A 72,089-nucleotide genomic window follows, 5' to 3' on the forward strand; every position below is an offset into this window, starting at 1 on the left:
TCCCACCCTGAAAATTGAGGATATTTATTTACTTTGAGTTTTGTTTTATAAAACCTGTACTTTATACAATTTATAACAATTACCCTGGTTTTTGGCAATAGATCAAAATGCCAGAAATAGATCAAATGTCGTCTGTATTCTTTATGGGCTTTGATGAATAAATTAACATTGTGGATTTTGAAAACCTGGTGATTCAACATGGAAATAGCCCCCCATAAGACGCCATTTTCAATAATCAAATGTGTACATCTGCTATGAGTAATGCTCAGCTGCAGTAGGGTCTGCTCCATATTTTGTGTCCTGATGAACTACAAATAACAAGAGAGGAAATCTATTGCAGCATATGGCCTGTACATCCTGCCATGATATATCACAATTACGCTGATGCTTCCGTCCGGCCCTCAGAGGCCAATTAGAATATCCAGAGCATGATGTCAGACATCATTGGTATTTTGAGACAGATTGCACTGTGTTAAAACATTTCTCCTCTCTCTTATTAGAACATATGACCACTTCTGTGTGTAGTCAGGTTTCATTTTCAACATTAGTTCCTAAACTCATACAGATGGATGATTATGTCTCTGGGCCAATGCATGATGTAATGATCTCACTCTAGCGGAACCAGACCCCAGCAAGAGGTCTAGTCCACATTGCAGCTTATTCTGGCCAAGAACCACCTTGGCCTTAATCCTGCCCCATACTTTAACTAAACAACTACGCTGGAGTTTATTTAGGTAAAATTTTTGTTGATAGTAAGAATTGGACCTTAAAATAAAGTCTGACCAAAGCATATATTATATTTTAATATCATTCAGTATTGATATTTATCACAATATTCATTTCATACCATTAATAAGAAAATGGAATTAATTCTACAAGTTTGTTAAGCCTCAAGAATGAATCCTTTTCAACTTCTTTCTTTCTTTCTTTATTATTATTTTAGTTTTTCTGCAGGAAAAAAAAAGCTGAATATATAGTTCTAAAATCTTGATCTTAACTGCTTCTTTAATTATTGCAACAAATTATATTTTGCATGCTGTAATATGCACACAGCATTTAAAAATAACCTGATGTCCTTGATGGTCTGATAAATCTCATGTATAATAATCATAGACTTATAGTGTCTTTTATGTCTTGTATGGTGAAACATTCTCTATGAGAAAATGCCCGAGTAGATGTTGCCCTGACTGAACTTCTGTTGGTTTTGTGCCAACACTGAGGGTATATAAAGGCATCCCTTGTAAAAAATCAATTCAGAAAGGCAGTTCTGTAGCAAATTGCAGATTTTATGCTTTTATTTTTGGTCTGAGTGTTTTCTGGGTATTTGGAGGTCGGATGGTTCAAAGATTTTCTCTCTCCTCATCTCACTAGGGGGAAACGAACAATGTGGCTTTTGCTTTTCTTCCTCCAGGCCTAACAGAGACAGAGTCACTCAGATGTGAAATCACGTTCACGGGGGTCTCCTCAGTTTTTTTTTTTTTTTTCTTCTTCTCTGTCTCCTACTGCTGCCAGTCAACAACATGAGGAAGTGTGGCAATGTAGTCAGACTGCTCTTTTATTATAATTCTCTTGATGGCTTTTGTGCGCATGTGTTCCCATGCGTTTGGGATTGATATCTCTCTGACTGACAACACAATATCACAATGCCTTTTTTCTTTCCAATTAAATTCACATTTATTATGTGGTCAAAATATTTCCTATGTTACTCGATCACTGTCCATATAAAAAATTGCTTCTTTCAGCCTCTCTTATAGTGGCATTCTCTCTTCAGATCTTCAGCAGAAGCCCTATTCAAACGTGGACTCGTGCATCAGTGCGTCCCACCCCAGAGCATTAAAGGGATTCTCAGAAATGCTCAAGAGATGAGCTGCGTGACTTTTCATCTTAAAATAACCTGAAAATCAGCATTAGGGGCAGTCACTAGAAGAAGCCCTATCAGTCCTCACCAACGGCATGCTTTCGTTCAAACCCCCATCATCTTCTGACACTTGCACATGCTGTGCGGCTTCAAAGTCGCAACCCCTTCTCTGATTATTCTCTCTGCTCTTGGCCCTCGTGGCAGAAGATTCAATCTCTTTCACCCTTATTAAGCTAATATTGTTGCAGGTTCTTTTTTACTTGTACTCTATTTCATTTATTCTTTTTTTTTTTTTTGTTAAAAGGTATATCAAATTAAATATTTATATTTGACAAATTTGAGTGGTGATGGAATGAGGAATAATTCTAGGGGTTTAATTCTGAGGGGTTCATTTCACAACAACAACTGACTGAATGCACATTTTAACCCTCTTGTTACAGAAGTACTTACCAAAGAAATAGCTACTGTACATGGAAATACAATATTGATATTAGTTAGAATCATTTTATTATATTTCAATTCCTTGTAAATAGCTTAGAGTTTTAATTAAGAAAAACAAATCCATTACAGTGCAGAAAAGCTAATTGTTAGAAAAGCAAAAAAAAAAAAAAAAAAGTACTAACTACTCTGTACCTTATTTTTAATATAAGAGTGGACATGGCCATTTCTAAGGTGAATATGCAAATAAAGAGTTCTGTACATGATCATAATGCTAAAATGATCTTCATTAAAACAATCAAATTAACCACATTTCTACTTCCCTGTACATGTTTTTTTTCCCCTTTTTCTGTACAGGAAAACATTATTTTGCTTGTTCTTACTAATTTGTACTGAGAGCAAGATAATTAATATCTTTACACTTTATTCAGTTGTTTTGGTGTATGCAAACAGACGTTCTGTTTATTTCATAATAACCACATGCATAGTTCAGCATCACTAGAATGAGCAGTGAAGTCAATAAAGCCCAGCTGACAGTATAGTTCTACTCTCTGTTATTTGGATTTGCCTAACTCCTTTTGGGAACAAATAGACTGACACACTGCCAATGAAAAGGCCTTGTCAGTTCACTCCAAACAAATATGTCCTTCATATTTTTTTCTCTCTCATTTCATTCCTACACTGCTTCAGTCTTCTTTTCAGTTCTCCTATGCTCTTTTTACCTTGGAACAAGGCCCTGTTTGTACCTGTGAGGATGAATAGAGGAAAAAAGTATCATTTTATCCAAGACTGCTCTGCTGCAGAGAGCAAGTGCTAAAGAGGGCATTAGACCAGTGCAGTTTCTTAACATAAAACATATAATTTAGCATCTGCCCAGGGAGTTCCATACCATAAGAACAGTTCCAAATGTCAGGAGCAACAGGATGCAGATGATAATGAGATTGTATTGAAATCATCCAAAAGTCTGTGAGTAATACTTATTCACCAGGGAAAATCCCTTTAAGAGGTTTATTTGCTTTATTACAGTTGGCATCCGTAATACATGCTATACATGTCATAAATGTTAAGAAACATAAATCATTTTGTGGGATGGGAGTTGTTGTGGAGTTTGCCTATTGGATAACATGCCATTAATGAGCATTTCTATTACCAGTATCGATTAATGAAATCAATGGCTGTTGTCTGCAGTAAAAACATCCTTACTCTTCTAATGATGGCCATCGGTTCAAATATTTAACCCGAGGGTGCTCCCATTTTGCAGTTCAAAAGACCCAGGTTCTTTTGCAAGACGTGTAATGACTGTGTTGTTGTTTTTTTATCTGAAGCAGCTGCGGCAAAGCCAAAGTGGACCATGGCGGGGCTATTTTTGCCCACATACAGTACACATGTGTAGCTTCCTTCACTTGTCAGCAGCTGAGCAGAGGCTATCAATCAGAGCTGAGTGGCAGTAGGATCCATAAGCCGCTGAGGAGCTCGTGGTTAGTGTGCCGGAGATATGCTCCTCAGGACTGGGGTCTGATCGTCTGTGAGCACCGGCACACCTGTGGCTTTCCTGTCTTACATCACATATAGGTCAGGGTTTTGTCACAACGGCTATGTTCACACTGCAAGTCTAAGTACTTAATTTTATTTAATGTTTAATTTTAAATATCTACTTGAAGAAAAACATTTTTGACAGTATTTCAGCAATCATCTCTTGTGTTTTCTTTCAGCTGTTAAGAATTGGAACACTTTGATTTATTAAGACAGTCACGGACTGAATAGTTCCCTGTGGTTTCTCACCCTGAAGCTTTATAAGACAGAAAACAGCAAGAGTTCTAGATGAGGTTACAGACAGGGTTTACACTAAATCAGGATTAGGCCATAGTTAAATTAGGACGTATAAGTAATTTTTATAAGCATGCCTTAGAAAAAAAAAAACAATATTGGTGTGCATCTTGACAAAAATAGAAGGGTAATGACATATTTTAAGATCAATCAGTGCAAGTATCTTTCAGTTGAACCAGCTAGGGCTTATATTTTAGTTTGGGACAAGGCCGAAGCCTTCTACTGTGGGGAAAATAGCTTCTGTCATTGTCAGCAATGAAGATGATCTTTATTTCGGATTCAGTTTTTGAACGACTATATTACAGGTAAAAAAAAAAATAAAAAAATACTGATATCCTTATATCCATGACATTATTAAATAATAACAATATTAATAATTATAATAAAATATCCAGCAAAATATTTGGAATCTTTTTTTTATCAGGGGGCCTGATAAATGATAAACGTCCTTTAGGTGGCCCAAATAAAAATTTAAAGATTTCAAGTGGTTTGTGCTGTTCACACGGTTATGAAAAAACAAAACAAATACTGATAAAAATAGAAATTAAAATACACTGTAAGTCACTTTGCATAAAAGTTTCTGCTAAATTCATAAATGTAAATAAATCAGTAACAAAAATCACTAAAATAAATAAATAACAAAAAAATAAAATAACAGATTTAGTCTATTTTTGCCTGCAGTCCATATCCAGTTATGCACATAAGGTGTGTGTTCAAGATGGCCATGAAGAAAATATTGTCCTGTGACGTGATGTATAAAATCCTTTTGTTTCTGAATTTCGTTTTGTTTATTTATTTGTATAAAAGCTCTCTGTGATCTATGCGTCATTAATTAAACTACACTAATGATATTTTATTTCATGCAGTTTGTGCATATGGCTGTTGTCATGTTACAAGTTTTGAAGTCACATTTGGAGCTCCTCTTACTTCCCACATCTAGAAATTGCAGGGATGCTGGTGTTGTTGAGAGGGGCCACAGTTTGGGTTAAAGGTAGCATACGCCAGGGCAGCTGCAAAATCTGCCCTGCAAGGACGCAGTGTTTCCAAAGCCTGCTCTGTGCCATTAAATGGGTCATTGACCAGCTAAATGGAGTCATTATGACAAGTAACTAAAAGAATAGCACCCGAATCCATGAACCTTGTCTCTGCGGAGCTCTGGGTTCCGCTGCTTTTGAGGTTTCACAGGCTTTTGCTGTATGACAGCTGCCTGAGACCTCTTTCAGGGGTATGCAAATGATACCCTGACCAGCTAATTATACCGCATCAACAATCTCCTGCTTTACTGACAGTTGCAGTGCTTGATATTTTCACTTGAAACTTTTTCCATGTGAAATTGTATTTATTTTTTTTAGCTTAACTGTGTGTATTCTAGAATGCTTGATATTAGCAAACGAAAGCTAATCATAGGTGGAAGAGTCAGGAACTCTGAAATTATTGTATTTAGGTATTTACAGTAAGTGATTATAATGTTGATTTTTATAAGTGACTATGCTGTGTAACAACAATAAATGCTGGTAGCTAATAGAAAAATTGGAGGGCCTAAGACAGCAGCGCTCACATTAAAATTATTTAGGCTAAGCATCAACATTCACAATCACGAACCTTATAATTCCAAGGTGACAATTAGCATGCTGTCTCTTGCTTATCTTGAAGCTGTAGCTAAATTGTATTTGTGCTCAGGCAACTTTCTCATTCTGTTCTAATATAATTCCTGTTGAAATCTAAAAAACTCAAACCTTATTCCTGTAGTCTTTTTTTTCTGTGTTCGTAGCTATTCGTCTTTGTTTTTGTTAGAATTTTTACATTGCTGGGCCGAACATGCCTTAGCACTCTGGATGGATGTGCAAGGAGCTCACAGAAAAAGGCATACTGAATTAATGGAGTGTTAATAATTGCTAACTCATTAGTGTCATCTTATTTGCATAGCATATCATTGCATCTTTTGAGAAGTGAATATTAATTTCTAAAGGCATAAAGTATTACAAGATATAAATAGAGGAATTATCTTTGGATAAACCACTTATCATAAAAAGTCAAAGCACTGAAAAGGTGCTATGTAATATTATTTGTGTCATATGCTTCTTTTAGTCAAGTCAGGAGATATAACGCTAGTAGCCTAGGATTTTCGTGGCTACTTGATTATTATTATTAATTTATTTTTTGTCAGTTTAAAAAGGTTACTAAATGCTTTGCATAATGAATGTCCATCTCACTTTTTGCATTTTTTTTTTTTTTTTTTTGATGTCTAAGGCAAAGTCATTGCTCTTAGACATTCTAATGTGCATAGCGATGTCACTGTTTGTATGTGAATGTGAAAATGCGCCTCTAATTAGTTTTCTCCTTTTCTCCTACAGGGACAGGCCAGCTACTGATGGTGGATCTCAGACATGCATGTGATCACTAGAAAGTTTAACCGGGGTAAGTCCTCTTTGGAATGCATCCATGACCTGAATAGTGGCACGGTGAGAGGCTGCTCTAAAGCCCATGTTTCCTCCTCTCTGATTGAATCCGCCCTTTTTAAAGTGCTACTGTGAGCCTTAAAGACTTAACATTCAGTTATCGCTCTGATTTCTGTCAAAGCTTTCAGACATTAAATGAACATATACCCATGTTTGAAGTGTGATAACAGATGATTTAGTTTGATTCTCCTTCAGTTCTAGTTCTGTCAGCTGATAAAATTAAATCAGTTACATAATGTTGATTCAAAGACAATATTATTGTAGCAGATGAGTACAGCACTGAATAGACATTACAGAAAGTAGCTTTAGAGTAAGTCTGCTATTTGTTTTATTTCTGTACCTAATATCCACAGCAATCATGTTGCAACCAAGCATGTTGCTTATTCCAAGGTACAGGGGTTGTTCATACAGGATGTGTTCTTGGACTATTTTTTTTTTGTGTTTGCCTATGCATACATGGCCATTGGTGCACATCATATTTTTCTTCGTCTAGGACCATTGACTCCAAGGTTTGTTCAAATAAGTTCAGTTCTGTTTTGTTTTGTTGACTGCTTTACATTTTGGTGGTACTTCATGGTCCAGTTGCTCAGTTGATGGTAAGAAAATGGATTATTACAAAATGTACAAATGGGGCAGGGGTCACTAATTAATAAAATATCTGATTGCTCCAAATTGATGTGTTCAATTGACAGCTGTTATCATTTAATTTATTTAAATTTGTAAAAGAACAATGGATGATAAAGATTTTTATTTATTTATTTTGTTTACAAGTTTGGTCAAAAGCTTCAAAAAGCACCTGTATATAATGTCATGCTGTTTAAAAATTCATGACTTTCCAAAAGATAAATGCTATCATCAGACCTTTCAGTGCCTCATAAAAAGTTAAATATAAACGTGTGCCATGATAGTATTCCAAAGCCACATAGAGGATGCTTAAAGTCTCATATTTATTTTCATTCATGTTTTAATCATCTTTGTCAGATACACTTTAATTATCATCACAGGCTGGATCTACAGCTGACAGCCTCTGTCCTCGTCTAGAGATCAATGACATGGATGTCTACAGAAACCATTATGACAACTTAATTTAGTAAGAATGAGCCGATCCTTTGATGTGTCCTTATAAATCACATTAAGTGGCAAATATGAAAGAGCTTTAATATTTGATCATAGTGAATAGCTCAGGCAGTTTAATTTGCTTAGTTCTTATGAATATTCCTCCAGACATCATGCACTTGCACCGTTTTGCCTCCAAGGCTATTCATTGACAGCAGCAGCCACGTGTGTTGACTTCTTGCTTAAATCTGTCCATTGAGTCTTGGTGCATTCATTCTAGTTCACACTGGCTGATGCAACCCAGACTGTCAGTGGGGCAATGCCAAAGAGATTAGATGCTGCTTTACTCTGCTTATCTTCACGGGGAGAGAACTGAGCGTGGACAATCCTCCAAATATGCACCAATTCATTAGCAGCCTTCCATTCTCAATACTGCTTATCCTTTGTAGGGCTGCAGAACAATACATTAAACATGTAAATGAATAAGAGCAATGCATAATAATTGAAAGAATATTCCAGGTTCAGTACACATCAAGCTCAGTCAACAGCATTTGTGGTGTAATGCTATCTACCACAAAAAGTCATTCAGACTTATTCTGTTTCTTAAAAAAAAAGGAATATATATATATATATATATATATATATATATATATATATATATATATAGAGGTGCTTCTCAATAAATTAGAAAGTCGAGGAAAAGTTCATTTATTTCAGTAATTCATTTCAAATTGTGAAACTAATGTATTAAATAAATTCAACACAGACTTAAGTAGTCTAAGTCTTTTGTTCTTTTAATTGTGATGTCTTTGTCTCAGATTTAACAAAACCCCACCAATTCACTATTTTGGCAAATTATAATATGATGACATGCCAATCAACTCAAAACACCTGAAAATGTTTCCTGAGCCTTCAAAATGGTCTCTGACAATCATTGACACCCTTCACAAGGAGTGTTAGTCACAAAAATGAATTGCCAATAAGCTGGCTGTTCACAGAGTGCTGTATCCAAGCATGTTAACAGAAAGTTGAGTGGAAAGAAAAAGTGTAAAAAAAGATGCACAACCAACCAAGAGAACCGCAGCCTTATGAGGATGGTCAAGCAAACTGGATTCAAGAGTTTTATTGAACTTCACAAGGAATGGACTGAGGCTTGGGTCAAGGCATCAAGAGCCACCACACACAGAAGTGTCAAGGAATTTGGCTACAGTTGTCGTATTCCTCTTGTTAAGTCACTCCTGTACCACAGACAATGTCAAAGGCATCTTACCTGGGCTAAGGAGAAGAAGAACTGGACTGTTGCCATTGGTCCAAAGTCCTCTTTTCAGATGAGAGCAAGTTTTGTATTTCATTTGGAAACCAAGGTCCTGGAGTCTGGAGGAAGGGTGGAGAAGCTAATAGTCCAAGTTGCTTGAAGTCCAGTGTTAGGTTTCCACAGTCTGTGATGATTTGGGGTGCAATGTCATCTGCTGGTGTTGGTCCATTGGGTTTTTTTGAAAACCAAAGTCACTACACCCATTTACCAAAAAGCACCAAAGTTGGTTAAATGACCATGGTGTTGGTGTGCTTGACTGACCAGCAAACTCACCAGACCTGAACCCCACCGAGAATCTATGGGCTATCGTCAAGAGGAAAATGAGAAAAAAAAAATGCAGATGAGCTGAAGGCCACTGTCAAAGAAACCTGGGCTTCCATACCTCCTCAGCCGTGCCACGCCGAACTGAGGCAGTAATTAAAGTAAAAGGAGCCCCTACAAAGTACTGAGTATATGTACAGTAAATGAGCAAACTTTCCAGAAGACCAACAATTCACTAAAAATGTTTTTATTTTATTTTTTATATATATAATTTTCTTTTACTGGTTTTATGAAGTATTCTAGTTTGTTGAGATAGTGAATTGGTTGGTTTTTATTAAATATGAGCCAAAATATTCACAATTAAAATAACCAAAGACTTAAACTACTTCAGTCTGTGTGCATTGAATTTATTTAATACATGAGTTTCCCAATTTGAGTTGAAATACTGAAATAAATGAACTTTTCCTCGACATTCTAATTTATTGAGAAGCACCTGTATAGTGTATTAGCACTCCAAAGTAATAATCAGTCCAAATTAAACGATGAAGGAGTATTTCATCCGTGAACCGATTTGAAACCTTGCTTTGTAGTTGACAGCTTTTTGTGTGAGGCATTGTGGGATACTATAGAACCCAGAGGACCAGACTGTCTGATGGGAAAGAGCCTTCAGAGGTTGCATTGTTAAGTAAGACAGCTTGATTTGACTGACACTTTTCCCTTATAAATGCAAGGCATTTGTGAGGGGAATGTCTGCGGCAGATATTCAACATGTCCTGTCTGCCTGGAATCCTATTTATAGAGCCCCAGGTTGATTCCAGATATACATAATATTGTCTAGCGGTGAAAATGAATGATTTTGTCAAGTATTCAATAATTTATGAATTCTAGACCCATAAACAATGTAAATTGAACAATATTATCTGGCACTGAGACACATTAGCTCTCCCAAAGACCATCAACCTCCTGAACGATGTGTGTGCTGCTGCACTGATGTCTCATAGACTGGGCTGCCTCCTTCTCCTTCATGGATACGGTGATACATAATGTTTTTATCTCTGTCTATCATCTGTCTCTATGTCTGTCATGTTAGAACTACAGCAGAAACATTAAAACATTTAAAAAAGCATTTTCAGGTTTTAGTAAGAAGGAGGCACCATGACTGTGTGATATAAAACAGCGCAATAATCAAGAAGTTGCAGCTGCAACACTAAGCAAACCACAGTAATAGTGTTATGGCATCAGTTAAATTATTAATTCAGTAAATCACTTAAAAGTCAGTCATTTGTTATGTTTTTTTTTTTTTTTAACAAATTAGTTGAATTAATAATTAAATGACTGCTTCTTTCCTAAACGAATCAGTGTTTTTGACCCAATCGGTTAAATTAATTATTCAAATCACTTACTTTTAAAGACACCTCCATAACCTGTAGAAAGAGTGACTTAAATGAATGCACACAATGATGAGTTACTACATTGCTTGGTAACCGCCCACGCCTTGCAATTATTCTAATGAACTATATTGCTTGGGGGATAAATCATTTGATTTTGTGGATTATTTAAGCACAGAGTGAGCATTGATGGCTGTTTTCATACTGCTGTTGCTGCAATAATCCACTCAAAGCCATGTGCTGCAGTGATTTTTACTACTGCTAAGGGGCTTCACATCATACCCAAAAACACCCTGTGGTAAAATCATTCCAACACATGGCCTCTTGTGGCTTATTGCTTTTATAGACATCTCCTCTGAAGCTTTTTAAGTCTCTAGATGTATTTCTCCCAAGTAATTCTGAACCCCAGTATTCATCAGTATTCTTCTTTGCCTCTTGGGCCCTCGCTCACTCTCACTTTCTCACTGAGTAGGCGAAACTCCAGACTGCACGCAAAACTGTTTTTGGTGTGGAGCTACATGGAACATATAGAGTTCATCACTGTTTGTGTGTTGTGCAACTTTTTAAAACCTCTGACGCCTAACATCTCCTCCGGAATATGTACTGTAAATATACTTCTGCTGCGCCGCTAATGTTATTCTTCTCAACGAATCAGTCAGTCGCATTACCCAAATGTCATCATTTTTATTTCCAGCTGAGAAGAGGCATCCCTCCCACAGCCATGGCCATTAGCTCTGCCATACAATAATTTCATATATATGGGGCATGAAAAAAAGAGGTACAACGTGCTGTATCAGCTTAAAGCAAGTGTTCATCTCTAATGACTTACATTTAGAAAACTCACTGCAATGCAAGCTGAAAGCAGAGAGGATTAATAAAAGCCAACTGCATCTCCAAAACTGGCGGCGGATGTGATAGCTCATAAGTTCACATGCAATTTCAAATCAAAAGTAAAAAAGTCTAGACATATCTAAAAGGATTTCTAAGAATTGTTTTCTTGTATTTCTACCTGTGTGGGAAATACAGCCATAATGTAGCTGCTAAACATGTGTGTTTCCATCAAGCTTTACTGTTGAGTGTCTAATGACTTGATCCTCAGACTTATTTGAATGGATTACTGTAGTAGATCTGAGATCAGCCTTTAAAACTTGTTTTTTCTTTTTCTTTTTTGGCTTAACAAAGGCCTTCCTAAAATGCCCATAATTTGTAGTTGATCACAAAGGTAAGCTGTTATTTTTATTATACTACATTGCATTTGGGAATTAATAACACACTTTGCATAAAGGGAAATCATCCATTGTGGAGCCCAGAGATCTCACGTGGGCCGGTTCCCCAGCAACAGCCATTTTTAAATGGTCCAAATGAACAGTGCACTGACGGACAAGCTGGAGGCAAGACATGGCTAAGCAGACGGTCCCATGAACTGTGCTCCATGCTGATGATAACATACTGCCTACAGTTGTGCTTATACTTTAAATACCCTTTGCAGAGTTTCAGTATTGCAAGCATTTACTTGTTAAGTTACAAACCGGGGACTCATACACAAGTGGCTTTAAAGGCTACAGAGAGTCATTGAGGAGGAAACATACAGTATTCAGAACCAAGGGTAACATTGACTATCATAACAGGATGATTCAACATGACTCATTTAATAATTGTATTTATACATAATGTGCATTTCCACATGCACATACAAACTGTAATTGAAAAAATGTGCAGCATCTAAAAATGGTTACAAAACATTTTATGTTCATAGAATATTGACTGATTTTATTGAATTGAATTAATTACATTCATTAATTCTGTCAAAGCGATCACATTTATCTAATGCATTTACCAAATTTTTGACATTATAAGAGTCTCTTTCTGTTATCTGTAATTTTTGGTGCCATATTCAAGTTATTTTGAAGGATTCAATTACTCGAGACTAAACTTAAACATGTTAAACTGAGTGAAAAGTCATTTAATGATTTTTATACAAGTTGCCATGTAACAGGTACATTTATGATACTAATAAATTCTAATGAGATCTGTTTATTAAATGATTTGTGTAAATTCAGTTAATTTGTCATGTAAAATATTTTGTACTGTACAAATCTGTTATGTCAACTAGGGCTGGGTTTCCCGATAACGATTGATCTTAGCACTTAAGAATGTTTTCTGCGAGTAATTTTACGATCGTTAGTTATTGTTTCTCATGCATTTCTCAACAATGTATGTAAATCAATCACACATAACGGTGCTTTCAGTTCTACTAAGGAGTCGCTATCCGCTTGTCAAGTGCTGAAATGCCACCTTACAGAATGGCTCTTAATTGTAGTACAATTGTTTATTGACGTTAACCTATTGCTGCATTCCAGACAACTTGGAATAACTATAATACAATATTATATTATATTATAGTGTATAATATTATACTTTACATAATAATATATAATATACTTTATATACAGGACAGAGAGAGAGAGAGAGACATTATTTCCGGGTCTAATACATTGCTGGTTTCGTGCACTTCAGCAAGTCCTTGACATATCCCCGTCTTTGAAGCATTTTTAATTATTTCATTTATAAATTGATGTAAAAATAAATAAAACGAGTCATAAAGTGTACAATAAAGCACAATCGAATTATTATATTATGATCAAATTGCACTTGAATCAAGTTAAAGGTATAATCTGCCGATTGTCCTGCAGGTGACCACATAAATCTGTCTTCTTAAGAAACACTTAGGGCTTTATGATTAATTACCTGTAGATCTACGATGACTTTCAAGGGCTACTTAAGTTACGATGCTTTTGAGAAACTGACTGTAATATTAAGGTCAGTCGTACGATCATTTTTTACAAACTTAGGCTTATGAAACTTTTGGGAAACTCAGCCCAGCTTAATCAGAGCAATAGAAAAAAAAACACTATTTTGCATAAATACAGTACAATTTTTATATACAATTACGAGCATCACTGTACAATTGCAGCAGTACAATTACAACTACACAGCAGTAAAAAAAAAAAAATTAAATAAATTCAGCATTAATGGCCAGCATGCACCGTGATTTGTGAGAGCTATATTTATGAGAGCTATATATTAGTTTGCCTGGCAGGATAAATAAAGGTCCTATGAGATGGTGATCATCTGTATGTAAGAGTCAAATGGCTGCTTCTTCTACTGCTCTATTAATGATTAGAGTAGAGCTTGCTTGTTAATCAAGTCTCACTCGAGCTGAGAGAGGTAATGATGAAGAAAATAAATCGAGTTGAGGCTGAGAGGCAGCTGTCACATGTTCATTACAGCGAGTGTGACTTCTCTCACTGCTGATGCTGATAAGCACATGGGGAGCTCAAGGCCTGTACGGAATCTGTGCCTGCTGAATACATAATAATAATAATAATAATAATAATAATAATAATACAAAATAAAAACTAAGAATTTAACGTCATTTCCAAGTTTTTGATGTTTGATTAGTAATGCTTAGTAATGCTTGCAGGTGTATATTTAAACATTCCACAGAATTCTGTGGTAAAAAAAAAAATAAAGTGGAAAAGATTGTGTAATCTGTTCAGGCACTTTTCCCTTTTCATTCCAGACAAAATCATGACTTACACAGAAAGATTCATCTCAGTGTGACTGTCAGATGCTCTGTGACTTCTTGGCCAGTGAAGTGATTGAGTGAAACAGGGCAGTGGTGGGATTGCAGTTTTAGTGGGGATCAGCCCCCTACCTGAGCATGAGCTGATGTGGCTCCGAGGAATATTTCTTGCCTTAAGTGCAAAGGGTCATGAATTTGAATAATTTCAGTCAAGCGAGATTTGTAAATAAGCATTAATATTACATCTTGTTTTTCAGTAGATGTATACCGGCATCTGAGGTATATTTGGCTGTTTTTATATTGGGATTTCATTGGAATGGAGGGCTTTCAGAAAGGAAACTAATAAGCTCAGATTGCAGCCATTGCTTTCAGAGAGAGTTATATGATATTATAAGAGTGCTTATTAATAATAACATAATCATACAATTTAATGAAATAAATATAAATGCTGTGTGTTTCAGAGTGAAGTGCAGCACCCTCTATTCAGAGCAGCTCAGTTCACATTAAGTGATGCTCCACACACACTCATCTTTGCATGGGCTGTGAGTTTGGGTTGCCTCTAACATACATTTGGGAATGCAACATATGCCAACCATCTTTTCAAACTTGTAAAAGAGAAGCTCTTAAAAACCAGCTGTTGTCAACAAAAGAGAAGCTTTAAGGGTTCCCTGTTGTTTTCCACCAAAAGAGAAACTTGAGAGTTTAAGGTTAGAATATGAATAAATTAAGACCGCCACTAGTGTTGCAATTTTACAATAAAATTATATATATATATAATATAATACTCACTTGTATCATGTATACATGGACATTGTGCAACAGTAATATTTATTATTAAAGGGGGGGGGGGGGGTGATGAAAATGCTATTTCATGCATACTGAGTTTTTTACACAGTTAAAGAGTTGGATTCCCATGCTAAACATGGACAAAGTTTCAAAAATTAAGTTGTACGTTTGAAGGAGTATTTCTGTTCCAAAAATACTCCTTCTGGTTTGTCACAAGTTTCGGAAAGTTTTTTTTTCGAGTATGGCTCTGTGTGACGTTAGATGGAGCGGAATTTCCTTATATGGGTCCTGAGGGCACGTTTGCCGGAAGAGCGCGCGCTCCTGTATAGCAGAGCAGAGAGAGGCTGTGCACAGACAATCACTGATCAGAGCGAGAGCGTCGCGAAATGTCACAAAAGGAGTGTGTTTTTGGTTGCCAGGGCAAGACAACCCTGCACAGATTACCAAAAGAGAAACAGCATTAAGGATCCAGTGGATGGAGTTTATTTTTACAGAGCATCAACGGAGTTGTGCAAGTGTCTGAGTTTGTTCCCTGCATTTCGAAGATGCTTGTTTTACAAACAAAGCCCAGTTTGACGCCGGATTTTCACATGGTTTATTTCTTAAGGATAATGCAGTCCCAACGAAAAAGGGTCACGATTGTATGTTGGAACCGCAGGCGGTGAGTAAAACTGCTTCAATTATCTCTGTGTTGTTAACTTAGCTATCGGCGTGTAAGCACATCAAGTAAACAACATGCGACGTGTTCATCAAACTGCACTTTCCACATGTACAGCTTAAAAAAAAAAAAAAGACGACAAAGTGGAACTTAGTCATTTTCCAAAACCACTAAGCAAATATATACAGTTTCAGTAGGGGAGAGCGGGGTCGAAAGTAACGTGGGACGAAAGTAACAAAGCGATTTTCTCCGAGCCTCTTTCTGCATTTTCATTCCCAGCTATGACAGCATATTCAGCATGCAATTCCTGACGGAGCTGAGAAAGTTAGGTCCGTAAAACTGTTTTCGAGTACAAAAAGTAAATTATTGAAGCGGTAATTTTTTTTTAAATTAGTCATGTTGTTTTTCTTGTTTCATGTGTCACAGTAATGATCAATCTACAGGTTATTTAGTGCTTTAACACATCCTAAAGTTTGCATTTTCAGATTTCTTCTGTATAAAATTAAATCGAGTTTAAATGTCAGGAGTTCCTGTCGGGACGAAAGTAACAGTTGTTACTTTTGTCCCACTGCAGTGACAAAAAGTATTTATTTTGTTCCAGTGCAAGCTATACTGTGAATTTCTGTGTCTTGCATCATTTCTTACAAATGCTTATGTCATATTATACCAAAAGAATATGTCTTAGTGAGGGTCAGAAAGACAGACAGAGGTCTGGATTTATCCAGATGTTTTTGAGAGGGTGTTTCTGGACATAGAGGAACATCTCTCTCTGGGCAGCTGCTACATCTCATTTATATTTGGGTTTTAGCCATATCTTAGCCTTTACACCTCCACCTATGAATTTGCAGTGTTTCCAGATGTTTTAATGTACATTTTCAAAAAAAAATTTTTATTATGCTAATGTAATTACATTTTTATATTGTACATTCTGTTGAATTAGTTTATATATATATATATATATATATATATATATATATATATATATATATATATATATATATATATATATATATATATATACATTGAAATTGATAATAAAAAAAATACAGTCAGGTTTTGAGACATCTGATGAGACTTAAATTTAAAATGAAAATATGAAGATGTAATTTAATATTTTTTTTGCAAAGATAAAGGACAAAATATGTTTGCAGTTACATATTAACAAGGTCACAATCAGGTATACTTAAGAAAAATAAGAGTAACAGCAAAAAATCTAGCTTATATTGTTGTGTTACTTTTGACCCACCTGTGTGTTACTTTCGTCCCAACCGATGGGGTCGAAAGTAACAATGTTCAACTTATGTTCAAAGTGAAATTATACTGAAGTCTTTCTACATTTCTACAAAATACCACCTGGTATTGTTAGACCACACTTCTGAGTTACTGGCCACAGCAGAAATATCTCTCTGACTACAACATTATCTTTTAAAATGATATTTTTCTGAAAAATGGTACTTTCGCCCCTGCTCTCCCCTACATACCACACAGAAACGTTGTTGCTGATGCTGCTCTTGTTAAATTTCAGCCTCTGGATCTGATTCTGGATCATAAATATATGCTGAATCTGACTGTTAGCCATGGTTTTTTTTTTTGGATGTTTTTTTCCTCATGTAATGTCACAGCTTCCAAACGCTCTCAACGCAAAAGCCTACTGGCGCTCGTGATTCTTTAGCTCCGCCCACAAGTCACGCCTCCAGCCGGTCGTGTTTCTCCGGGAAAAAACGGTACAGACTATCTTTCTCATATGAATATAATAAAACTAAAGACTTTTTGGAGTTATGAAGGATGCAGTACTACTCTATAGGTACTCAAGATTAACAGGATATTGACTGAAAACGAGCATGTCACCCCCCCCCCCCTTAAGTAAATATTTTAAATAGAATTTAAATATTTTGAATATTTTAATAATTATTATTTTTTTATATAGTCATATATAATAACACACACACAAACATTTTTTTAAAACTCCATATATAGCAAATGTATTACTTTCTCATAGACAACAATGGTTTAAACCTGAGGCCACTCACCTCTAAATAAGGATGTATGACCATCTGCCATTGCTTTTTATTAGTAATTTAGCTACAAAGCTGTAAATAAGACATTGCTTTGGCTTACAGCATTAATTAATTCAATGTCATGTATTAACTGGTGATTTTAAAAGGCTGTATACAGTTAGTACTGTTGGCCATTACTTGCATGCTGAGAATTGAGTACAAACACCAAGAGACAGAGTAGACAGATTTAAACTATTCACACCATAATCCTATGTAATCCTTAAAGGGCCAGGTAACTTCTTTGGCACACGTTCTTGACTCAACTTGCCATCTTAAACTCGGAGAACAAGTTGAGAAAAAAGTTACTACAAAGGGCAAGCGGCCTTAAAGGGAGTGTTCGTTCAAGAAAGGAAAATCTGCCATTTGCTTAACTTGATGTCACTCCAAACCTGTTTGACTTTCTTTCTTCTGCAGATCAAAAAAGGGGATATTTTGGTTTTGTACAAATAATGAAAGACAATTTCTTTTTGGACCACATTAATTTTCACTGTATGACTGACTTTTTTCACAATTTAAAATTCATTCAATTTCAACTTTTTTTCTTCGCCAGCACTTTTTGTTTTACATTCCTGTTTCACATGCACATACTATGTACTTACTGTGGTTACAATAACTGGGTAATAACTAAGTACTAAGTACTACCTACTCCTAACCACAACATTAATATGTGTAGCTATCTTATATTACCCATTACTTTCTTAGGTATGTCGATTGTAAGAACACAGACGTTCAGTAAAATATCACGGTGTAAAGAAATGCATACAAGATTGGAATCACATGAGCATAAGTAAAAGATGAAAATATTCATTTCTTCATCGTCTGTTTCCTCCAGAATGAAAATTGTTATTTAATCATTTTCATGTTCGTCCGACACAGTATAACTTTCTTTCTTCTGTGGAACATACTGTAAATGAATGTTTAATATGTGTGTTTAATATTTGTTCCATTCATTGAAAACCTATGTTTAAAAAGTTAATAAAAATATTGTAAGAGAAAATATTATATAATAACCTTATTGCTATTGTGTTTTAGCTTCCAGATATGATGTCAGCTTGAAAATAGTTACCGGTACTTATTACTACTTAGGCTTTCAATGGAAGGACATAAAAAAATATATATATATATTTACAATATTTTCATTTGTGTTCTGAAGGTGAATGGAATTCCAGTGGGTTTGGAATGACATAAGAGTAAATAAATGATGACATAATTTTCTTTTTTTTCCCCTTTAACATGCCCCAGCAAGTCTAAATAGTTGAAAAGATGGAGTGCATTCATGCAGAATCCCTTAGAAACATAATTGCTTTATAACCGAACCAGCTCTTAGCATCCACATCAAACTCATGTAAAACTCTGAGGAAACGTGCTTTGTCAAAATATCATTGATTCATGTAACATACTTTTTTATGTGCTCTTGAAAGGGTTTGTAAGGCACTACAGATTTTTAACTGAATGGATTTGCAGGCTGCGTTCTGTGGATATGGATTAGAAGACGGAATGCATTTTGGCATCTCAGGCTTTGACTACTCTCTCACACACATGAGATGCAGTAGTAGTGTGTGTATAATGCCTATAGTGATCTCAGATATGAAATGAGATAGAGGTGTGAGGAAAAAGGACACTTTGTCGAAAGTGTGGAAGGTGCCATCTAGTGGCATTAAAGGCCTGCTCTTTCATCTTGTGTTGCACTTCATCATAGCTTGTCTTTATATCTTGAAAGAACTTTGTCTCATGCATTTGTCATAAAAGAGCACTACCATTTAATACCATTGCTGTATCTGTCCTGATACTACTTTATCTGTATTATATTATATAAAAATGATAGGCCCATATATCAACAAGGCCAGAAATAATCATACTTTTTAAAGAGCTACTAATTTAAAAATAGTTTTTTTTTTTTTTTTTTTTTTTATTCTAATTCTACAAACAGGTCTAATCTCGTGATGTCTGATTTTGACTTATTTTACACTTTATTTTACATGAGTCTTATACACCTACTTTATTTATTTATTTGAATAGCAGTCCTGGTTAACTTGGTGCTCCTTTAAATTAATGAATAAATAGCAGACATGATGCTCCCATAAAGTCTTTATTGTATAAAATAAGTAACATTTTATATTATTGAATTACCAGCATTTTAACAGTTGTTCTGTTCTCTAGATATCATATTGGAATCAGGTATTGAAAAACCCAAAAGGCCTATCCATAAACAACTAATATATAAATATATCACTAGTTGTGCTGTTACCTAACCATCAAATCCCACAATTCCATCAAAAAACATAAGGGGAATGAAAGTCCAGAGGTTTTGAAATGACATAAAAGTAATACTAGTTGCTTACAAATGATGGTGAGATATTTATGGCTAAAATAATCAACTAAATCCAACATTTATTTAGAGAAATTTAACTGAGGACTTAGAAGGATTGCTGCAACTTTTCTAAGGATCTAAAGGAAGCCAGAGGAGTCAAGACTGATTAGATGTTGTCATCTGTTATGGAGTCCTCATTATCTTTGAGTCCAATTACTGTTTCTGTAGAAAAGAGTTTTACAAACTAGTGCTTTTGAGGAAGACCCAAAATAATTATTTGCAGACTTAAAAGAGCCTGTCACACAAGGTTTACTGATCTCTTATAAAGATCTTAAGATAAATTGCCCTCATAAGATTTGAAATTTATTCGCTGAGCAATAAAATGAGATGAGGAATTTAGTTTACTGTGACTGATGTGAAGTTAACACAAAATTATCCCGATCCTAACTACTTAGAATAAACATTTTGAAGTGCTGTCTGTTCTTCAGTCACAATTTTTTTTATATTTGCACTTACAAAAAAATAAAATAAAGCTTTCGTGAAGCTGAGGTAATTCTGTGTAGGTGTGATAGAGTTTAATACAGCAGAAAAAAAATATGTGACAAAATTTATTCGATTTTTGTTTGTCTCTGTGTTTTTTATTATTATTTAATATTGTGGGACACAGAACCAGTGCATGTACATCTTATATACTGTCATTAAATACTGATATATATATGAACTACAGTGTGGTCCAGACATTTGAAGAAAATCTTGCATGAAGTAGAATTATTTAAGATTCAGTAATCGAGTAGAAATACCTACTACAGCCAACAGCAAAAAGACCCACTGTCCTCCAGTGAAATAATGTTCTAGGGATTTTGTGAATTTTGAGTAAATATTATCTAAAAATGGTGCAAAATGACTGCAATTTAATGTAAATTCCATTTGATCTTGCAAATATAAATGTTTTTTTTTTAGCCTTTTAAAAAGCCAATGGCATAAAAATCACAAGAAGTGTTTTAGGATTCATCAGTCAGGTAATAGCTGAATGACATAACACATATGACAAAGAAGAGTCAATTTTAAGTGAATATTGTGTGGCAATTGGGTAAACTAGTGCAATTTTGCAATCTTATAAGATGTCATTAAAATATACACTACAGTGGGGTCCAGACATCTGAGACCACACAGAAAATCTGTAATTTGAACTATTTAAGTTTCTTTAGTTAAATAGAAACAACTAGCAGCCAACAACAAAAAGACTCAATGATCTCCAGCGATAGAATTTTGAGTAAATAATATATAAAAACTGTGTTAAACAACTACAATTTCGACTACATCCTGGATATAGAACTTTAGGTTTTTAAATGGGCATGATTTAAAAAATTCTAAGAAATATTTAAGATTCAGCAATCAAATATAAACACCTACTAGCAACAACCAACAGCGAGACTCAATGGCCTCCAGTGATTGCATGGCTGTCAGTGTGAATGGTGGCTTAATGCAGCTGAACTGTTTAGTGAAGGCTTGGGAACCAGGCATTTCGAACAGATCTTCGATTCTCTGTGCCTCTTTCATTAGGTGTTTGGTAATGCGAGAGCGTGTGTGAGAGTGAGAGCAGCGTGTTAGTTATGCGAGTAGACGAAGTGCCTGTGGAGGTAATAGCAAGAGCTCAGCTGGCCAGGAATGGCGATCGACATCTCTCGGGGAAGCGAGGAGGCAGTGGAACAGCTGCAGTCTGTGAGGAGGGCTGGCTGACTCACACCTCTGCAGGAAGATGGAACCGGGGGAGGCTGACGAGGGGGTGGGTGGGTGGAGACGAGGAGGGGGTGGGCTGGCCAAGGTGCCCTGTTAGGGACCCACTGATGGAAATTGCCAAGAGCTGAAAGATGATTTCCCAAAGATGGAAGATGGTGGCCACCACATCTCAAAAAACATTTAGAACTTAATGAATAGCATGAGCACAGCAAATTCCATATTCATCAGGCTCCTCTAGGCTTTAAAGACATTCCCCTCCTCATGCCCTGTCTTATTTTAAAAAACATCAATAAGCAATTGCAATAAAAATGCTAATTCAAAAGTTTCTTGCACAGCCGTTATCAAAATGTGTTAGTCACTGCTTGTTTCTTCCTGTTATAAAGAGAGAGAGACATGACATTCAGCCAAGTATGGTGACCCATACTCAGATTTTGTGCTCTGCATTTAACCCATCCGAAGTGCTCACGCACAGAGCAGTGAACACACAAACACACACTGTGAACACACACCCGGAGCAGTGGGCAGCCATTTATGCAGCAGCGCCCGGGGAGCAGTCGGGTGTTCGATGCCTTGCTCAAGGGCACCTAAGTCATGGTATTGCCGGCCTGAGATTCGAACCCACAACCCTAGGGTTAGGAGTCAAACTCTCTAACCATTAGGCCAAGACTTCCCCCTTTATGCTTATGCTCAGCACTTCGAGGACAATAAGGTTCAGTAAAATGTCCAGAATCGTAACTGCTGTGATACTGAAATTATCTTTACAAGAAGTGCCATAACAAACCCTATGTATCTGTGCCAATCTTCTTGATGCTGTTCCATACCTATCGAGTTTCCATCTCATCTCCCTCTCAGTCACCACCCTCCAGAATTATACCATGTAAAATCATTTCATTTCAAAAATCAAGAAAACAAAACAACAACAACCATATTTTCCAAAACAGCCATCTGACAGTACAGCTCTCAATGTTTCAGTCCACCTCAATACAATTTCCCATTCCAGTCTCCATGCCACAGTCACTACTTCGCTGGGGATAGATCACAAATGGGGGAGCTGGAATACAACAACAACAAGAAAAAAAAAAAAAAAACACGTATTACTACTACGTACAATTTGAATGGATTGACAAGAGTGATGACAGAATATTAAAAATATTCTACAGCATCCTCTTTTTCCAAAACAGCCATCTGGCAGAACAGCTCTCAATGTTTCTATCCATCCAATTCTCCACTCCACAGCCATTACGTCACTGCGGATAGATCACATACGCAGGAGCTGGAATATTCTGACAGGCCCAATGTCCTCACTGCCGCCGAATTCTCTGCGTGATTGATTCCATTTTCCCATCCAACATCCTCCCCCCTCCCTGAAAATTTTGTCTCATGCCTCCACTCGCTGCTGTCATTTGCTATTCATATTTTCTGTAGTCAGGGAAATGGTCTTTTTGCTTATTTATTGAATTAAAGTGAAATAGATCATACATTGTGCTCAAGGTCCTGGCATTTTCAAGCTCTTGTTTAGTTACCTTTTACTATCCACATGATAGGAAATGAAATGAAGCAAGTAGAGTTGGGGTACTCGAACTTGGGCTCGGACTCGAGTCCGGACTCGAGTCCAATTTTGAATGAACTCGGACTTGTCACGCACTCGGGTGAATTTGTACTGGGACTTGACACGGACTTGAACATTTTGGACTCTGAAAATATTCCGAGTACAGTCGAGTCCGCGTGTGTAACAATAAAACCAGCATAAAATTAAAATGATAAATTAATGAATGTCTCCCCTTCTGTCATTTTACTGCACCACACCGGCAGGCAGAAGTCTCATGCTTGCAGACGAAACACACGCACCACTCACTGGATATCAATGTGGATTAGTGATGGGAAGTTCGATTCTTTTCCGCGAACCGGTTCTTTCGGACGGTTTGATTCAATAAACCGGTTGAAAAAAAAAAAACAGTTCACCGGATACATAATCCATTGCAATGTATTTGTTATTAAATGAATTTACGTTTCGTCAGATTGCCCTTCATTCAAGCCCTCGGTTTACCCGCACTAATTACATTAGCACAAAATCAGTTCAGAATCAATCACCAAAAGAATCAGTTCGGTTCAGACGCGCTGTGAGTCATTCGGCTTCATGCTGAATCACGAATGCACAGTATCATCAGCTCCTCGGTTCTCGAATCGGACGCGTCCGAAAGAAACGGTTTTCGGTTCAGTTTACTGATGATCTGAAAACTGATACAACCGGTTCTTGACTCGAGAACGAGAATCGCTCAAAACCCGGGTAGGAAAATCTGACAGGGTAGGATAAAATGTCAGGACACCAGCACATGCTGCAGTTCAGTATCATCAGCTGCTCTACTCGTGTGTTCTGTTTACTACAAACTCAGTTTGTGAATCTGTCATCATTAACTATAAATACAGTACAGATATTTCATAAATCATCCCTTATTCATATTAAACATGGAGTCTTTAGAGTCTTAATTATTGTCCAACTTCCCTGAAAACCCCTTTGGCCCATACATAATCTACAACATACAGATTAGAAACATGTAGCCCCTATCTTAAAAAAAAAACGTATATATATATATATATATATATATATATATATATATATATATATATATATATATATATATATATATATATATATATACATATTTTTTTTATAGTTTATCACACTTTCCCGTGATATTGCTTAAATGTGGATGCATCTTCATGATGGAAGCCAGGCTGCCAAAAATGGCTCATGTACTGTATCTGAGGACTGAAGGTTTTCATGAGGGAAAAAAGGTGAGTGTGACAAATAAAAAGTCATGAAGTAGTTTACCTGTGGGCTCTTATGTTAATGCATCCCCAACTCTTCAATTCATAGCCCTGAAACATTGACATGACAGATGAGGAGAAGGATGTGAGGTTGTACAACATCCCACAGCTCACTTACAAACATCGTACAGGAAAACCTCTGCAGAGGATCAAGACAACTTCATTAAATACATAATATATAATAATTGCTAATAGTGTTGGACATGTAGGATTCTCAAGAGGACACTTTTTTATATAATTATTTTCTTATTCTTATTCTTTTTCACAAGAGTACAAAGAAAACAGAATGCAGAAAAGAAATGGTCTTTACTAATTCAATCAGATTTAGTGACTGTCAGCCCTTTCTAAATGCTTTCCTTTGGTCTGGAACATTCTGTTAATTGCGTATGTGGCCTAAGAAAATAAAGCATTTGTTATATTCCAAAACTGTGTAAGATAACTCGTTTTAGCTGGATTCTAGGGCAGCTTTGCATCTATATTTTCCATACAATACAATCCCAGAATGCACTGCAATATGCTCTGTGACAAAACAAATGAATAGATGGAGGAAACAAGAAAATACCAATTATAAATATACTTATTTTTAAAGTATTAATAATGTAGAATAATTTTACCTCAGTGTTTTACCCAAATACATACATTTTGCTTGTACTGAAATCAATTCCAAGTCAAGTCTCCCGTTTACTTGACATGATGCTGCCTAAGTAGGGCATTCCAAATCAGTCCATTTTGATGTTCCATGAAATTAAAATTCAGAAGCCATCTTTTGTAAATGTAGTAACCAATGGGTCGGCTAACTAGGTTTTTGAAAGAAGCTATTGTTTTCTTGTATTTATTCTCAAAAGTCTGTTTGCTTTTCCTGTCAAAGTGTTTCATTCCCATCAAACAGCAATTCCAAACTGCATTTCTATAGTCATCGACCCTGTGATGACATTTTCTCAGGTTTTTCCATGAACACAAAGTCTGTTTGATGCTGTTATTTGTTGTGATGGTGATTTGAGGTTAATCTTTGTGGGGGCGAAGAGCATGCTTACAATATGCTCTGCTCCAAATAACCAGATGTTATGTCCAGAACCCATTATGAGTTCACTTGGTAATAATGAGGCTTAGTAAGAGGTTTCCATGGCAGCAGCACAATGCCCTTACGTTGTGTTCTGCTGTGTCATGTTTACATAAGAGAAATTACTTATGTAGGCTATTCAGTCTCAGGCTTTTTTGGGCCATTGTAACAACAATGAGTTTTACATAGTAATTAACTCAAATGATATATAGGGAATTTGAATAATTAATCAATAATTTGATTAATATATATCTCAGATGACAGTTACATTTAATTTTATTGATTATGAAAAATAGCTCAATTGCCAATACCAATACTAATCACAGGGCACTGTAATTTACTCATTAATATGTCAATATTACATTCTTCATATCAATTATTGTGATATCTCTTACTATAAATTACTGCAGATCAAACCGTGGTATGTCCTGCACACCACTGTAGACTTATCAATTTTCAATAAAGTTATCACGCCTTATAATTCAAGGAAAAGTATTCTCTGGCCATGAAAATATTATCCTATCCTTATGATAAATTTAGTTTCTACATTTAGAGCTTGTAGCTAAAGACCAAAACATTTCAGTGACTCGTAATGTGAGTGGGGTGGAGTCCAAAGCCAATCATTTTATATATGAGTTTTTAATAATTCAACTAGTAATACATCAAACTACAAATCACACAGAGTAAATATGCGTACGAAAATACAAACAGTAAGCTTTATACAATACATAACGAATCCAAATAAAAGAGAGAGAAAGAGAGAGAGAGAGAGAGAGAGAGAGAGAGAAAATAGAATGGAATCACATAAGGAGCTCAGGTATGAAAATCATAGTCAGTAACTTTTAGAAGCCAACAACAAATCAGATCATAACAACACTTTAAAGCAGCATTTAAATCTCCATAGAGAAAGTGATACTTGCAAAAGGTGTCCCATGTGAGTGTGGCGTGAGATCGGCGTCGAGCTTGTGAGCTTTGCGCGTTGAAACAGCCATGTGCCATGAAACGGAGGCCATGTGACGCGCGTGCACGCTGCGCTTGGCGTGAGCGTGGAGCACGTGGTCCTTTGTTCTGTCCTCGCGCGGTATTTGAAAGGTTCAACAAACATTGTTCCAGAATTCGTCTTCCTTGCGTGGGAGAGGCGAATAGTTTAATAAACTTAGTAAAGAAAAGAAAAGAAAACGAACGAAACGAAAGCTTCCAAAGGAGCCATTAAAATGGCTTTTTCTCTCAGCCCCTGTGCTGAGGGGGTTCGCGCTGTGAGCGCGGCCTATGGCCGCGCGGAAACAACGTTGGAGAGCAGCGTATCCGAGAACGGGGAAGAGGAAGAAGCAAAAAGAGAGGGTGGACCTTGTTTGGTCAATTCTTATAGCTTGAAATAGTTCACGCCCATTTTCGAGGGAGCATCCAATGAATGTCCGCGATCTGAAGCGGAGGGAAAGTTCCTTTGTCTCGGTTGAGACAAACCCCTGATGATTTAGGGCCTGTCCGATTTCATCAGGAATATTAAAGCAAGTTCATTATTCCAGATTAAATACATTTTTCATTACTTTGCTCTAGATAAATGGGTCTGTCAAAGCATGACGATTAGAACAAGACTAGACATAATATATATATGACCAAAGATCTAATTTTTAGATCGAATTACACATTTAAAGATTTGTTTAACACATGATAACACTGCAGATGTTGGGAAACATCTAAATGTACCAAAAGGGAATACGTAATACATTTATAAAACATGAAAACAGAAAGTTAATGAATACATTCCATAGAATGCATTGTTCAAAAGAAGCCAGTGACTTGGCTTCTCTCCTGTCCTGTGTGGTCGTAAACTTTACGACCTGCAAAAGTGGGGGTTGCAGAAGCATGGCTCTCTTTGAGGAAGTTAAAGTGAGGAAAGACATTTCCTAAAGTATAAGCTTGCAACTTATACTCTTCACATAACAAGGATTAACCATTTTATGCAATCCATAAACATAATTAAAATACATATTAATAATAAAATGAAAGTAAGGAACTTATACGAAAAGTTCCTTTGTCTCCAGTGTTGGAAGAATTTGGGTTGGGGGTTTTCGTTTCTTCTTTGAAGCTCGCATGGGCATCGTAAATAGTTTAAGTCCAGCCAGGCTGGCATTTAGTACCAACAGTCTGAATTTATAAAACAGAATTTAACCCATGAATCGCTGACCTGCATATCTGTTACACCATATTTAAGGTGATTGTGTCCAGTATTTCTGTGTTTAAGAGGTTCCACTCCAATGAACACTTTACATTGCACTACCCGTATTTACTGCATGTCCATAATTTAGAGTACAGTACATTTATATATAACTGGCTATGACATTAGAAATCAATACAAATGCAAAGAGACAAAAAATAATATACTGTACTTATGACAATAATAGAAAGGTAGGGCAGAGAAAAGTATGGGGTAACACCCCAAATTTCTTTCTGAGACCAGATATTGTTTGAAATGGTCAGAAGAGAGAAGGACATTTAAAGGGATATTTCACCCATATGTAATATTATGTCATAATTTACTAACCCTTATGTTGTTTTAAATCTGTATGATGTTGTTATGTTTATTTTTTTTCATAGAAGAAATTCATATGGGCTTGAAACGACTTGAAGGTGAACAAATGATGACAGTTTTTAATTTTGGGTGAACTGTCCCTTTAAACTGTCCCATTTTCTGTGCCCTGTTTTGCCATGTGTTTTCTGATTGTCAAGCCCTTGTTCTTTGGAAGACAAAAATGAAAGAGCAAACGGATGGTGCACAGGGCCACATTAACCCATCAAACTGTGTCTCAACTTCTTTCCACCTACATTTTCTCGACCAGAGCTGGCTGATAAAGTGCTGTAGGCTTCCATATCCTGAGTCAGCAGTGGGAAAGGAGTCAGCTCCCATCCTCCTGCCTGAAGCTGCTCCACGCAAAGGCCACAGCACCGAGCAAACAAGTTGATGGTCTGGAAAATTGCATTAAAACCTGCAGGTCTTATTCCTCCGTCCATCACACACATTTTATGTGCTGAATCAAATTAGTCCAGTTATAGACTGACACCATTTCTATGGAGAAACAGGTGCTTTACAACCTGATTATTGTCATATCCTTAAGTTAATTTACCTGCTGGGATGGAAATATGGGACATTGAATATTTTGTAATCTCAGCTGCATTCAAGCATTTGAATTCAAAGGGTTTATGAGGGTTTATGAGGACTTGTGTTGGATGAATCCTGAACATAAATGATCATTGTTACTCTTGTGTTGCTTAAAGTCAAAGCATTTTCTTCACCATTAGCATCACTGAATGTTATTACAAAAATAATGTATGTTTTTAATCAAACAAACCCGTGTCTACTATTGGATGGTCAAATTGATGGTCTTGTCCCAAATTGGTGCCATTGGTTGAGCAGATGTTGTTGCTGGGCTGATTATGGTGTTTGCATAAACAGAGCAGTGTCTTGATAGCACCACAGTTGTTTTTTTTTTTTTTTCACACTTTGATTTACTTAAAGTAAAGCAAAGTATTTTTACAGGTTTTGACATCACGACTGTAGTTCATCTATCAGATGGATCTGAAAATATAGATTTTTGTTTATGTTTCCCATTTAGAAGCATACTTTAGACTTAATTTGGCGTAAAATCAAATTATAGAGGTCATATTAAAATAATAATAAAAATAATAATTTTAAAAATCTTTTTGGCATAACGTGCTCATTTTAAAATCATCAAATACACAATATCTAGTGATCTGTTCTTGAGGCACTTTAGCATTAATGTGCTGCCAGAGAGTCACTGTTAAATACAGTTATGTCAGGAACCACTTTGGGAAGTTAATTGAGTTTATTGAACACAATTTATCTTTGGCAGTATGGTTTCTTATGAGGGTTCTTGCTCTCAAAATATCTGAACATACAAGAGTTTTAAACATTAACCCCCCGGGACCATCAGCTTAGAAATACATGACAATAAAGACTCTTAATAATGTCTTTAAAGCAAACAGTGATAATCATTTAGATGTGGCAGTGGGACGTCAATCCTGTAGCCTGGTTATGAGGATGAGTGTCTCTCAGCAGTGAGGTCCATGCCAGATAAGATTTGAAAGCCTTAGTGATCTGAAACAAAGAAGACGTCAATCTGAAGGTGCACAGTAATATGCTAATGATTATAATGGTGCGGGAGGGAGGGTTGCGAGCCGTTGAGCATACTTACCAAGCAGTGGTGCCACGTATATATGTCCTGTGTCTAATAGGAGAGTGGTAGTGATTGGAGCGATTCGACAGCTGACCGCATCAGCTGGTCGCAGCCTTTGCCTCCGTGGCCTGACTGAACTAACGCTGTACTCGATCATATCTAAACATTCAGTTCCTGCGAAAGAAACTGAAATTGGAAGAAATGCCAATGTCACATTTAAGTTTAGCATATTGAGAGAGGCATCTGGTCATCTGTTTTACCTTCAATTTATATTTGTAGGTGACGCCAGTGGGCATGAGGAAATAATAGGCTTTGTCCCACAAACAAATGAATCTGAAGTACCCTGAATCAGTACAATGACTCTCATTTATCAGCACGGTAATGTTAGATAAAGATAATTAGTGTGCGGAGCCCCAAGGCAGTCTATGCTCTTGACTGAGCTATTTGGGGCAAACCTGAAAGCCGGACCTGAAATAGTATCTTCACAGTCATAAGAGAAAGTCCAGCTCCCTTCACACGGAGAGGTCTGGCTGGGGCAGGACCACTGACACTCAATTCCACCCTGTTCTTTTCCAGTAATTAACGTACAACCTTAATACCATCTGATACAAATGTAGCACGACTCCCAACTCCTCATAATTCTCTCACACTCAAAAGTAATTTGAGGGTTTGATGTGCCAAATGTCCTCCTCTCCCACGAGAGCTGGCTTCATTACAACTAAATTGTTGCAGCACCTCTGAGCCCCTTCTGTGCAACTCTTTTATGTTTTCCTGTTACACACGTACAGTATTAATTCGAAATGACTTCAAATAAGCAGCCGGAGAACATCATAGCAGGACGGCCTCAGAGGGGTTCAAACACCTTCAGAATGCCTCTGAAGGAAGACTACAGGAAAGGTGGATGGGGCTGAAAATATGAGGGAAATGACAAGAAGAAAGGAGGTTCTTGGGCAATTGGAGGGGCAGAGCGAGAGAGATAAAAGAGGCAGTGGGGGCAACAATGGGGAGGTTCTGTGGTTTAGATTGTGCAGAATTCAAAAATCAATTAAGTATTAATGAATTTGAGGTAGCAAACAGGATATAGATCTGTAATTTGGATTTGAATTTAGAAAGAAATAACAATGGAATTGTGAGCAAGCTCTTAAATGGCTCATTAAATGCATTTTCAGATCTATATACTATTTTAGGCATTGTACCCTACTGGTACAATTTTACTTCATAAAATGTGCAACACACATCTGCAGACATCCCAACCTGCAAAAAGTCATTTCATGGAGGTATCCCGAAGACCCCCCCCCACACACACACACACACAAAAAAAGGAAGGAAATACATCTCAGCTGTAGTCATCTGAATGGGAGAACTTCCCTGCGCTTAGCCTCCCTAACATGTTGTGGTCCCTAAAAGATATAGCATAAAATATTATTTCCGTAACCTATAGGCCTATGTAATTATTCGTTAATTATGTAGATTACTTTTACTATTTATATAATCTGCTTATACAATTTATGTAAACTGCTTTTATTTATTTTCCATTGCACCTTTAAACAGGTCTAAATAGTTTGTTGTTTTCATGTAGCCTTGGCAACTAGCCTGAATAATATGCAGATGAAATGAAACTTGTCAACTCACCTCAAACATTCCTTTTGCAATCATTTAACCTGCCATGGGCAATGCTTGAGCAAGACTGTCATTATGTTTTACATCTATAAGACAGGGGTACACTTTCGTGTAGTCTGCCATAAAATGTGTCTTATACTTAATTTTTTTTTTTTTTTTTTTTTTGTGGCACTGTCCCTTTGCCATGGTGCTCCTGTTTCTAGATAGACATAACTGATTAATTTTGTTCGGGAGAAGAGATAAAAGTCCGCCCACACTGACAATTGATTGGTTAATTTGCAGAAACAGGCCAATCATGATGCTCTCTGTCTTACATGCGCTTCGCACACACGCACATTAGCACACACACGCAAGGTCTCTCGCTCCCTCTCCCTCTCCACCGTGCGCGCGCTACACGGTTTGAAACAAAGTATCTGTTTCGCATGCGCGCTTTTGCTCGCTCGGTCTAGATTCCGGGAGATTTTAACTCATTTGCGGGTCTCAGTTTTCAATATGCGGGAGACTCCCGGAACTTTCGGGAGACTTGGGATGTCTGCATCTGAATATTTGGGATGAACTGTTCTGGAACAGTGTTATAAATACAACTTAACCACTGATTTCTAGTTGCGTCCTCTTTTGGAATTAGTTTCGCTTTCACAATGAAACACACAGCTTCTCCACAACATGGCGCCAGCAGCAATAGCGAGAAAAAAAATACGCCTTTTTTCTTTGCGTGAACATTTGGGCATCGTTAGGCCAATCTATCCACATCGTGATGTAGACATGTGAGGGCGTGTTTGAATGAGGCATTTTAGGAGGGTGTGTTTGACTCTTAACTTCTATAAAGAATATCTCTTTGGATTTAAGACTTTCGTTTTTGCAACTTTACAGATCTTCTTTAGGCACCAAGAGTATGTAACGCTCCAAAGAGAAAGGAGAAATTTAAATAGCATCAATTAACCCTTTGAGGTATGAAACTTCCACTATGTTTTATTGTAGCATAACCTCTTATATGGGTAAATATCAAGAACATGTTGACATTTCATGACCCCTTTAAAATTGTGAACGTTTCCCACCGCTGCTGTGATTTAGTCTGACAGTTCTGCTGACGGGTCCTGGGTGGTGAGATAGTTACAGTAGACAGTGTATCTGCGTCCTCTATGATGCGTGAAGGTCCAACCACCTGCACTTTGCTAAGAGTGATGTTCTCATCACAGAGTGTTGAACCCTCAGGGCTCTGTAGAAGAGCACAGTAGAATAGCGGCTCCGTTCAGTCTAACCGGATTTCAAGCAGCAGCAATTGCTACTCACATGGGATTCTCCAGTACTGCTTTGAATAGTTTTGTATGTGTAGAATTCAGTTTATGATGCAGATCCAGAAGATTTATAGATGTTCTCAAGGTATTTTCACTGCCAGTTTTTAGTATTTTAGAGCCATTGCATGTGCTGGAAAACAGTCCAGTTCAGAGGATAATATCATTGCTCAGAAATTGTTTTTTCACAGCTAAGGAGACCCAAATGAGTTCTCAGTTATTTTGGTAAACCTTTACTCTGATGTTTCAATAATAATTTTGTGGGCGTACAGTATAAAGAGCTTAAATTGTTTACTAACTGCTCAGTCTGCAGTCAAGTCAATATGAACTGAAATATTTGTCATGAATTTCTTACAGGGCAAATGTTTTTCATCATTATTTACTTGATCTAAGAATAATTTCACAGTGTATGAGACCAGGGTCTTAGAATTTATAATAGGCTCCATGATTAGAAGTTAAAATTCATAGTTCAGAAATGTTTTTATCAGTCACTCTAGAGCTCTTTTTATCCATAATCATCTATGCAATTAGACATATCTATTTAAAAGTGTATTTTTGATCAAATAAAAGCAGCCCTGGTAAGCAGAGGACACTTCTTTCGCATTAAAAAATCTTCCAACCCCAAACATTTGAAGATGTAAATCTACCACACAATATATCACTGGCTCAGATCATTTGGTTTAAGAAGAATCTAATGAGAAATATTTGAGTTCAAATTGAATCCTATGACTTCATTGCAGACTTTTCATAGTGTGTCACAGTGGCGTAGCCACGGGTGTGCCAGGGTGTGCCTGTGGCACCCAGAGTGGCAGCTGGCACACCTAAAAATAGATGCAGAATTATTTTTTATTGTCTCAATAAAAATGTTTACTAAACTTGGGCTATTGTTGTTTACTTAGAAATATATATATATATATATATATATATATATATATATATATATATATATATATATATATATATTATTAAATCAACCCTTTCACGCGTAAGTTACAAATATTTTAACTGACCTCTTGTTTCCATGGCGACGCGTCATTATTGTCACGTTACACACCGCAGCCACTAACAGATGTATCGCTATTCATTTTATTTAGTTTTTCATTTTTTATTAAAATATATACACAAACTTGCTTACCAAGTCAACTATCTGATATTCCGATTCTTCGTTTAAAAACCTTTATAAATTATCTTGATCTATAACGAGATGAGCGCTCTAGAGTCCTGTCAGCCGTATTTAACGTACAGCACTTGAATTCCCCAGTTTTCTCCCGAAATACATGAAGAATAGAGTAAACTTTATTGTTCTGCTATGTCTGTCTGATATATGAATAAAACACGTTGGCAAATTACATTTGATTAGATAGTTTTTGCTGCTTCCATAGACATCAGTGTATTTTACAGACTACCAATGTATTGTTTTACTAGTGATTATGTATATTTACATGTATGAAACCTAAAATAAACATCATGTGGTTGAAAGCACTGCATATTATTTATTGTGATTAATGACAAGCGCTGAGCGCGTCCGTCTCTGGCTCAGCGCCAGCCAACGCGCGAAAGCTGTTTGAATCTGGCAGATCTGTGACGTCACTGAACATTCTAAATCATACTCTCAGGGGCACAGAACTAAGAATCCTATATATGGTGCAATAATGCTAAAAATGTTAAAATGTAATTTACATTATAAATTATTTTTGTTAAAATATATCTGCCGACATTTGGACTGCCAACCAATCAGCAAACAGCAGCTGACTGTGAACCCAGCAGTCTATGAAATAAACAGATAATTTTTGATTGCACATTGCTAGCTAGCAATATGTCGCAGATCTCCTTTCTTAATTTTTTTTTAGCAAAAAACTTTGGCTTGATACAAGGCCTTAATGTTACACCTGATGAGGATCCTACCCCGGGCCCTACATCAACAAACAGTGTTGCCAGATTGGAAATGTCCAAGTATCATACCAGAAGTTCAAAATTATCGTATTTGGAAGAAAATTATGACATTTAACAATTAATTGCATTTTGACACGACCTGCAAATTACCACTAGGAGTATGGTTGGACGGAAGCAGTGCGACAAAAATACTATCCCATAATTTTGCACAGTAATCTGACAATAAATGTGGCACAACCAGATTTTCATTTGCACACCCAGAGTCTCTTTTCTGGCTACACTACTGGTGTGTCACATTAAGAGCTCTCACACACTCAAGATTCCTGTGGTCTTTTGTCAGGAAAAAGCGTAGTTGCTCAAAAGTCCCTCCCTTTCATTTCTTTGCAGTCTAGTAGGAACAATTGAAATATTAAAGAAAAACAAATTTGTAATTCCCTTTCCTAATTACAGTTTTCTTTTAAATCATAACAAAGAGCATTCCAAAGTGCTTAATGTGTGGTGAAAACATTTGAGTTTATCTATAGCCATCTCATTAGGTTGTGCATCGAGAACAACAGAAAAAGTCATCACTGCTCTGCATGCTCGCCAAAGCGAAATGTCACCCAGACCAGGAAGCAGCTGTGCACTCCCAGAGGATGCTCCGTCTGGCTTGAAGACCCAGACTGTTCTGGTCTACACACATGGCCTCTGCTGGACTATAGAGACTCAGGCTATTAATGAGGAATGGGCAGAGGATAAAGTGGAGCTAGGAAGTGTCCCTGCAGACTCTATTACCATTTATTTATGTAGTTTGTTTAAGAGTGGAGTATAGTCTTCCATAACAACACATGCCCTTGAGTTGTTAATGGAAGCATTTATACTAAAATTTGCAAGAGATTCTGTATGTTTTGAAGGAGTTTGGAGCCAAATGCAAGCAAAAACATGAGAAACAAAATGTGAATGGAAATTATAGCTCATGCAGATCATGTTTTTATTTTATTTTTATTTTTTTTATCTGTGTCCACTGTGAACATATTCCATGTAACATAACAAGTTATGCAGCTCATCTGTAATGAATGCTGCACTTTGTGGTAAAATCAGTCTAACTGGAGTGAGTCAGGCTGGACAAACAGCATGTCTATGTTATATTAATGAGGCCAGTCTCTGATGGTTTACCCAGAACTTTACCTAAAGCGGGTCTAGCCTCTGTATCATGCTGACTTTGGTTATATACACTCTTGGCCTTTGCCATTTTGTTGCTTTAAATGTCACAGACTTGGGAGAATGGGTCGCAGGATGGAGTCCATTTCTTTTGCCCATTAAAGTCATCAGTCATCCCATTTCACATTTTGCCCTGATGGATTTCTGATATTCATTTCATGGACATTTGAGGTTGGTAGGTAAAGTTTTTTTTTTTTTTTTTGAAGATAGAGGAAAGTGCCTATAATTTTGGCTCTGTTCTTTTTTTTCATGTTCAGTTGGAGACTGAGCCATGGAGGAATTTCATTGCTTTTAGATCATCCCAGTATTCCCGAGTGAGCCCTCCACTGGTCTTTTTTTTTTTTTTTTTTTTTTTTTTTTTTGGGAGATATCACAAATTACAGTGAAAAATGACAATGTAAAAAAATAAAATAAAAAAATAATTAAAATAGTAATAATAAAATATGTAGAATAGCAATAATATGTTTGTAAACCCTTTAAAGATTTCTTGATTGTTGCATTGATACTGATAATGTTTTTTTTTGTTTTGTTTTTTTTTGCCGTAAAATTAATGATCTTTATCGAACATACAATTATAGAGAAACAGTCTAAATTCATAACATACAAACAGTTTATTTTGAGTTTGAGTGATCATTGACGAGACAGGCTGAAAAAAGTAAGTGAACCTCTGTGCACAAATCACACAAATCCTGGTTACTGGCAAACCTGCTTTTATCAAGGAAGGTTTGTTTGTGTAAACCATGCCTCCATTCCAAAGGCTTTCATTATTTTATTTGTTTAGGCAGATAGTGTTTGTATAATTTAATTTAATTAAGGTCAGACCACATTTTATAAGTAATCAATGCAGAACTCCAGCTATTTTCATAAACATATTCTTGACACTCACTCTAAAGATCAGCACATGCACAGATGGTTTTGGTGATTGTGATTTTGACAATGATAATTTTGAAATTGCAGGAAATCAGATTCATCTAAGTGATAGATTTTCTCATGGGGTTTTCTTTAGTTTGATGCATTTCCTAAGCAGTATTGCTTCAAAAGAAATATGAATTCCGTAGCTTATTATTGAAACGGATAATGATGAATACTTGAATATACTTGAATACTTGAAAAGTGTGAGAAGTAGCAGAAGTTCGTCATTCTTTGAATAAGTTTAGTAAAGGTCCGTTCATTTCCTGGTTTTATGAAGCCCTCCCTCAGAAATATGCGATTAGATTGGTTAGCTGGTCCAATGTGTTGTGATTCGCTATATTCACTATATTCGCCTCCCACCCCTTACCTTAGCGACATGTGCTTCGGTTGTATTGTAAACAATGACATCATCTGTATTGCTTACAATTTTGATTTTTGATTGGGAAGTAGAGAATATTAGTGAAGAGGATCGCGCAGAACCTGTGCAAGCATGGCTCTTAATGGTATGTTTTTTGTTTGTTGTTGTCTCATACTTTTAGATTTGTAAATGCTACTGCTGACGTTAGCTTTTATACTACATAAGGTTTTATCCTGATTAAACTTTAATACATTACAGCAACAGCATGCGCATCCATGTTTAATGCTTCTCATAGCTATGTGAAAAATATCTGTCTGTCTATAAACATGAAGTATATAATTGGAACACAGTTTATTGGAGCTGAAGAGCTGATGATCTGAATGAGAAAGAGAGAGAGATACAGAGCAGGGGGACGCAAAGAAAAGTTTTAAGAACCACTGTTTTAGAACACTGATTTTGAAAATGTATTAATCCGTTAGATTCATTAAAAGACAGAATAATGATTCATATATCAACAGATGTTTTCTTGCACCCCTAGTTTTGAAGGCATGGCCCCACCCCCTTTTTGCATGTGTTCCCTGGGGCGATGTTTATGTAAATTTCAGGGTTTTGTTATGTCACAACCCTAACCCTAACCCTAACTCAAACAGGAATAGTACACACTAACGTTAAAAAAGTTAAATAGCAATCAACCTCCTCTTTAAGAAAATTAGAAATGTAAGCAAAAGCCACAGAGCTTGAATCTCATTATTTATCCAAAACACATTAGTTTAAGTAATACTGTATGTGAGAATATAGTGTGATGATTTGTGTAAAAATTATTTAAATTGTGCTCCATGTTTTCATTTTTGGGTGAACTATCCCTTTAGGGACCATAAGCGAATTCCAGTTCCTGTACCACAGTTGCCTTATTCTTTCTGTTTGTATGGGAAGCATCTGTTCAGAGAAATTCAGGATCAATATCAATGGCTGTTCCAACCCAAACTATGATCATGTTACCACATAGCACCGTTACTGACGTGAGAGGCTCTGGCCACATCCTGACAGGTTTTTCAGTCCAACCAATTTCGCATCAATCCAATAGCTCATGCCAAGCCACTCTCAACACATGGATGTCTGTGCTCTTCCTCAGGCACCCCTGAAAACAAAGTGAATTTCTGTAACCCAGTCTGCCAGCAGGCACTAATGGCATATGCAGAGCGAGAGTCATTAATATGTGTGGATGAACGTAGAACAGAACGATGAGAGGGCTCAAATTTGTGGGAAGGGAGGCAGTAATGCTTGGCATAATGTTTAGTTTTGAATAGAAATGTGCATTGTTGGTAAACCACTGTTAAGTCCAAACACAAACCCAGCCAACACTGAATAACAATTCCATATAAACCCTCCCTCAGGCCTCATTCAGATTCAGACAAAACAAATTTTAACACTGGCTACTCTGTGACTCTGTCCTGATGTCAAGATGGCACTGGCTTTCTGAAATGGATCAAAAATGGATTTATTCATACACATTTGATTGTAGGCAATGCAGTTGTTTGACTTTTATGACTAATTTTTATTAAATAAATTGAACCTCTGTAAAATTTATATTAAAAACCCATCAAATTCTCAGATCAAAACTTCACTTCGGGGCATTTATGACTTTTTACTAGTCGGTGGGTCATTGTTTACTTTGTGTAAATTACTCAACATACTGTACAACATACATTTCTGTTTTTACAGGCTCTACTTTGACAGATAATGTGTGAGTGGAAAGTGTCCGCACAACTGAGATTACATGGGTGAGAAACAAGTGTGGATATCACCATATTTGTTACTTGTGTTGTCATTTTAAATGCAAAAATACACACTCGCTTATAGTTTCTATAAGCCTCTGGCTACCACTTACTTAGTTTCAGGGTGGTAGGCATGAATTGAAGCTTGTATGTGAAGACTCAGACCATCTAAGCTGCCCGCGGTTTGTTTGTCCTTTGCGAATGCAGTCCCCTCTGGGATCACTTTATTTTCACTTTTGTGTAATTCCAAAAATAAATTTGCCTTTTATAGTTTACTTTACAAAATGAATGTAATACAGATGCACTGGGAGAGTTTGTAGACATAATTTTTCCTTCAGCTATTACCATGTATGGAACAAGGACAACTGAAATCATGTGATCCAAAACTAGTTGACACAGTCAACAAAACAGTTAGTGGCAGAAGTAAAGTTTTCTAACTGCACATGCATATTTTATAATTTACAAATCTGAATTTAAAGATTGATTTAAAGGATTAATTTAAGGATTACGTTTAATTTGGTAATTGTGTAGATGACAAAATATTATATGAAAATATGTATGACAGTGTTGCTATTATTCAGTGCACCTAAATCAGATTAAAGTTAGTTGCACGATCATTCGAAAGTCAATAAGATATTATATTGTTACTTTAAAGAAATTACCATTTTAATTCAGCAAAATCTAAATAAATCTAAACAAATTTAATAGATCAAAAGTGCCATAAAGAGTTAAATACAAAGTAAAAAAAAAAAAAAGATTTATATTTCAAATAAACATTGTTCTTTTGAACTTGAAAATATTATGCACAATATTGCCGTTCCACTGTATTTTTCATCAAATTAATGCCTTGGTGTGCATAAAAAGTCTTCTTTCAGAAACCTCAAATATGTGAACAGTACAAACCTGATTCCAAAAAAGTTGGGCCACTGTACAAATTGTTAATAAAAACAGAATGCAATGATGTGGAAGTTTCAAATTTCAATATTTTATTCAGAATGCAACATAGATGACATATCAAATGTTTAAACTGAGAAAATGTAGAATTTTAAGGGAAAAATAAGTTGATTTAAAATTTCATGGCATCAACACATCTCTAAAAAGTTGGTACAAGGCTATGTTTACCACTTTGTGGCATTCCCTCCCCTTTTTATAACAGTCTGCAAACGTCTGGGGACTGAGGAGACAAGTTGCTCAAGTTTAGGAATAGGAATGTTGTCCCATTCTTGTCTTAGGTCTTCTTCGTTGCATCTTCCTCTTTATGATGTGCCAAATGATTTATATGGGTGAAAGATCTGGACTGCAGGCTGGCCATTTCAGTACCCGGCTCCTTCTACACAGCCATGCTGTTGTAATTGATGCAGTATGTGGTGTCGCATTGACATGTTGGAAAATGCAAGATCTTCCCTGAAAGAGATGATGTCTGGATGGGAGCATATGTTGTTCTAGAACTTGGATATACCTTTCAGCATTGATTGTGCCTTTCCAGATGTGTAAGCTGCCCATGCCACACGCACTCATGCAACCCCATACCACCAGAGATTCAGGCTTCTGAACTGAGCACTGATAACAACTTGGGTTGCCCTTGTCCTCTTTAGTCCGGATGACATGGCTTCCCAGTTTTCCAATAAGAACTTAAACTTTTGATTTGTCTGACCACAGAACAGTTTTCTGCACTTCTGGATCATGTTTAAATAAGGCTTCTTTTTTGACCTATGTAGTTTTAGCCGGTAACAGTGAATGGCACAGTGGATCTTGTTCACAGAAAATGCTTTCTGAAAGTATTCCTGAGCCCATGTTGTGATTTCCATTACAGTAGCATTCCTGTATGTGATGCAGTGCCGTCTATGGGCCCGGAGATTCTCTGAATCTTTGGATGATATTATGCACTTAAACTCTTTGCAATTTTTCTCTGGGAAATTCCTTTCTGATATTGCATGCTTAAGGTCGTCTGAATTAAGAAAAACAGTTTGGAATCTTAGCTAATTTAAAGACAGATATAGATAAATAGAAATGGTTTGTATCAGGTGTGTAAAATTTGTGTGGTGATTTTTCTTTTTTTTGTGCTCTTCACACTCTGACACACCAAAACAAACATATTTTTTGCTGCTTGTCTAAACAGAAACACCTAGTGTGTGATGTTGCAAAAAGTAAACTAAGTACATGGGTTCATTGAGTAATAAAAAGACAATCCGCACACTCACACACAAAAAAAAACACTTGCGTTACATACAGACAAGCACTAGCGGACAGAGAGCGCACGGCTGGAAATATGTTGCGTCAAACAGATGAAAACCAGACAAAAATATTTGCGTTTTTTAAATGCTCATAGGGAACTGAAGTAGCTATCCTGCTCCAAGTCAAACATACTTCGTCTTCAGTGCATATGAAGTCCGTGTGAGTTACGTATGTGGAGCAGAAGCAGCACGGACTCATTGTGCTTTCACACAGGACGCCTTTGCAGTCCGCTACTGATCTGCGGCTGTTTCGTCCACAAACACAACATTTGTTCATTATTCTGGTTTCAAATCATGTAAACAAACAAACAAAAAACACCTTTTTCAGCATTGTGACTCTCTCATCACAGTACAGTAACAATCTTTCATAGACATAGTTTAATCTCAATAAGTATAAACAACCTATCATTCATGTATTTGACTTCTAGGTTTTAAGGGGTAGTGAGTGGATTATATCACTTACCTGGGTCCATGGAACTCACGAGGAAGTGGCCAGAAAACCGTGAGGAAGGAACTCATCCCTGAAATGTGAGCTCTTAGCTTGAGAGCAGGGATCACATCTCTCACTGCTAGACCGCACCAAGTGTAACCCCAAGACTGAAGAAACAGCTCTTTCATAGAGAATTTGGGTACCGCTGGACCTTTAGACTGAAGCGGGGGTTTGCCCTCATATAATTGCAAGTTTGGTCTTCATATGCAGGGTGGAGGCGGCCTGTCTAATTACAAGTTAGTCTAAGCAGCGAAAGCTGACATATGCTCAAAGGCCAAGTACATGAAACATGCATGATTCCCCCAGGTGACAGTGTTTTGCAGCACTGCAATCCCACTCTCCTCCACTCTCCTCACTCTCAAGTGGCCCCACTATCAAGGGTAGTGAGGGTGGAGGAGGCTGGGAGGCAGCTTTGGGCAGTAAAAAGGTGCCTTTCAAAACTTTGTTACCTCCCCTGCACATTCGACCGAGGAATTAATCAAAAGGGGTGACGCTGAGCTAAGCCTTTATCCTTCAGAGGACATTGGCACACCCTGCGATTGAAGAGATCGAAATCGGATCCTCCTCAGGTGCCCCGAATAACACGCAAGACATGACATGAGATGGATCAACTCGATGGTACGTGATGCTGTAGACAAACGGTAGGTCCGTAGGGACTGACCCGGCAGAAAGTTTGAGCTACAATCTTCTGATCTCCCAGAGTAGTCCACAAACATAGTCTCAGCATGCTTATCAGACACGTGAAACAGCTATCGTGTCAGAAGAGGCCAACAAAAAAAAATGACTGCATCCAGAAACACTTTGACGGAGAATCATCTTTAAAAAGCAAAAATCTGAATGAGTGGATGCATGAGTGGATCCCTAACGTCATTGTCTATGTAACGTCAAACGTGACTAACTTTAAAGGGAACCGTACATCCTATGCTAAAATGTCTTGTCCCTAGGCTAATCTTTTAAATGTCTGACTTCAGTCATATTAACATAGACACCAGCTCGCAGGTCTAAAAAAAGACAAACCAAATAGAGAAAAGGTCATCTGATTGAGAAGTTGACCTCTCACCTTTAAGTGTCATTGATGGATCTGATTGATTGGTACTGAAGCCTCCATTACCTCGAGCGTCATTCTGCTCTCCATTCACCACAGAATATATCCACCTGCTGAGTTTCCTGCTCTGCACCTGCCCGTAACACAGAGGGCACTCGTGTCAGCAGCTGCCATTCTGGACAGCAGGATATCTGTATGCACAGGCCAGCTGAAACCAGGGAGAGGCACGGGCAGAGGATTAAACCATCCAAAGAGCAGTGTCCCATGATGAAGCGGTCTATCATCCTGTCACTTGCCTGTCCTGTCACTGTCCTATCAGTCGCCATAGAAAAATATGGGCCGAGAGCAGGCGAGGCGGGGGCATGGTTATCGTGAACACAATTTTTTTTTCACCTCAGAGTAGAAGCGCTGAGCTTCAGCAAATAATAGGAGCTGTCTAGAGGCTAAAGGCTTATGTTTTTTGAAAATGTCCAAGTACACCACCCTATTGACTATTTTCTTTCAGAATATGCGTCCCTGTCATTGGATTGTGATCGGATAAGGGCCGTTTGTATATCTAGTCAGTATAACAGCTGCAGTGGATGGATAGACTACCAAAATGCGAACTAGTGATCTGAAACAATGGCCTCAGCACCCAAAGGGGCAGGGATGAGGTGACCAGACGTCCCATTTTTTTCCTGGGGGTCACAATTGGTTGTAGATTAATTTAAAGGTACTGAAGGCTGGATAGGTGGAATCACCCTGATAGAAGTGTTCTCTCGTGCGCACGCTCCACTCCCTCAGTTCTCCCATACAGAGCGATCAGTTCTCAGCGCTCAAATACACACACTTTTTCAAATGTATTCCTTGATTCAAATTTCTCATAAGCTTGATTTGGTCTAAAGAGAGAAGAATTAATGATTATTTTAATTTGAAAACTACATATAAATTAGCTACCACTGTGTTAATGTCTTAGCATCATTCCAGGGAGGCCTTTCACCCTGTTACAACTTGATGAACCACTGAAACAATTTTGGAAACATTATTTTAAAGTAAAAAATGTTACATAGTGTTGCTTTAAGGACATTTTTATGGTGGCTTTAAATCTTGCATCAAATAGTGAACTGCATACTGTATGCAGACTTGCATTTACAAATCACCAGCATGTGCTAGTAGTAGTATTGAACTACAAGCAGCAAGACAGTTGCAAGCCTTTGATTAAAATTATGTAAAGCTTTTGATGGGACAGTTAGGTCCTACAGATGTGGTGACAACAGCTTCGCAGAGGGGGCCCAATTAGATTTTTTTTGTCATGGGGCCAAAATTCCTGGCAGCGCCCCTGACAACAAGATATGGGAAAATATAATTTATATTGTGTTTGTCATATATTCAGAGCAGAAATAGCAAAAGTTAACACATTCTTCACTTAGAAGTACAGATACTCATGTTTAAAAAGACTGGTAAAAGTTGAAGTACTGACTACAATTTTTTCCCAAGTTAAAATAAAAAGTATGGGCTATTACATCTAGTTAAGTAAAGAGTAAGCATTACTACCTGTTTTAATGTCATGCTCATTTAGTGTCAAAAAAACTCACAATTTAAATTTTGTTAGCTAATTAATGTATTCAGGCTGAACAACCATATTTATTTATTTTTTCCCCAGGGTGCTTATTTCTTCTTATGATTTTATACAAAATTGTATTGTATTATTCTTGCACTTTTGTTTTCTTTGAATAAAAAAAAATGCAGATAAAGGTGTTTTTCCTGATAAATCATCTTTACAATCAATATACAGTTGCGACAAAATGTGGTTTATCTGTCTTCTTCAGACCATTTCTGGTATTTTTATAAGAATATAATATATTTGTAATGCAGTGTTAATCGACTTCTATCCCTTAACAGAATACTATAATAATATGATTTTTGCTTTATTATCTGATATGAAACCATGTCAGATCACAAAAGGAAGTTATTTCAAACACCTATCTGATGTTGAAGTGAATTTGGACTAAATACATTAATTAAAGAAATTATCTTGTAAATTGTAAATTTTACCATTTTGACAAAAGGTTTGTAAACAGACTCACACACATTGCAAAATTGTATTGCACGTCTGTTACTTCTCTTTGCTCCCTTCTGCCTTGCTCCGTGGTAACTTCAGCAACTAGCCTACATCTGTGGCTGTGATAGCAGGGAAATAATAGACCAATGTGGGGTTTTGTTTTCTGTATTACATTAGGTTGAAAAAGGTGAGTAACTTACTAATGTAATGAGCCTGGTCTGAAAATGTAAGAAGTAGAAAGTACAGATATTTGTGTAAAAAATGTAAGGAGTGCAAGTAAAAAATTATCAGAAAATAAACAGTGAAGTAAAGTACAGATACCAGAAAAAAATTACTCTGATTCAGGGTGCTATAAAAGACTAAGAAAATGAATCAAAATGCTTTTATTTAGCTTTTTATAAATGAGCAAAAAAAGAAAGAAAGAAAGAAAGAAAACCCTAATGTAATAATTACATATTTTGAATTACATGTTATATTATTGGAATAACAATTGAAGTGTTAACAATTGAATTTTAACAACTGAAAATCTAAATGGAAAAAAAAGAAAATAAGTTAAATAACAACAAGTTAGACCTTCTGATTTGGCATCACATTATTTTGCTTTCATGGAAGCAGCAATCATGCTGCATGAACTCCACAGATTTGAGTAAAATCTAATGATCATGTTTTCCAACATGATTTGAGCTGATCCAAAGAGGATCTTGAGCTTCAATAGAAGAACATCTGACAGTCAGTACAGTCACATGGTCAATGTAACAATGCTGATTACTGATTATTCTTCTTTCTGTCATTTTTCATTAACATTAACTTTTATTTCCTAAAACTATTTATTTGGTTTAAATGGGATTTTAAATCCCAGGTTTCCATTGTTTACTCAGATTTTTGGATTCCTCTAAATTCTTAAAATTCAGTTGAGCGATGATTAACAAAAATTTAACAAGATGCACAAGATGTAATTTGTGCTGTACACTGTAGTGTGATCTTACACACAGAAAAACTAACTCATCATTTGGGGGAAACCCAGATTCCCCCATAAAATACCATATTTGATCCACTGCCTTCCATAGAGAGCTTTATGGATCATGTCCATCTATGCACTTGAGAAATGCTTCTGTCCTCTTCAGTGAAAGCCCTTCTTGCATAATTGACTCGCTTAAAATCAGTGTGCTCCCTCTCTGCATGTAAACGTGGCTTTCACAGGGCAAGTAGCTGCTGAAGTTACGGCTTACAGTGGGTCAACCAGACAGGGTAATTAGAATGAGTTTTAGTGCAGTGGAAATCTCTGTAAAGAATTCCATATTGTGCAAGTTTTTAAAATATTCCTCCAGTGAGTGAAGAGGCTTTTAGGAGCTTTCACCAGCTTCAAGGAGACACTGAATGACTTTAATATTGTTCTGCCATTGTTGAGTTCTTTTCTAACACAGTCTATGGTTGTAATATAGCATAGTTGTATTTATATTAGGTGGAAATTGTAGGTAGCATGCATTATTTTACATTGCGGTGATACCAATAGAGGACAAAGCGGTCTTTAGTTAATGGACAGTATATTGTTCCTTTACAGTAATAAAGCAAAATTAATAAAGCAAAAAAAGAATAATTAATAGCACTCAGGTTATTGCAAAATACAAATGCACATGCACACACACATAAAACACACACAGCAAGTGCCTTTATGTCCATGGCAGTGGAAAGAAATGCCTTTGCTTTCAAACCAGTTCCCATCCTCTCTTAACTCACAAAATGATTTGTGATACAGCCAACATTGCTTAGAGCTGTCTCAATGTGGTTTCAAAGACTGCCTAGGATGACTGTGAAGTGAACTGAAGCTCCCTCTTGTCTCTGCCACCTCAGGGAATGTACCTTCTCTTTGTGAGGGCAGTGTCTTTAAAATAAATACTATTCTCATTTGATTTCCTTCTGAAGAAAAGGCTTGCATAAGACTTTAGTGTTTAGTAATTGGTCAGGTTTTTTTGGTCCAAAATGAGTATTTCCTATAAATCAAGTATATAAGATTAAATGCAAATCTTCCAAACTCTGCAATATGGATGCATTTGATTTTTATAAAATAGTCTCCAGAGCCACTGGTTGTTTCAAATGTACATTTACATTAAGCCATTTTGCAGACGCTTTTATCCAGAGCGTCTTACAATCAGTTTTCACTTGAACATTTTAAAGGACGAAATGTAATTGATCCATTTTACCCACCAAGTATTGTTTCTGCTCATTTTGATGGTCTCAGAGTTAATGGAGGGAGAACTGGGACGCTTTTGCTTTCTTTTATCTGTCAGGAGGAAATTGGCCAATGGTTTCTGATAATAGCAATATGTCACAGAAACTGAAGGGAAGTGAAATTGTGTACAAAAAAAATTGATGGTCAGATAACAAAGTTATTCTTTTACCTTTCACAGGTCCACAGACATATGAGTAAGACATCAGGGAAATACATACAATGAAATATATGAATTATTCCTTTGAGCTTGCACACAAACATAGCATGCTGCTTGTATAGTATGGAACATGTCATAACTGCTGTCGCAAGTTGAACTGTATTTCGAATATTGCTTTTTTAATTTAAAAACTTTGTGAGCATCAGTCAATGCTTCCTTTTTTTCTTTTCTTATCCAGGGTGTACCTCTGGGCCTATAAATGAGACTAAAATGGTGGAAGAGAAGAAAAGACAAGAGGATGAAAGCCATCTACAATGCTCTACCCTGGGGAAATAAGCACAGGCCATTTTGAATTGGTGAAAGACTAAGACCCAGCTCAAGCACTCCACTGGTGTGAAAACTTCTCCATTGGAGACTTAACCTGCAAATGTATTAGTTATGGTCAGCGGGTTTAATAAGGGGCTGACATATTAGTGCAGAACACCCCAACTCATGTGAAATAATTCTCTGGACCAGAGACTGGAAGTTTTTATCCCTTGGCTGAAGGGAAAGGGTTTATTACCCTGTTAAATACTGTGAGGCTCCATCCAGCCTAGTTCAGACTCAAGTGGCACCCCAAGCTGCTACCAACTGGCATTGCTCATGGCTTCCAGGAGGGCATTAGGAGCTAGTAATGGAGGTATGGTGAAGAGTGCCTTCTTCTGGTCTTTGGCCATAATCTATCTGACTCACATAAGTGGAGTGAGGGGGGATTGCTGGCTCATAGAAGGTGAAAAGGGCTTTGTGTGGCTGGCAATTTGCAGCCAAAACCAGCCACCCTATGAGGCCATCCCTCAGCATATCAACAGCACCATAGTGGACCTTCGATTGAATGAGAACAAGATCAAGAGCATCCACTACTCTGCCCTTAGCCGCTTTACCAACCTCACATACCTGAATATGACCAAGAATGAGATTAATTACATTGAGGATGGTGCTTTTTCAGCCCAGTTCAACTTGCAGGTTCTCCAGTTGGGTTTTAATAAGTTACGTAACTTAACTGAAGGGATTCTCAGGGGTTTGGGAAAGCTGCAGTACCTCTACCTCCAGGCCAACCTGATTGAGACTGTGACACCCAATGCCTTCTGGGAGTGCCCAAACATAGAAAACATCGACCTTTCTATGAATCGCATCCAGGTGCTTGATGGGTCCACCTTCACCAGCCTAACAAAGCTGACCACCTGTGAACTCTACACCAATCCTTTCAACTGCTCCTGTGAGCTCTTGGGGTTTGTCAAGTGGCTCTCTGTCTTTCCCAACAGGACAAGTGAACGGATGGTGTGCGATTCTCCTGCAGGAGTCTCGGGCTACAGTCTCTTAAGTCAGAATCCAAACAATCCCACATACCGGAATGCTCTGCATATGCTGTCCACTGTGTGCACGGAGGACTACACGACTCCGTACATCCCTGTGCCTACTGAGACCACCACTTACCCTCCAGACTCTACACCATGTGGGCTGGAAGACTGTCCCTCAGGGACTGAGCCAGAGGAAATCAGCATCAGTCCCACGTACATTGACTTAGATGTGAAACCAATCATGAAACTAAAGCAAGTGTCTCACACGAATGCATTAATCACTGTTCAGATCCCTTACCCCTACAAGAAGATGTACATCCTTGTCCTGTACAATAACAGCTTCTTCACTGTTATACAGAATCTGAAGCGACAGAAGGAGGACATTGAACTGAAAAACTTGAAACCCCACACCGATTACACCTACTGTGTGGCTTCCATAAGAAACTCGTTGCGTTTCAATCATACTTGTTTAACACTATCCACAGGGCGTAGGAATGGAAAAGAGCCAGAAACTAGTAAATCATCAGCCACTCACTACATAATGACTATCATAGGATGTCTTTTTGGTATGGTAATTGTTTTAGGGATAGTGTACTATTGCTTGCGAAAAAAGAGACAACAAGATGAAAAGCACAAAAAGGCAGGAAGCTTAAAGAAGAACATAATTGAGCTAAAATATGGTGGTGAGCTAGAGGGTAGGACGATATCAAGGCTGTCTCAAAAGCAAATTATGGCTGGGGAGAACATGATCCGCATGCCCTATCTACCTTCCGGCAGTGGAATGGAGCAATACAAACTTCAAGACATTAGTGACACTCCAAAAATGGCCAAAGGAAATTACATGGAAGTGAGAACTGGGGAGCACCTAGATCGAAGGGAATGTGAGATGTCTATGCCTGGCAACAGTCAAGGCTCAGTTCCCGAGATATCGACAATCGCAAAGGAAGTAGACAAGGTCAACCAGATTATTACCAATTGTATAGATGCTCTGAAATCAGAGTCCACCTCCTTCCAAGGGGTGAAATCTGGTGCTGTTTCAACAGCTGAACCTCAACTGGTAATGATCTCAGAACAGCCTCAGAGCAAGTCTGGCTTCCTGTCACCTGTCTACAAGGACAGCTACCACCACTCTTTACAAAGACATCACACATCAGATGCTTCTCCGAAGCGTCCAAGTACAGCAACTGGTGGTCCACTGCGGAGTCCAAGGCCATATCGCTCAGAGGGGCCCTACAAGTCAGAGTCAAAGTATATTGAGAAAACTTCACCCACAGGGGAGACTATTTTGACTATTACACCCACAGCTGCGATACTAAGGGCAGAGGCGGAGAAGATCCGTCAATATAGTGAGCATCGGCACTCCTACCCCGACGCCCACCAAATTGAAGAGTTGGAAGAACCAGATAGTCGGAAAACGTCCATTTTGGAGCCCCTGACACGGCCTCGTGCCAGAGACTTGGCTTACTCGCAGCTCTCTCCCCAATACCACAATCTCAGTTACTCGTCTAGTCCTGAGTACTACAGCAAACCATCACACAGCATCTGGGAGCGCTTTAAACTCCATCGCAAGCGACACAAAAATGAGGAGTACATGGCTGCAGGTCATGCTCTGAGGAAAAAAGTGCAGTTTGCTAAGGATGAAGATCTTCATGACATTCTAGATTACTGGAAGGGAGTGTCAGCCCAACAAAAATCTTAATCTACTCAAGTGTTCGTCTGTGTCTTTTTGAAGGACCACAATGAACAGGACCAGAAGGAATCCTTAATCTAGTGAAATCACATTCTAATGGATAAATATTAAACTACAGTGAATTTCAATTTAGGGAAAAAGGTTTGTGTACCAAAATTAAAATATGTTACTTAAAGCAACAAGGGGAGAATATATTGCAAATATAAAATATATATGTTGAAATGGATTTTTAGTATTTGATTACCGCATGGCCAAGTCCTGTGACAGTGGATTTGCTGTTGTGTACTGTGAGACTAAAAAGAATCCAACAGTGACAGACAATTTTTGAAATCTTACTATTTCTTCTGCAGGACCACTGTAATTTATGGACCATTTTTCTCCCAATATTTGAGTTTGTTCTAAATACAAATGAACTATGTACAGATACTGTTTCTATATTTGCAACGTTCGCTGTTAAAAATGGAGAAAAAATATCTATAATGTGTATGATTCAGGTTTAGACCATGGATTTTGGAGTTAGCTCCTGTGATATTATCTGTCCTTAAATGAATGTTTACCGTCCTGATGGATAAACATTGCACTGGTCAATGAAATGGCATATTTTCTTTTAGGCCACAGTTTACGCTACCCTGCTTTGCCAATTTTTAATCCATAACACTAATCGGACCGCACAATATTACACCAAGGCTGATATAATGTTATATTTGTGTATCATAATCACAAAGTGAATCCGTTTGTTTGGGATGGTTTAGAAACATCTGCATACATGATTGCAGTGTCAAAGTGGAACAAAATGAAAAAGTAGAGCATTTTGATACACATTTAGTAGTTATGTCTGATATGTTTACCAGTAAAGCGCTCCACAAAACATGCACTTCTGCTTTGACCTTATGATGCCTAATAGTAGTGAGGGGTTATCTGATCATTAACCAAAGTGCTTGGGTGGCAGCTCATTACACATTTATCTGCAGATGTTTCCACCAATCTCGAGCCAACAGCCCTATGGATGAATGTATCACATACATAAAGCAGCCTTTTCAGCTGCAGTTTCTTTGTTGTTGTTGTTGTTGTTGTTGTTTTTACAATCACATAATTCCCATTTTTCATGCATTATGCTGAGTTTTGATATTCATACTTCTTTTCAGTTTCATGCATTTGGCATATCTGTCAACAATATTTAATCAATCAGAAGAAACAAAAATGTTTATAAACCTAAGGGTATTGTTTTAGGCTTTTCTACTGTTTGGCGGGTAAAAATGCTTTTGTAAATGTTGAATGCCACTGCACGGACCCTGTGGCCATCACTGCTGATCTGCCATTTAGGGAAATGCAGGAAGTAACTGGGTTGTCCAATATCTTTCTTTATTTTTTTTCCCTTTTTTTTTATTTTCAACAGCCTTAAACTTCTGGATATATCTGTATAACTGTGTTTTTCTTTAATTGTTGATGTTTTTGAAAAGTCTTCATCTGTTGTTGTTGTTTTTTGTTTTTAAGAAAGTACATTTCAGTAGACTTCAACAGCTGTCAGGTTTATACTTAATCTAGCAAGTAACCTACATGTTTTTATAATGCATAGTGTAGCACTCCTGTAACTCATTCAATTTAGAAATGTTGAGAAATCTGTGAATGGAGGGCATCAGATACAAAACAAGAGCACAATGTGTGTTATTTTGTATTTCTTAAAACTATGTTACCTGCTTTCAGACGAAGTACTGTGAAATAAAGGAAAGGGTGCACCCATACTGTCACAATCCTTATGATAACATTTCCCTGGAGTCCTGTTTTTTTTTTTTTTTTTTTGGTTATATTTATCCTCAAACTAGAATATAATGTTATGCACCAAATATTCTCACCCTATGTCACATATGATTAATTCACCTACTGACTAGAGGAAATTATAATACATAATGAACTTTAAAGATCTTCATGACTAGTAACACACATATTCAGAGTATTGCCTGGTCAGAGACATGATTAATTGGAATTTTTTTTTTTTTTTGTATTGTGTTATTTTAATGTTTGTATTAATCACGCTAAAATAGCAAGTCAAATTATCAGCCCAAAAACTGACTTTTACACCTTTTTTGTAATGTCACCGAGTGAAAATGAGGGGCTAAAACAGGATTCAATTACAATATCCTTCATGTGTGAAATTCACTGTTCCATGTTGAGAAACTGATTATTAACTGTTTGCATTAGATCAATCCAAAGAGCCACTTACTGCTTGGCCTTATATTATGAGATGATGTTTGGTATTAGTAAAATATCTGAACTCTTTTGAATGCTGACTGTCTGAAGCAGAGTTTAATATTTCTATTAATATTTCATTTAATATTTCTTACTTGTTTCTCAATGATTCCAGGCATTTTAATCTCAAGGTCTGAGGTTTTTTCAAAAAATGTCCATATTTGCTCTAATAACCCACACTTCTTTTTTGACAGATCCAGGCATTTTGCAAATAGCAAGAAGCAAGCAGCGAAAATAACATCCAGTTTTTTTTTTTCTTTCATAATGAATTGCTAAATAGCCACATCAAATATATTTCAGAAAATAAATTACACTTTGCCCCAAATCAAATACAGGCTTAGAGTTGTGGGGTTCGAAGATGGCTTGTCAAATCAAAGACCCCAGCTGATTTCATGGTTTTTCATCAAGCCAAAATAATGTGCAGCCTGTCAATTTGATCAGACATCGATTGCAGATATGTGAAAGAAAAGAAAAAAGAAAAGCTTTGTGCTTATTTTGAAATAGTGACAACAAATTAATAAAAAACTAATCGTGTTATCATACGTAAGTATATAAGTAAATATTAAACCTGGGTCTAATTGAACATAGGATATTAAATAAAGTTAATACACTTGTCAGGAACCGATCAAGCTAATCACCCACACCTGTTCCTTATCAGTGACCTCATCAAATGAAACTATAAAGCAGTCACCTCAGCCCCAGTTCTGGGTCAAGCCTCCAACAGGAAAAGACCATACGCTGTTGTCTCCCGATCCTGTGATGCACCGCAAACATAAAGATGTAAAGTTTACTCATCTTTGAAACACTAACCGGTGTCATTGTTCTACTACCCCCAGGACTCCTGAGCATTCTCCTGCTACCTGAGATCCAACGATCCCTCTAGTCTCCTGTGTTCTCCATGAGTCGGCTTTATAGCTTATGCATCTTAAAAGGAAAGAAAGGATTTTATATTAACAATCTGTGACTGTGTGGTGTTGACACTCCAGCAAAGGAAGTACTCACCTGTCTTCAACCCTGCACCCTGTGATCTGCACATAGCCTGCACCTGAAAACCCCCAACTATGAACTTAATTTTTTTTAATAAACACTGAGCTTTGAATTCACTTACCTCTGCCTCATGTGAATATCCTGACAACACTGGAATGTATTACAAATAACAAATTCATATATTAAAGGGACACCTAATTTACAAACAAAACAGCCTCTGCCTCTCGCTACCGGCACGTCTATAAATACGTGCCCGTAGGACCCGTCACTAATCTTCTTCGTCTTCATTGACTGCTTTGTTTGAAGCGTGCATCTGAGAAACAACCAAAACGGTAAGAGCGTTCTATTATTGTTATCATGGCATCCAATAGCAAGGCATTTAAACAGTGTGTGCATCCGTGTCAGCTTTATTTGACACCTGATGACACGCACACTCTTTGTGTCTCTTGTTTGGGCAAAGAGCACGCGCGCGGTGTCCTTGAGGGGGGAATCTGCGTGCACTGCAAGCTTTTTTCTGTGAAAAAGCTCTGCTCTCGTTTGTCTATCTTTTTGAGGAAAGAGGGTCAGCCATCTGGATCCCGCGGCTCATGACCCGCAGTTGCCAAGGCACAGAGGAGAATGAGCTCGTGGGAATCACAGGTTGATCTCGCTGAGGAGTGTAGAGAGGGACTTTAGGCGGCAAATGAGAATGAACTTCAGGAGGAAGATGTGTTGTCATTAACCCCTTCTGATACTGAAGTAAGTGCTCTGCTGGGTTCTACCCAGAAAGAGCAGGAGATGTCTGAGAGTGGCGAAGAAGCTGAGGCTGAGCCTTCTCATTTCTCCTGCTCTGCGTATGGGGAGCTGTTAGAGGTTATGGATCGCGCCACGGCAAAATTAGAGTTGCCATGGAAGCGTGCCAGAAAGGTAAAGTCGCGAGATCGCCTCGATGAGCGTTATTTGTCTGACCATAGCCTTCCAGCCCGGGTGAGCCTTCCATTCTTGCCTGACTTACATGCAGAAGTCGAAAAGGAATGGAAGAGGCCGTTTTCCTCTCGCATCCATCGGTTTCAGCATACGAGTTATGCTGATATCGATGGCATGCATGAGAACGGATATGAGAGGATGCCCCCTGTAGAAGAGATGCTGGCTAGCTATCTCTCAGTGGGGGAAACATCCTAAAATCTCCCTCTTTGCCATCTAAGCCCTTCCAGGATACATCCCGCTTAAATGGTAAATCATACACAGCAGCAGGTCAGGCTGTGGCTTCGTTGCACACGATGGCAGTGCTTCAGGCTTACCAGGCTGTCCTGCTGAGGGACCTGGATACAGGCGAGGCCTTTCAGCTGCCTTTAAATCCCTCATCCCGCGAAGGTCCAGATCCGAGCACGAACAAAAAGGGGTCCTGGCCCATTGCGCTCGTGCTCCTCCCCCGCCTAAGGGCAGGAGCAAGAGGAATCGCGGGTCACGAAGAGGTAAGCAGGATCTGAGGGATGTGTTTCAGATGAGGCAGCGTTCTTGTCTGGATCGGAGCGATACCTAGGAGTTACTCCCTTCTTTTGGATGTTTTTAACTTCTGTTTTTATTTCTCCCCTGCCTAATTCCCATGTAGCCACCAGCGCTGCACCTGATCGAGGTTAGGTGGAAAGTTTCTCACATAACAGTCTCCTATCCTGGACATGTGATGTTTTGGTTGGTCCTATTTTCATGGTGACCACCTTACTGACAGTCCGGACCAAAAGGGGGCGCCCCGTAAAGCGGAACTCCAGTACAGGAGGGTGGATGAGTATATAACCCTTTCTGCTTATGGGTGTTATTTTGCTGGTGGTAATATGACTATGTAGCAGAAATGAGTCAAATCAGACAAATCAAAGAGTCTATCAGAGCTGTGTGCATTGAAACATGAGCTGAATTCCTCAGGAAGTCATAAATCAGTTCTAGTGCCACAGGAACCAAGCAAGATAACCAACCAACCAACTTGTTCACACAACAGCTTTCAACATTAACACCAATAGAACAATTATTAACAATTTTAATTCGAAGAAGAGATTGTCAAATTTATTGTTCGTGATTGAAATGCAACGCTGGACATCACATGTAAACCCAGGAGATCAAGTTAAATACTTGCATTGACTTCCCCCCCCAGCCAGTGAAACCAGACTGAAATTCCTAAGGGGGAAGGGCTTTAAACCTTTGTCTTCACAGAAAAGTCCCTTTGCCAGAGAATGGCAAAGAAACTGCTTTTTATACATTATATATGGACCAGAATGAACTCAAAAAGACTTGTAAATGAATCGTTCCATTGCTTAACTCCATATTCATTTACGTGTAACCCACACATTTGACTATCATGTATAATTACTTATTGTGTATGTATTTTGATAACTATAGGATACATAGTCATGTCTAGTATTGAGGTAATCGAATTTTCTTGCTTGATATTGTCCTGACAATCATTTATTTGTAAAATATATCATAATCATGATATAGGAATCATGTCCAAAATTAGACCCTGTGAGGCAAGAACCACATGCTTGGTAAGATAAACAAATGATTTATGATACCCCAGACTCAAGACCATATCTGATTGGTCAAGGCAACATTTGAGGGGTGGCCAACAAGGAAGTTTTAAATACTTTGGACCCCATGAAATTTTGCTTTTAGTTCTAGCCTTGCTTTTAGTCTGCTTTTAGTCCCTAGCTGCTGCTATTAGCCATGTCGGCTTTTAGTCTGCTTTTAGTTCCAGCCTTGCTCGTGCTATCAGTCATGCCTGCTCTTAGCTTGTAGCTTTGCTACCTAGCTTTAGCTTGTAGCATCTAGCCATGTGGTTAGTCATCATGGTTCTTTGAGCGCGGTTCCAGCGTGCCTGCCTGCTGCTACTTATGCCACAATGAGAAAGAACACAACCTAGTCTCGTCAAACTTTATTTATTTTCTTTTCCGTTTGAGAGTTTCGTGTTCTGAGTTAAGTTTTGTAACGTCGCCCTCGTCTGCGCGTTTGAACTCCGACCAGCCACACAACTCCAGATTCAGCCAACGCCCAAGCACGGGCTCCCCAAGACGTCACTTCAGCCAACTGAACTTCCAGCCAATCAGCGACACCGGGATACCCCTTTCAACGGGAGTCCCTTTCACAGCAAACGAAGGCAACGTATTCCCAGATATTTGTTGTGCTGGTGTATCTAATATAATTTTAACCCCATTGAGGAACTCAATGCGAGCGCTAATTACGTGATTGATGGTTGTTCATGTCTATGCAATTTAACGTATTGCTGTAAACTTGGGATTCCATATTTCCATTCTCTTAAACTCATCTTTCCCTAACTTTCGATCTTCCTGCAACTTGTGTGAATGTGTGTGTGCGTGCGTTTATGTGTTAGATTAGTTTATATGTCTTAGATTTATCTAATAAAGCCTTATTCATATTAAAAAGAGAAGTATCTTGTGTTTTGTGCTTACAAGTTAATGTCTTAAGCTGCCGATCTTGTTACTGTGCTAATTGATAGTGTTTTCACTATAGTTTGGATATTAGTATCCAGCGCAGATTTGATGTTAAACGGCTCGTTCACTGAACCGCAGGCGCGTCTCCGTGAGCAGCCGTGAAACAGTGATTCTGTTCAAATTCCCTTTAAAATCTTAAATGATTCCCTTTGAGCTAAATTGACCTGTTTCCCTTACAACTACCAACAAACTCTGTGAGTTTCCTTTACAGTTCTCAGTTCCGGCCTCGTGCTCCGGTATGAGGTGGCCATGATCACAGACTTTCGGCAAGCGGGCGTGCCGCATGGGTTCGCCCCCCCGGGCGACACCCACCGCGGAGCGAGTCCCGCGTGTGGGAAGCAAGGTAGTATCAGGTAGTAGGCTTCACCAGGCCTCTCTGAAGGTGAGCTCCCACATACTGTTGTTGTCAGGTAACTTTTCAGTACACATGCTAAGCCTGTGTACTTTCTCAAAACCACATGGTGGTCAGAGTGCACGTGAACACTTTGCACACTGTCTGAAATCCACGTAAGTGGTAAGTGTGCATGCAAGACTCTGCGCAATTTCTGAAATCCTGTACGGTAGGGGTTACGCGCTGCGCTTCCCCTTAAGATGATTAGCCCTGGGGTTCCTTGGGTTTCATTCAACCAGTGTGTATTTGTTATACACCTCAAGCACTGCCCCTCAACATGAAGTGAAGTGAAGTGACATTCAGCCAAGTATGGTGACCCATACTCAGAATTTGTGCTCTGCATTTAACCCATCCGAAATGCACACACACAGAGCAGTGAACACACACACACACACACACTGAGCACACACTGTGAGCACACACCCGGAGCAGTGGGCAGCCATTTATGCTGCGGCGCCCGGGGAAGCAGTTGGGGGTTCGATGCCTTGCTCAAGGGCACCTAAGTCGTGGTATTGAAGGTGGAGAGAGAGCTGTTCATGCACTCCCCCACCCACAATTCCATCCGGCCTGAGACTAGAACTCACGACCCTTCGATTGGGAGTCCAACCCTCTAACCATTAGGCCACGACTTCCCTTGGGGGGCTGTGTGGGAAATTCTCGTGGTAGTTAGCAGCGCTCCCCTTTTCTGAAAGGGTCGTCTATGAGCATGCTGCTCGGAGCTCGGAGTCCATGTTGCGGCTCGAGAGAGCATCGCACTATTCCCTCTGGTTTCCTCTGACTCATCCAGCTCCATTGGGGCTGGACGCCATGGTACATCTGTACGTTCCGTCCTCCAATTGCTCTGCTCCCAGTTGGTACTTAGTGTTTGCCATGATTCTGGCCTGCACTCCCTTAGCATGGCGGCGTGGGTGTACTGTTCCCCATAGTGTCCCTCCAGAGGACGCAGTTCGAAGTTCCCTTGACAGGGAAATTCTCAGGTTACGAATATAGCAATGGTTCCCTGAGAGGGAACGAGACACTGCCTCCTCTAGCTCCCTGCCATGCTTCGGATGCAAGCTTTACGAAGAAGTTGTTAGTTTATAGTTGCGCCGGTAGCGACGTCAGAGGCTGCCACCGGCCAACACATTGGTGTTTTTCAAAGTATGCTTCAGACACGGGTCACGGCGAGGTGTTCCCCATAGTGTCCCTTCAGAGGACGCAGTGTCTCGTTGCCTCTCAGGGAACCATGGTTACATTCGTAACATGAGACATTATGTTTTCTCCCCCAGATGTCATCCTATTTGACATGAATGTAGTGCAATACAGAAAAAAGTAATTGTATATTTAAAAAGAATAACTTCTCCCCACTGGAGGGTCTCATTATTGCAGCAGGTCTCTGTGAAATTCTGAACAGAGATTTAATTTCATTGACCAAAGGTAAAAACTGTGAGAAGTATTTAATCTAGTCATGTTTGGTGGACCGTTCACACACTCGGATGTACTGTGAAAAATAGCCATACAACTCTTGAGTCTCTTCTGAGTGCTGTATTGTTGCTGAATTATATGAGGTACCACTAGTTCTTTGTGCTGCTGTCATCTGTCTAATCTGGAGAAGCTTGTGAAGACGTGATGCAGCCAGCTTTACAAAACCCCAGAGAGCTCCTGGAAGATGCAAATGAGCCTTTGAGTGTTCAGATTCATGGTGTTCCTTCTGCCACCTTTGGAGATAAACATCTATCCACATTCTTACAAGCCTCAATAATATTTGGCATGATTTGAGGTTTATTCTGTGCTTTATAACTAAATTAAAGCACTTTGATGTCTTGAAGGTTGTATACCTAGAGAAAAAGAACAGATAAATTGACAAAATTAATTTGTGCTCATATATTAAAATATGGCATGAAAACAAATGCTATGTTTGACACTGATGCCAAATGCCACTGATTGAATTGTAACTGATCAATACATGCCAGTTTGAGTAAACAGACTGACTGAGAGACAAGGGGTCATAATGTGTAGAATCAAATATCTGAGTCTTTTGCTTGACTGCTTTATGCTATTGCATGCAGAAATGAAAACCTTCAACTGCTCCTGAGTGTGTTTAGAAGCTAGTGGTCTGCTTATCCTATTGAAGGAATCCAATGAGTGGCTGAAGTTTATTTTTAGTAAGATTCCTGATTATTTAATTATCAATTTAATGTATTTGTGTGGCACATAATTTAGGCATTTACAGCAATAGCCCTGTGCAATTTTTGGTTCAATCGAACTGAATTTATACTGATTGATGAATCTGAATCCAGTGTTTACATGAGAGATAAATTAAGTGATCGGGTTGATGTGCACATATACGTATGTCACAACCTTTAAATCAGAATTGATTATTTTTTTTACATGTATAAATATAGGCTAGAGTTTCTCACTGTCTGCACTTAATAATTTTAACTGCAGGGTAAATTTTTATCCATTTATGGATAAACATACATATAAACCGCTGCGTGCTGCTCATATTTATCATGCAAAAAAATGCCCCTCCCTTTGCCCAAAACCGGTTGACTGTGGATAAGGATCCAAAACAAATACTGGTGGGACATTGTCCTGCTCCGCTTCACAGTTGCACAGTGAAAGGAAAGTTTTATAATGACAGTTAATGTGACCCTTCCTGTGGAAACCCAGCTAAAGTATTGAGTGAGAAATTCACTCCTTGATTTGCTTAATAAAAGCCTCCTTTGAAATAATTTGATAGAAATGTTTGTGTATTATTTTAAACCTGTTTAAGTTTAGAATGGCAAAATACAAAACTAATAAATGTGTTTAAAATGGTGACTGACCAAATTGTCCGGCTCGGTTTGCCCCCAAACACTTTGGTAGATACATTTATAATTTCTATACTACTGTTACTACTAATAAAACAGATTTCCGGGGGTCCCAAAAGTGCATCTTAACTCCCAAACAAATACCTCGTCAAAAGATGAGATCTTTGTCTGGCTTTGTATAACCAGGTATCTAATTTGCCCGGTCCATCAGAGTTAGAGGTTTTTGTAACTTTGCCACTTGTTGGATTTTCTTAAATACTTTGAAACCTGAGCTTATCCTGAAAATTCTTCCATCCTGAAGTCTTTTAATTAATTATACCTCATGTCATTGACTCTACATAGTATGATTGCAGAGGACTGTTTTCGTTTACCATTTTGGACGTGATTTTAATTCACGGTGCATATTTGTGGCGCTGCAAAAAAGTGTGCAGAGGTACATATTTCCCATGAGACCAGGTTGCACGGTGTGAGACTTGTCAGTGGTGGGTCAATGACGTAAAAAGGCACAAAATAACTCAAAGTTACTTTTTTAACTTGTAATCCACCATACACACTTCAATTTTATAATTAAATGGACTCTAAAATATAAGTTAAACATAAATGTTATGAATTGAAAATTAATTGTGTTTAATGTACAGCATGACATAAACCTACAGTATGCTAGTTTTAGTGCGCAAGAACACTGATATACAGTACAGTGGTCCCCCATGATTCTTTTCATGAAAGCAAGAGTGAGTCAATAACATATAATGAAGAGGCAATTTCGAATGCTCTGCGGAGTGTTTAAAGCTCAGTTTAGTGATTGCAAGCAACCACCAAATTAAAAGTAAACATAGATAATAAGCTTCATTTGCCTATGTGCTCATTTATTTTTAATCCGAGATATTGAAATAATATTTATTATTTGAAAATATACATAATTTGAATATAAATGTATGTGTGTGTGTGTGTGTGTGTGTGTGTGTGTGTGTGTGTGTGTGTGTGTGTGTGCCTGCTTAACCATATTTTAGGGACAAATTCTGTACCCAAAACTGAGCTAAACCTGACAAAATCATAAAAATAATATAAACAAAGCTTTTTGTAAATAGTAAAAATGCAGAAAGTTTCCTGTAAGGGGTAGGTTTAGGTGTAGAGCAGGTGTAGGCCGATAGAATATACAGTTTGTACAGTATAAAACCATTTCGCCTATGGATTGTCCCCATTTAGATAGCTAAGTAAACGTGTGTATATATACAGTATATATCTATATTGCAAGAAATATGTAATTGCAGTTATTGTTGTTTGACGGCATCCAAGAAAGATGTATACTTAAAAAAAAAAAAAAACGATGAAAATTGCTTCAGTGGATTTACCTTTATCTAGTTACTGGACTTAGACGAAGATCTGGTCACAATGTAGAAGAATTATGAAATTATGAATGTTACATTGTATGACAAGTTCTTATTATTTTTAAAGGGAATTCAAAAAATTTAATTTATGCTAAAATAATTATAACCACTATATTAACTAATTATAAAACCATAATTTTCCCCAGATGACTTGAATAGCTTAACTTTGTGTGTATGTGTGTGCTTTTGGCTTGAACTATAATATGATAATCATTTATATTACCAAAATATATACTGTTCATTTAAATAAATCACATCCTTTGTGATTACATAATCACACATACTGTATATTAAATCACATTACTTAATATATCATTTAATTAGAATCAGTGTGTGTATATGTGTGTTTATGTATATGTATATGTATGCATGTACATATACACTTGCATTTTTTTCTTTTAGAAAGAGTCACTATGTCGCTAAAGTTAGAACATCTTTAAAGAATGATAATCTCATCTTTAGAGAAACACTGGATATTCTATTTTATGGAAAAATATAAATACGGTAGTGTCTTCAAAGATTACTCAGGAAAGTACTGATAAGGGTGCAAAGTGAGGATTGAGGCTTTACGGAAAATAAGATAAAGCAGAAGCCCTTTGAAAGCATCCAAACATCAATTTCACACCATCTTTAATCTAGACAGACTGGAGCTTTCTGAAGGAACAGAAAAACGGAGGGAAAGTGGAAGAGAAAGAGCCCAGGGCAAGCCCAGACGTTTGGCAGGAGAAACATGGCCCAAACTCCAGAAGCCTTGACAGGATGCTGGAACACTGAGCTGAACCTGCAGAATGGAGAACTGAAGGATGATGGGCACTATTATAATGACATTTTTTAAAAATGCTTAAATACATTTGTGAGACTGACCTTGGGCAGCTTGTGTACATAAAATTTCTGCTGATGTCAGATATCTGCTGCACTTTTTTTTTTTTTTTTTTTTTTTTGTTACAGTATATCCTCTCCGAGCTCTTTTGATGGGGGAAATGACACATCCGAGCTGGCAAATCCAAAGGACTGAATTCAAATTAAAAGCTAACATTTGAAAAGATTTAGTTAATTGAATAAGACTGCAAAAAAGTGAAATGTAAAAGAATGGAAAATCTCATTTAAATGAACAGAAGTTAATGATAAAACTAATCTGTCAAAAGAGGTTTAATGTGAATGTTTTAATGCCAAGTGGTTTACACATACAGTATCTTTGATGCTTTCATTAGCACAGACGCACTGGCATTTCACAAAATGATAAAACTAGAAAATGTCTGGCACATGAAACAAACTAGGACTCATCATTAAGCTCTTTCTGTATAAATGCAGAATTTGGCTCAATTTCTCTTGTAGTTCTGACCTAGATCTTGACCTAGATCAGTGAAAAGCTGTGATAACTCCACAGAAAGACAGTGACAGCTGCTTGTTAGTGTCAGACCTCCAGACATCTTAAAATCAAGAATGTTGTAATCAGACTGCCCTTAAGAAAGTCCTCCTTATCATTTCACAGAATGCATGTGTTTTTTGGTTGTTTTGGCTAAAGACCACATTAAATGTTTGATGTGCATTTCCTATTGAGACAGGAGGTCTCCTCTGTGAAAGAGGAATGGCGATTTGACAATAATAATAAAAAATATAAAGTGTGAGACTTACTTCTTCTAGAGGTGCAGCTGGATCATGAACAGTGGGTAATGATCCGTCCTTGAGTTTTAACATTTTAGCAAAACTTGCCTTGAATCGTCCCTCGTTGAGAAAGCAGTCTGGAGTAAAACGATTTACAGAGATATAAACCAATTTAGTTGTATTTCGTGGTGCATAACCATCAAAAAACAAAACTAATCCACTGCGTCCTCAGTGGCTCTGATGTCAGGAGAAAATGAAGACTCTTATAATCACTTTTACATCCAACTAGAAGACACCTGCATTGCTTTTGAGTCTTTCTGCAAATTCCAAACGGCGAATGGCACTTCTGGAAGGGGGCGCCATTTGTAGAGATGCTCCAAACAAAAGTGAACAACTGAATCCCTTCATGAAGGGCCCTTCCAGAAGTCCATTAGTGAAGGGAACATGTGACGGTCACTACTCTGTCAGCTGTCATGGGCGGGGCTTGTGCAATATGACGTCATATTGCTCAGAAAATCAAAACAGCTATATAATTGAGACTGCTTGTGTTTTGGGAGGATTGAAAAGATTTGTATCATTGTAGGGTGTTTGTTTCCACACACTGCTATAACAAATTAAATGCAAACACCATATAAAAGTGAATTTTTCTCAGTGGTTGGGCTGCAGCTGTGGAATAGCTACCCTTTAGAGATTTGACTTGCTCCATCTCTGTCCACTTTTAAATCTCTCCTAAAAACATCTGTTTTGTTTGGCTAACAAATAAAATTTCTACTATGGTCTTTGTTTAATCTTTTATGGATTTATACTTCGTTTCTCTTGTGTTATTAATACATTTACTTATTTTATTATTAGGGCGAGTCCCTGTTCAATTGTGTAGTTGTGCTGATTGTTATATTCTTTTGACTATTTTGAAACTCTTTACAGCACTTTGGTCACTTTGGTTTTATACGTGCTATTTAAATAAACTGAAACTTGAAACTTGAAAAGTGAATTTTCCATCCAATGTCCCGTTCAGTTTTCTTCTAATGCTGTCTGGGTCATAAATGTTCTTAAAACTCAGTGAATTTTATTTATTTATTTAAATATTTGAGTCATTTTTCTAACATTTTTTAAATGTTGGAAACTCACATTCCCATAATGTTTTCAAAATGCTATACCAAATGTTAAATGGATAAAATGTTAAATGTTAATATAACATTTTAAAAACTTCATGAACATATGGAGAACATCAGAAAAGAACATTTTCATAACCTAATGGGAATGTTAGTAAAACATTATTGGAACACATTTTTGATAGCTGGGTTTGATACTATTTAGAAACAGCCTTTTTCAAGACTAATGGTACTTTCAGGACTATTATCTACTAAAAACATTTTTCAGTTGAAAATGGTGTTGCGTAAACGCCCCCTAAAAAAGAAGAACTTTAAGATATCACAATGGAGTATTACCGATGTATTTTATGTTGTAGATTAAAAATAAAAATATCTTGATTAGCCTACATGTTAAGCACAGACCTTATTTCAATAATAATAATTAAAAAAAAAAAAAGATTTGGAAAACTCATTGACTTCAGAGGGATGGAATTGGAAGTGTTAAACTGCTAACTCTTTTCATGGTTTTGGCTTACAAAAATGCACCCTTCAGCCTTATACAGGTTATTAAAAACTTCTTACGAGAATGAAGCAGGAGTCCAAAGCGGTCACCATTCTATGCCTTTGGATAATGTCAAGAAAACACATTCTACTTGTTGAATAAACAGCACCACTACAGCATTTTTTATTTTATTTTTAAATCATGCAGTGACACATGACCACATTAACACTTCCCGATCTCCATCTATGAAAATTAATGAGTTGTTTCTGGCAAAATTTTCAAAGGCCATTAAAATTGTACTGAGGAGTATAGGGCCATGAGGACTTATGAGTCATATCAATTAACTAAGACTAACCATCACAGCCAATTAAACAGGTTTGAGGATGTGTGTGTTTCATGTACACAACCCAGGTTAAGTGAATGAAAGTGTGTGTGTGTTTTTGCTTGTTAAACGGGACATGAAATCAAGACAGGTGACATTTTTAAAAAAATGGTTGTGGCAATTATTGGATGAGCATTATGACAAAATTAGGGATGAATGTTATTCTGGGTGAATAAACCACGCAAACAAATGTATGAATAAATGAATTTTATTAGCACCCCAATCAGAAAGGATACTGGCTTCACGTACAGCAATGCAATGGAGCAACAGCGACAGCAGGAACATACCACAAAATATATACCAGCATTTCAAACAAAGTGGAATTCAATTTTACATGAATTAAGTTGAGGTTACAGTTGAAGAGCCCAAAGCATGGGCGTGGTAGTGGGGGGAAAAGTGGACCTGACTAACCAGGGCCCCGTCTAGGGAGAGGGCCCTTTGAAATCCCGTCAATTTTGTACAAATATTTTTTGTAATTTTTTTTTTTTTTTTTTTTTTTTTTTTTTTGTAGCCTAATTCGAAATAATTGGGCCCTCCAATTGATGTCATTATTCATTTCAAAATATATTGAAATGTATATATCCCCCCCCAATGGTTTAGTCCGACAAGAGACGGCAGCCGGCGGCAAACAAGTAACGCAGTGAGTTTAGAGCCTTGGAGCCTGATCATGCTGCGCAAAAAGCCTAAATCGGGCTTTCAAAAAAAGAAAGACAGGAAGGAAAAAGAAAGGAGGCAGAATGAGGGGAAGCAGCTGATGCCTTTTTTCTTTCCAAAAGGTGAACTGAGTTTGCTTGTTATGCACCTACATCCAATTAAAGTTAACGTAGTCAACTCCAGACAGCTGTTGCTGATGTATGTATGCTAATGTTAAATCTTTAGCTTAACGGGCTTTCAGCAAGTTAAAACTGGTAAAAAACTACCTGAGATCAACAATGGGCCAGGACAGACTAAACAGCCTCGCCATTCTGTCAATTGAAAGCCAACTGGCCAAACAGTTGGACTCTACAGATCTCATCACTGATTTTACAAACAAAAAGACTCGTCAGTGGGCATTTACTGGGAGGTAGATTACATCTCATTTGACTTTTATTTATTTTTTTTATGGTTGAAATTGTATTTTATTTTTCATTATGGCAGGCTTAGCTTATTTGATTGGTTTCTGAGGGAACAGTTGTCTTGTGTTCTCCTGTTCAAAAATAAATGTTTTTAATTTAAAACTTGCATCAGTATCATGGATCAAAATGTTCAACCCGTTCTCATCAGTCTGCGTATAAATAACACGACTTTACACTTTCTATTTGCGTGTAATGCATACGCCAAATGCAATTTTTGCGTGCATATGACACGCCAATCCTTCCCATTAATTTCGGTGGAGAGCAGATGCGTCCAAATAACACGCATCATCTTCAGCGGCAGTGACGTCACCAGCGAGGCTCGTTCAGTTCACCTGATGCGCGTACACCTTCAAACAGGTAAGCAAGGGTAAATATATTTTTTTCTTCTTCTTTTTGTAATGATATCACGTGGTTAAGCGTATTGTTTTAATTATTTCAGTATTTCTGCATCACGTTAGACAGGGTCGTGTTTTTAAAGGGCAGTTTATGCTCAAATTTTGGGTCAGTGGGCTGCTCAGCTAGCCTACCATTGTCATTAGCCTAAGCTAACCTGTACTGTTTATAGACCTGTTGCAGTTTTAAATAAATAATGATGTGACATATGGGTCTTCAGCTTTTAGACATGACTAATACAAGCACAACAAAGCACCCAACCCAATATCGCGTGATAATCGTGTTCGTGTAAAAAGTCCACACATTTAGCATATTTTTACAATACTAACCATAGTTTTACTCTGGTATTTGTATTTACTAAAACACAATAACCACGACATTTACTATGGGTTTACCATAGTAACCATAGTTTTACTCTGGTATTTGTATTTACTAACACACAATAGCCACGACATTTACTATGGGTTTACCATAGTAACCATAGTTTTACTCTGGTATTTGTATTTACTAACACACAATAACCACGACATTTACTATGGGTTTACCATAGTAACCATAGTTTTACTCTGGTATTTGTATTTACTAACACACAATAACCACAACACTTACCAGGATTTTACAACAGTAACTGTGTTTTTACTCTACACTATTTGTAAAGCACAGAAACCACTAAGTTTGCCATGCCTTTAATATCTTTTTGTGATGTAATTGTAATTCAGTGTTTTTTCTGTCTTGCAGTTATGTCGGATTACATACTCCACAACAACCTGTAATCCAGCAGATCTTTAAAGAAGCCATCTCTTGTAAAATCTCTCTCTCTCTCTCTCGCTCTGCTAGAATTAACAGGGAACTTCAACTCCACGCTCCCAATGCTGATATTGAAGAAGCTGTCAAGGGGGCTGAACAAGTCCTTCAAAGGATCAACCCTTCACAGGTAATGTTGAAGACTCTTAGTTTTAACTGATTTGCTTTAATGAACGCATCCTTATATTATGTGTTAATCAAATATTTTGGTCACAGATCATTTTAACACACTGTCTCAACATGTTTATATTTCAGGAAGGCCTGTCATGAGATTTGAATTTGACCATCTTGTGCATTTATGAAGAAGACCAAAAGCTGCAAAGGCAAACACTTCCAATGGTACGTCAGATACATTTTTCTCAGCATTTGATATTTCTTAAATTTTGGTTCACTTAGCCCATCAGGAAGAACACTCAACAAAGAGCATGTTGTAGTAGTAATAATTCATCCAATAATCATATTATATTGCACAAGTGTACTTGTACAAAATTCTACAACTTTTACTCCTACTGCTGTTATTGGCCATCACCACAGCTCCCATCAGATTGTGCCCATTGTAAGAGTGTTTATATCATGAAGTTTAAATGAAGTCCATTGTATTCTTTATTAATCTTTACAAATTGGTGCCGCCTCTTCCTGTTTCAACAGTACATGATATCTGTCCACACCTCATAGTCTGCCTTTCTTTCTATGGTGATGTTACTGAACACATCTGTCTTAGAAGCAAGAGAATGGAAATCCTAGTTTAACTTTTCAAGTGCTACAAATCAGATCTTCAATGAATTTGGTTAATCAGATCACTTAAAGTTGTTCACACAAAGACCAATAACTATAATGAGAAGTATTTTAGCATCCACACCAACAGACAGTACTGTTCTCTTAAATCTCTTAAATGTTCCTCTCATTCTGTTAAATTTATACACACAATTCTGCCTTTCTCTGCCTTTTTCACTTCATCTTTATCCTGTACTCCCTCACTCACACATTCTTTTATGCTCTGTTGTAAGGCAGAAACTGAGAGTTTGCATGATGGCATTTTCTCAGACGCTGAATCTGATGTGTACAGATGAACTCAGGAGCCTACTAGAGTTGCCAAGGAACTTGTGCTTGAAGTATATAATTATATCTGCTTTATTTATATTTTTAAACAACAATAATGATTAAACATGGGGTCAATAAATATTTTCTTGTTTTACAGCTGAAGACCAGAAACGCAAAGAAAATCAGTCAAACCAGTCCTAAAGAAATGAGGAATGAACATGGACTTCTTGTGCCCCAAAAGAAAAGACAGAAAGGTGAAAAGTTTCACATTTCCATTTTGTATGTCTGAATTCAATGCAGTTATGTGTGGTACAACATTGATGTTAATCTCTCAAAAGACTTTTCAAGTCCGCAGTTATAGTTTTTCACATATACATCTTTTTTATAGCTCCTAAAATGAGCAAATAAGCTGTGCATCATCTCTGTGATTTGGAAAGGAAATGACTGAATATGGTGAGTACTGACACCTGCAACTGTATTCACCAACACTATTACTCTAGAATGGTTATTGCTGTTATTGCTGACTTATTGTTTTGTCTGTTTGTTTGAATTAAGATGGAGCCAGTTGATGAAGATATCAATTGAATGGCCACCGAGTGCATCACTGCTACCTGAACCCATCAGTTATCTGCTGTGAAGACTGCATTCACAAACCGCTCTACTGCGACAGCTCAGATGTTACGGCCTGTAAAAGTAAACATCACAGCTAAACAACGAGAGCTAGTTGTGGTGGGATTCTTTTGGCCAATATCCCCAACAAGAATCAATGTTAAGTCCAGTGCCACAATTATAAATAAAAATACTATATATTGTTTATTGATTTACCATAACCCTAAATACTTGTTTTGGCCCTCCAGGACATCTAGACCAGGTGGAGTGTGAGGAGGACCGTCAGAGACTCCAGCCAGCCGAGCCATGGATTGCTCTCACTGTTACCATCAGGCATGCGTTATCACAGAACCTACACCAGCAGACAGTGAGACAAGTTCCTTTCACAGGCAATCAGACTGAACTGAACTCATACAAATAAAACCATACACACCCCACCAACCTCATATGCCCTGCACTCTTATCAGTTACGCTGACTGGACTCAATATTATTATGCACCCTGACATTCTGTTTGCACTAATTCATACCGTGCTGCACTGCAGAGATGTATGTGTACTGTGATTATTATTGTTTTCAATTCATGCTCTCTGTATAGCATAATTTTTAACATATATTGTTCTCTACCTGAATTGAGTCCCTTATATATGTGTGTTGCATATATATATTCAGAATTTGTATTTCATATATATTCATGAATTAATTCATTTGTCATCCATACTGTCACGCTGCAGTCTGCACCCAAGACTTTCATCACCTGTATACTTGTGTTCATTGTATTGTGACAATAAAGATATTTGATTTAAATTAGTTACATGTCTTTTGTTCATCAGTTGTGCTGTAGGGTGCTGCATAAGAACTGCAAAAAAAAAATTATGACATGGAAGATTATGATATGTCCAGGACATGGACAAGCAAGAAGAGGAAGAAAAGCAGGAGAGCTCTAAAAACTTGATGTGATTCTTTGGGGCTCAAGACATTTCACCATACATGCATTTGCATGGCTTCATCTGATTCGAAAAACATGGTTTTAACATAACCCATTTTTAATATTGTTAAAAATTGTATATCATTTGTCTTAATACACTACTTTAGTTGTCTTTATGTTGTATCCTCCAGTAAAGTACTGCACATGGTGTTGGATAATAAAGTAGGGTGAATATTCTATATTAAGAATGGTGTTTGGTATATACACCATTTAATTTTGTAAACAATAGATAAATGTGTTTTAATTAAGAAATGAACATTTGGTTACATTAATGACATTCAGTTAGATGAAGGGCAGGCTGAAAGCTGCATTAGAAGATACTGCATGGACTATAATGCTGCAGGAATTTCATGCACAACTGAAGGTGATGGACAAGGGAAAGATCAACATGAATCCAGTACTGTATAATAAGCAAGATGAGCATGCACATTACTGATGTTTAGTACCCGAGGAGGACAAATATGAGGATTTTTACACAGAGACACAAATTAGCTCTTAATATTATGATTCTTTGCATTGCATGAATTGTATGGCTTTGCACTATAAACTACACGCTCTCTGTACCTTGTCTTACTGAATGACACATTGACACTGTGAAAGTACAATCAAGTGTCACAGTATGTATAGGTTGTTTAAATTGGTGTCTTTGTTTACTTTCAATACTGTATCCTTGCATCTGATGTAATTCAATATTTGGCGCCTATTCCAAATAGGCACTGATGTATATTTTTATGGTTCTATTCTTATTCTAAGATAAACATGACTTACAACTTACATATTGTCAATTTGTTGAAAAGAAAATCTTAAAAATTATGACTCAGCACAGTCCATGATGAGAAAATGTATGTGTATGTTTTACTGCCCTTCCATCTTCAAGGGCCCAGTAGAGTCCCCTAGAAGAGCAAAAAAATGTAAATTTCAAATGCCTGTAAATCAAAGTCTGATTATAGTGTCAAAGAAAAAATTGGCAGGACAACTACTTATGCTATGCTAATTAAATAATGTTGGACAGAGTTTTCAAACATATATGGAAAGGTGGTATAAAGGTGTTTAAAAAAGTGCACTTAGTAAAATATCGAATTTCAGCCTGCCTCTTAAATATATCATTAATGTTTACACAATGAACATGTTTAGATGACCCTTTGTTAAAAAAGATTGCATTTTCCCATTTTTTTAATTATTAAACATTTTAAACTACATTACCCATAAGCCTCTGCCATTCTATCGTTTGAACGCGAGTAATATTAGCGCTGGTATTTGGAGTTTATTGGAGTTGTGCTTAGGGTAAGGGTTACGATTTCGGTAAAGAGGTAATTTCTCACGACATAGCAACACTGCATTGTTAACTGAAGGTGTTACTGACGTAATAATTACAGTCAAACGGACTTTGCAACATTAAGCGGTTTATAATTTGGGTTAAAAGATAGTCCAATCACAGCGAGTTCTGCGAGAGCCAAGGGAACGTCAAAGCCAATGGCAACCCAGTTGAGCAGAGGCGTCACACTAACTTGTACATATATGGTCATTTATGCCGGGAGCTTCCGGGTTCCTGTAGTGAATGGACAGAAGCTGCAGTTACCCTGATGCAGCAAGAAATACGTTGATTAAAGGTGTTTTTTTTGTTTTGTGTTTTAACGAAGGTATAATGATTCCCATTGTATTGAATAGGCTACATTGTTTACACTAATATTAGTGTACAGTACTTAAACTCAAAAGTTTGCATATACTGTGTGAAAAATAAATGTCAAAATGTTTCATTTGCTTAAAAAAAACACCTCTGAAGATTATTTAAACACAATATTTTTCTACTACTCAATTTTCCTTCTGTAATATTTACAATGTATTTATAGTGTATTAAAGGTAAACAATTTATCACATCTACGTTTCATGGAAATGGACCCTAAAAACTTGCCATTCTTAGATCCACCAGTTGAACTATAGGAATAGAAAACAAACAAACAAAAAACATCATGACATCAATCACTCATTGTCTAGTCATTTTACAGTGTTTATTGATATGTCAAACTTTTCGCAGATAAACATAGTGCCCAGAACAGTCTCTCTCCAGTTTATTCCACTATGAAAAAAAAGAAAAGTTGATAAAAAAAAAATGCATAGAGGTAACTAAGTGAAAACAAACAAACAAAATTGCAACAGAAACTCCCTTCAAAAAACATA

The 72,089-nt window shown here is 37.4% G+C and overlaps 1 protein-coding gene and 2 long non-coding RNA genes across 3 annotated transcripts; all 3 read left to right on the forward strand.

The window, feature by feature from the left end:
• Positions 1-6,475: 6,475 nt before the first annotated feature.
• LOC113071741 (protein ELFN1-like) lies at positions 6,476-51,728 on the forward strand. Its single transcript, XM_026245031.1, has 2 exons — positions 6,476-6,541; positions 47,311-51,728. Exon 2 carries the CDS (start codon positions 47,715-47,717, stop codon positions 50,106-50,108), a length of 2,394 nt encoding a protein of 797 aa, XP_026100816.1. The 5' UTR covers positions 6,476-6,541; positions 47,311-47,714; the 3' UTR covers positions 50,109-51,728.
• A 15,825-nt stretch (positions 51,729-67,553) lies between these two features.
• Positions 67,554-68,533, forward strand: LOC113071736 (uncharacterized). Its single transcript, XR_003280228.1, has 3 exons — positions 67,554-67,614; positions 68,283-68,387; positions 68,474-68,533. It is a non-coding gene; the product is annotated as an uncharacterized LOC113071736 (long non-coding RNA).
• A 173-nt stretch (positions 68,534-68,706) lies between these two features.
• Positions 68,707-69,733, forward strand: LOC113071737 (uncharacterized). The gene is made up of 3 exons (XR_003280229.1): positions 68,707-68,769; positions 68,872-69,084; positions 69,174-69,733. It is a non-coding gene; the product is annotated as an uncharacterized LOC113071737 (long non-coding RNA).
• The last annotated feature ends 2,356 nt before the right edge of the window (positions 69,734-72,089 follow it).

The sequence above is a fragment of the Carassius auratus genome, unplaced genomic scaffold (assembly GCF_003368295.1).
Source record: "Carassius auratus strain Wakin unplaced genomic scaffold, ASM336829v1 scaf_tig00007968, whole genome shotgun sequence".
Taxonomy (NCBI): domain Eukaryota; kingdom Metazoa; phylum Chordata; class Actinopteri; order Cypriniformes; family Cyprinidae; genus Carassius; species Carassius auratus.

Bases quoted from the DNA above. Each gene is read 5' to 3' on its own strand.
- LOC113071741 (XM_026245031.1), top strand. From the start codon at position 47,715: ATGGCTTCCAGGAGGGCATTAGGAGCTAGTAATGGAGGTATGGTGAAG.